Source organism: Callorhinus ursinus, unplaced genomic scaffold (assembly GCF_003265705.2).
Source record: "Callorhinus ursinus isolate GAN/ISIS: 27379988/994484 unplaced genomic scaffold, GSC_fseal_2.0 scaffold57, whole genome shotgun sequence".
Taxonomy (NCBI): domain Eukaryota; kingdom Metazoa; phylum Chordata; class Mammalia; order Carnivora; family Otariidae; genus Callorhinus; species Callorhinus ursinus.
Window position 1 is genome coordinate 140,599 of NW_027397119.1, and position 69,466 is coordinate 210,064.

The 69,466-nt window shown below is 39.5% G+C and overlaps 1 protein-coding gene and 1 non-coding gene across 7 annotated transcripts; both read right to left on the reverse strand.

Annotated features, from left to right (window-relative positions):
• Positions 1-19,479: 19,479 nt before the first annotated feature.
• On the reverse strand, positions 19,480-52,799 carry CD55 (CD55 molecule (Cromer blood group)). Of its 6 annotated transcripts, XM_025855233.2 has the most exons (11): positions 52,556-52,734; positions 51,586-51,768; positions 49,942-50,133; positions 49,444-49,543; positions 48,270-48,355; positions 44,750-44,938; positions 38,784-39,503; positions 35,631-35,651; positions 30,188-30,257; positions 28,064-28,163; positions 26,113-27,194 (listed from the first exon to the last, which is right to left on the reverse strand). In XM_025855233.2, the coding sequence occupies exons 1-10, from the start codon at positions 52,632-52,634 to the stop codon at positions 28,067-28,069; spliced, it is 1,737 nt and encodes a 578-aa protein (XP_025711018.1). In that variant the 5' UTR covers positions 52,635-52,734; the 3' UTR covers positions 26,113-27,194; positions 28,064-28,066. The 6 variants fall into 6 exon arrangements, with proteins under 6 accessions (XP_025711019.1, XP_025711018.1, XP_025711023.1 ...); XM_025855238.2 differs by lacking the exons at positions 28,064-28,163; positions 30,188-30,257 and having other exon boundaries at positions 38,784-38,849; positions 39,345-39,503; positions 52,556-52,733; XM_025855236.2 differs by lacking the exon at positions 30,188-30,257 and having other exon boundaries at positions 52,556-52,731.
• On the reverse strand, positions 46,832-46,935 carry LOC112811311 (U6 spliceosomal RNA). Its single transcript, XR_003205028.1, has one exon. It is a non-coding gene; the product is annotated as a U6 spliceosomal RNA (small nuclear RNA).
• Positions 52,800-69,466: the final 16,667 nt, after the last annotated feature.

The following is a 69,466-nucleotide window of genomic DNA, read 5'->3' on the forward strand; positions in this document are numbered from 1 at the left end:
GGCCAGTCTAGATGGGAGAGGTTTAGGAAGATCAGGAGCCAAATTGCTCAGCATAATGAGTTTTTGCATTGGCAGCTTAAAACGATAGAATTTAGGGGCACTTGATCAAGAAAGAGAGAGGCAAAAAGAAGGTCAACAATATACGAGTGCCAGGGACTAAGGAAAAGTTGCTTTTGTAATGAAAATGAACATCTAATTTCATAAGAATACTTAATCTTAATTTTTAACTTTACATCATATGTGTTTATATGCATATTTTTTTAGTTACAGAAATTTCATTTTGTCCTGATGAGAATTTTTATTTGCTCTCTTACGAACTTTTAGTTTATTACATAGTAATAAGAGCATGATAAATACTGAAAATCAGTTAATATTTGGATAAAAACTTGATGGTTGCTTTATCCATCAGTTGCAGAACTGGGGGCCAATTGGTTAACCAGTTGGTTGTATTTAAGCCTCAGACGTGTAGGTTAGTGAACTTGAGCAACAGTAACAACTGCTATTTGTTTTTAAGTCATTTTCCTGGGTTTTTTTTTTTTTCAATAATATCCTTCTGCTATTGCTAAACCTTTATAAAATACTTTTTTCCCCCTTAAATCATGCAGCAGCAATGTCGTTTTGGTGTTTTGGAGAATACTGGAGTGGAAGCTACATTATAAGAGAAATGGTAACAGGTGTGGTAGAGGAGTCAGATGAGTTTAGGGATCCAGAACAGTACCATCCAGAACCTTCTGGAATGATGGAATGCTCTACATCTGCCCTGTCTGATATGATAGCCGCTTCTAGCCCTCTGTGCCTATTGAATATTTACAATGTGGCTAATGTGACTGGGGAACTGAATTGTTAACTAATTTGAATTCAAATAGGCATATGTGGTTAATGGCTACCATATTGGACATCCCAGAGGGGGCTAGAGAAAACTTGAAACCATGGGTGAAAAAGAATCAGAAGAAAGTAAGCGGGTTCTCTGTCATTCAGAAATCTCAGAACTAGTGCAGAGGACGCTAGATTTCTGGGAATCATATGAAATAGAAGCTTAAAACATTTTCTTTAGTTATTTAAGAAAGAGTGACCCTAAAATGTTGAATGGTAACACATACATTGTATGAATTTAAAGTTACAAAGCAGATTTTTATGTTCTGAGAAAAGATTAGAAAGATATATTTCAAAGCGTTACCTTTAGATGGTGTGATTATAAATAATTTCTCTTTTTTCTTTATACTTATTGCACTACTCAAATTTTCTCCATAAGCACGAATAAGTTTTTATTTTTGTTTTTGTTTGAAATTGAATTGGTTGTTTATCTGGATCACATTTTGAAGTATTAGTGACACCCACCCTCCCAAATTTCCCCATTTCCTTCCCCATTCAATTGATCAGGTTACTGACTAACTGGGCTACCTTGCTTCTGGGAAATTATGTAGTCAGCAGGAAGCCAGAAGTTCTCTGCAAGATTTCCGGTGTTTTGTTTGAGTGTGTAAAGATTTGTAAAATTTTTGAGAGAAATTGGGTGTTTAGAAGAAACAGAAGGAAGACAGGGGTGAAACTTGCCCCCAGAAAGCAGTGATTTCTAGGGATTGAGAGAGGGGTCTGTGCATTTCAGAGGACAGGGGACTAGAATGAGCTTTCTGGCAGTGCTGGGGTCTTGCATGATTTCCCAGGGAAATGTCTGCGTAATCTGCCTAGGGAGAAGAACTTATTGACCCTGCATTTCCTGCCCTACAAGAATGCCTCATGTCTCAAAGATGGTGTGGAAAGAGCAGAAAGCTTCCATCCCTGAATTTGTCAGACAACAGCAAAGAACATTTCAGTGATAGCCTGTGTGGACCAAAGGCTCAACCCCCAATACCCTGTCCCTTGAGTTTGATACAGCCCTGGGATGGGTGTGGATGGCACGGGAAGGAGTGAAGAGGAATTTTCCACCAGCTAAGAAGGAAGAATTTAATTAAATTAGTTAAATTAAAAGTTGACTTAAGAGGTTGAACTTAAATTAAATTGACTTAAGAGGTTGAAAAAAAGAACATGGAGAAAACAGAACCCTTACACATTGCTGATGGGAATGTCAAATGGTACAGCCACTATGGAAAAACAGTTTGGCAGTTCCTCAAAAAGTTAAACATGGAATTAGCAATATGATCCAGCAATTCCACTTCTTGGTGAATACCCCAAAGAATTTAAAGCAGAGACTCCAGTAGATACTTGTACACCAACGTTCACTGTAGCATTCGTCACAATAGCCCAGATGAGGAAAAGACCCAAATGTCCATCAACAGAAAATGGAGTTTTAAAAAGTGACATAGAGGGGCACGTGGGTGGCTCAGTTGTTAGACGTCTGCCTTCCACTCAGGTCGTGATCCCAGGGTCCTGGGATCGAGCCCCACATTGGGCTCCCTGCCCAGCGGGAAGCCTGCTTCTCCCTCTCCCACTCCCCCTGCTTGTGTTTGCTCTCTCACTGTGTCTCTTTCTGTCAAATAAATAAATCTTTAAAAAAAAAGTGACATATACATGCAATTGTGTATCATTTGGCCTTAAAAAGGAATGGAATTCTGATTCATGCCGCAACACAGATGAACCTAGAAGACATTATGCTGAGTGTAACAAGTCAGACACAAAAGGACAAATGCTGAGTGATCGCACTTATATGGGGTCCTTAAAATAGACAACTTTATAGAGGCAGAAAGTAGAACAGAGGTTACCAAGGGCTGGAGGGTGGAGAGGATGGGGAGCTCTTGTTTAAGGAGCATAGCATTTCAGTTTGAGATTATGAAAAAGTTCTGGAAATGGGTAGTGGTGATGGTGGCACAATATGGTGAATATACTTCATGCCACTGGATTATATGCTTAAATGTGATTAAAATGGTAAGTTTTATGTTACGCCTATTTTAGCACAATAAAAAAAATCCTTAAAAAACATTTAATCTGTGTTTTTGTGTTCTTAAGTTTTATTAAGTGGGTTCAGAACAGTTTTTCCTCTAGAGTTAAGTTAGCTTTCGTGGTAAGGCAACAGCCTTTTAGGTTTCTACCTGATGCCCTCTGTGTTGCGGTCTCTCTACCCTTGCCAGTGATCGTTCCTAGCCTTGCTGAGCCTCGGGAATTTTCTGCCTTTGTCCTTCTGGTGCTAGTTTCTCTGGCTTCGGGTGATTTCTCATACACGTGTAGCTAGTACTCAGCCAAATGCTTGAGAGTATCCTTCTGTTGAATTCCGAGCAGCTTGTCTTCTCTCTGATGCTCAGCCCAGCAATTCTAGCCACCTTGCACCCCGCAAACTCCAATCTCTGCCTGTCGACCCGGCGAGGCTGCTGGCTTCCTGCACTGTAGCTTGGTGGCTATCTCCAGGTAGCGAGCTGTTCCTGTGGTAAAGTGCACCTTGTCTGTTTGCCTTCTCACGAAGATCACAGTCCAATGTTGCTGCTTGTATGATGTCCCAGGCAGGTGACCCTTCAGGGATTCCTGGAGCTCTTTCTGTGTATACACAGAGCCCTTCCACTCTGGTTCTCTGCCCAGAAACTCCTGCCACTTCAGACTCCCTGAACACTGCTCTCTATCTCTTAAAGCCTTCGAGCCCACTGTGTTCTGCCTGGGTTTTCCCTCTTCCCATTGTGACCCAAAATAGGGGTCCACCTGGGAGCCAGAGCAATTGTTTCTTTTTCTCTCCGTGTTATTTAATATCTGAAACTTGCTGTGCGTATTTTATCCAGTTTACTTGTTGTTTATTGGTATCAGGGCACGTCTGGGACTAGTTATGCTGTCTGGCCCGATCTGGACGTGTGAATTACTGTATTTCTAATTTTAGAATTTTTGTTTTCTTTAAAAACAAATCGGACCCTTTTCATTATGTCTTGTTCTTACATTATGGTTTCCACTCTTTACTTCCCTTTGGAACATTGTGAACATCCTTAATGTAAGGCATGTTCATCTTTTTTCTATTATCTGTATTTCTTTGGATGAGAAATACACATGTCTCTCTCTCTTCCCTAGTTCTTGGGCTCCTCATGTGGGATAGACATTTTTATTAGGAATTTTTCTTCTGTGGAAGCTAGTTCCCCAGGAATCAAGTGTACTAATTTGTGGAGGTTTTCTCCGTGGGGCAGGAGCACATTTGACTCTGTCTGCCGAGGCCCCAAAGGTTTCAGTTTTTATAAGATTTTATCGTTTGGGGTTTTCCACATAGACAAGATAATGCAAATTCATACAACACACCAAGCAACGTTCAGAGGCAGGCTTCCTACTTCTTTTTTCTCTACCGTCTTGTTTCTTCGTTGCCTCATTGGCTTAGTGAGCAGGCTATTTTAGTTTCCATTTTGTGAACTGGCTCTCAGATTTACGAAAAGGCCCGTTTCTGGGTGGCAATATTGCCTGGGACTTTGGACTCAAGTCTAGAGAGTCGTAGGTGCTAAAACCATGGTCCCCATAGGGATTAACTTCATTCTGGCTCCTCTCTAGGTCACAGGGTTTAGCTCTTGCTCACTGCATTGATTTTGAATATTCTATCTGTTCTTCTACTTGGGGATTTCCCAATCTCAATTTCAAGCTCAGCTGTCTGTTTTAAAAATTAATTTGGTTTATTGTATCCAGTTTTTCCAAGCCTTTTGCATGGGATGGGAAGCTTCAAAAGTCATTCCTGTCCACCATATTGCCTTGAAGGGTGTGTGCTATTAAGAACTCCATCTTACTGCCTCTCAAGTCATACGGTTTCTGGAATCATACTCTTTACCTTTTAATGAATGTATTATTTGTCTCCTATTTTGTTCCAAAGAGAATTTTAGATGCCAGTGGTGAACTTCCTATCTCCTTGTGTGATTATAAGGTACTTACGTGGCATGGAGCATGTTACTTTAGTTTCTACACTCCAGGACACCTGAAGAAACACCAGCCTAGCACAGTGCTAAGTATCTGTTGAAAAGAACAGAAGGAAAATTTCTAAAACTTTATTAAGAACTTGTGTTTATTAAGTTCAATTTCTTTAAAATGAAACATAAGACAAACTTTCACCCTTTTTATTGGACTGAAGATAACTGTTGACTATTTAAATAGGTAGGCGATCCCTCAACCAGTAGATGTTTTTGATTTTCTCTATTAATCTGCTAAGAAAATACAGCATTAGAAAAAAGCTCAATAAAAAAATAATACCTGGGTGGTATTATTTTATACCACCACTATTTTATAATACCTGAGCCGCCTGGGTGGCTCAGTTGGTTAAGCGACTGCCTTCGGCTCAGGTCATGATCCTGGGGTCCCGGGATCGAGTCCCGCATCGGGCTCCCTGCTCAGCAGTGAGTCTGCTTCTCCCTCTGACCCTCCCCTCTCTCATGCTCTCTCTATCTCATTCTCTCTCTCAAATAAATAAATAAAATCTTTTAAAAAAAATAATACCTCCTTGGTATTTAAAAATAGAGCTACTGTATGACCCAGCAATTGCACTACTGGGTATTTACCCACAAAGATACAGATGTAGTGAAAAGAAGGGGCACCTGCACCCCAATGTTCAGAGCAGCAATGCCCACAATAGCCAAACTGTGGAAGGAGCCGAGATGCCCTTCAACAGACGAATGGATAAAGAAGATGTGGTCCATAGATACAATGGAATACTACTCAGCCATCAGAAAGGATGAATACCCACCATATGCATTGACATGGATGGGACTGGAGGAGATGATGCTAAGTGAAATAAGTCAAGCAGAGAAAGACAATTATCATATGGTTTCACTCACATGTGGAACGTAAGGAATAGCACGGAGGACATTAGGAGAAGGAAGGGAAAATGAAGGGGGGGAATCAGAGGGGGAGACAAACAAAGAGAGACTCTGGACTCTGGGAACCAAACTGAGGGTTTCAGAGGGGACGGGGGTGGGGGGTGAGTTAGCCTGGTGATGGGTATTAAGGAGGCTACGTATTACAACGAGCACTGGGTGTTATACGCAAACAGTGAATCATGGAACACTACACCAAAAACTAATGAAGTACTGTATGGTGACTAATATCATAATAATAAAAAAAAATCTCCTCAAAGAGGCAATACTTCAATTAGCCAAAATGGGAAGTGACAAAATAGATCCAATCCTTTTAAATTTTATTGGTTATCATGAAGTAACTTAGATACACAAAGATGCAGAGAGAATGACATCATAAATGTCTAGCAACCGGTGTAAGAAATAAAACGGCCAAATGGAGATGGGGGACCAGGAAGGAGTGGGTGGTGGCACTCTCTCTCGGGACTCTGTTATTGGAGCCCCCAGGGACTTCCTCCGGGTCAGGAGCCAGAGGAGAGTGAGATGTAGAGGCAGGGCCCCTTCTGTAAAGAGGAAGCTCTGAAACCCCCTCATTCTTGCTGCTGGTAGCTCCACAAGGGGTGGTGTCTCCCAGAGGGCTGTATAGTGTGGGGACTAGAGGGGCCTCTGGTTGACCTCCCAGCTGGAGACTTTGGAAGTAGTTAGATGCACCCCATTCCTCCTCATTTTAAGAAAATCCCTAAGAGACCCTTAGTTGGAAATTTACGCAACTGGATTGCCCCAGACTTCCCCAAGGAGGAGGAACGTCTCGTTGCTTTTGCAAAGAAATGAATCATTTGGAAAACTTGGGACTCTGGATATTCTTTCAGAAGACTTTTCTAGGGAGGGGGCCACAGAGAGAAGGGGGACACAATGCCAGCGTGAGACGCTTGAGCACAGCTGGGAAATAATTTATTTGGGTGCCTGCTTCCTGCATCCGGATCTTGGGGAAACCTCTCTCCAGAAGGATCCAGGATCCCCAGAGGGATGCTAGGAAGGGGTAAGGACAGGTTTAATTAAGAGCAAAGTGGCCTCAGCACTGAGCAGAACAGGCTTCATGGGCCTTATTGCCAAACTGAGGACAGTGTTCCATCCCATGGGCAACTCCTCCTTCAGAAAGGGATTCTAGAAGAAACTCTAAAAAACACTCAAGCTATATATTGGAAAAAGCTGAAAGCGCCCAAATATTTGTGACTTCCATGACATTTTAAAATTTAGATTGAAGTTTACTAAGAAAGAGGAAAACCAGCAATGATAATGCAGATTCTCCAGAGGCAGGTAAAGACATACCTCAAGCTGAGTCTATCATTTTGGCACTTGTAAGACAAAACGTTAACTCAGCAGACAGAATGCTAAACCCAAAGGGAAGGAGGGATCCTTTCTCAGAAGAACTTATACCAATTTGGTTCAGTTATTTTTACTTATCTGCAGGGATTGCCCAGAGAGGTGACTCATTCCTGTACCAGGGACTTTTGAAGCAAAGGCTAGGAATTAATTTCCAGCTCTTGATTAGACTGTAGAGTCAGATTACCCATGCTAGAAGAAACCTTTGCTAGTCTTCAGTTTAACTCATTTAATTTGCAGGCGAGAGCCTGAAAGACAGGTGGTCATACCACTCAGTGACAGCTGGGACTGCAATCTCATGTCCTGATACCCAGCCTCATGGTTTTTTCCGATACAGCTCAAAAGCTCCTCTGGGCTGGAGAACACATTCAGAGCTGGCTTACCTGTGAAAGACAGTTAAAGAAATGTTGACTTCAGGTGGGGAAGCAACTTGTTCAGCTATAATGGAACCCTTCCAGGGGCAGGAAATTAGATATGGGCTAGACTGTACTTTCTTATTACCTGTGATGGGAAGGAAGAAAGTCCAAGTTTCCAAACTCAACTTTAGACCTTATATTTATTCTAAAGTAACAATCTGTGATTAGTTTTGAGTATATCTGGTTGGATTATTAGAACCACAAGTAACTCCAGTCTCCTTCTGTGTTCAATACTGCCGGAGAAGGAAGACTAAGTTTGAGATGAGACCTTTGGGTTTTCCTTCTCATTATTGTTGCAAGGAGTGCATGAGGTGGGAGGGCAGGTGGCAGAAGTTAAGAGAAATCGATTCAGTTGCTCTTCTGTGTAGAGTATGTTCAGAATGTGCTTTCTGTAAGTCCATACGGCAGGTTCCTAAGGTACTAGGAAGCACAGTGGGCCTCCAGGTGGGTTTGGAGAGGCTTGTTTGGGTGGTTGGTAACCTTGACAGGACCCCGGAAGGATGTGCCTCAGCTTGATGCCTCCTGCCTTTCTGTTGTCTCATTGTTTTATCCAAGTCACAATTCCTTTGATGGGAATAGAGTGAAATGGAAAATGGAAGCATAGGAGCAGGAGAAATAAGAACTTTTTAAAGAGAAGAACTGGAATTGGTCATCTTCGAAGCTGGCCTCCAGTCCCCACCCACATGCACTCTCCGTACACATGGAGCCTCAGAAAGACAGTCAACAAATACACACGCTTAGCCTGTTTCTTTCTTTCTTGTTTGTTGGACCACATAGTATCTTCTCCTTGTCATTCTTCGAATTTATAGCAGAAATCTTAACATAGCAATAATTGACCCAATGGTATTTTAGGAAGACGGTGTAGAAAAAGTGTGGGAAGGTAGAAAATCTGTATTTATATAAATTGTATGTGCATAAAGCCTCTCAAATTTCTGGACATTTTTTATTTTGATGGTCAGCTCAATTCAGCCTGATGTATATACTTTTATGAAGTATTTTTCTATCTTATCTTCCGGTAACCTTCTCTCATTCAAAAACCTCATTGTTCTCTTTATTATGTAATTTTTACAGTGACTTATATTCCTATTGGATTTAAGCATTTGTACAAATATTGGCTCATTTAATTATCATAATTGCAAGTGAGTGGAGGTCTTATAAAAGGCACTAAATTTGGAATCAGGAAGTCTATGGTACATTTCCATCTCTGACATTTACTTGTTTATTGAGATTGGATTAGTTTTAAGATCTCTTTATACGACATTTCCTTCATCAGAAGACAGAGACATAAATACTTTTCCTACCTCCTGGCAAAGTTGTGGGAAGTTGAGTGAGACCATGTGCATAAATGCAGGAAGTATTGGAGATTTCTCAAATGTTGATATTGTTACAGATAAAGAAATGAAGGCTCAGAAAGATTCACTTAGTAAATGAAGGAGAGTCATTACAAAGGTATCTACCTTTTTTAAAAAAACATTTTTAAATTTAAATTCAATTAATTAACATATAATGTATTATTGGTTTCAGAGGTACAGGTCTGTGATTCATCAGTCTTATATGACACCCAGTGCTCATTACATCATGTGCCCTCCTTAATGTCCATCACCCGGTTACCTCATCCCTCCACCCCCTCTCCCCTCCTGCAACCCTCAGTTTGCTTCCTATGATTAAGAGTCTCTTATGGTTTGTATCCCTCTCTGGTTTTGTCTTGTTTTATTTTTCCCTCCCTTTCCCTATGATCCTCTGTTTTCTTAAATTCCACATATGAGTGAGATCATATGATAATTGTCTTTCTCTGATAGACTTACTTCGCTCAGCATAATACCTCTAGTTCCATTTACATCATTGCAAATGACAAGATTTCAGTTTTTGATGGCTGGGTAGTATTCCATTGTGTGTGTGTGTGTGTATACACACACACACACACCACACACACACACACACACACACACACACACATCTTCTTTATCCATTCATCTGTCCATCTGTCGATGGACATCTGGGCTCGTTCCACAGTTTGGCTATTGTGGACGTTGCTGCTATAAACATTGGTGTGCAGGTGCCCCTTCGGATCCCTACATTTGTATCTTTGGGGTAAACCCCCAGTAGTGCAATTGCTGGATTGTAGGGTAGCTCTTTTTTCCACTTTTTGAGGAACCTCCATACTGTTGTCCAGAGTGGCTGCGCCACTAGCATCTTTAATATATGTTTTTATATTAGAATTTTAGACTTTACACAAAAGGATCTTTTTAATATTTTTAAAAACTTGACTCTACTAATTTGAATAAAGTAAAATTTAAATAAAGTTTTCAGTCAGCAGAAAATATTTCCTCCCTACATAACAAGATAAACTGTGGAGACCCTGATGACAATTACCCAATAGCAGCCATAGTAATTCCTATTTATTCAGTGCTTCAGATGTTTCCCAGTGTGACCGTGGCCCTACGTAGTATACAAATACTTGAAATATATTTCTACCACTAGATGGAGACATAACCATAAGTGATCAAAGTTCACTTGCCAGTTTAAAAGGAAAAAAAAGCACCTCACCTTCCAATAATTGTATATGGAAAGGGACATATATGTTAGTTATACAATGTGATAAATTTTTTTGACATTTTTATATACTTGTTTAAATTTTTACTATTTTAGTGATATGAAAGCTTGACATGTGAAATGTTCCAGGTATTTTCCAAATGCTATATTGATACCTCAAATCTCTGGGACTGAACAACAGAAGATGGTCAGTTATAAAAACAGAATAAAGTCAAACTGCATATGTAAAACTATTAGAACAGTGTCTAGAACCTAGTTTTCTTTCTATTTAAGAAGGGTAAAAGATCTAATAAAAACTATTATATAGCGCTACTTTCTGTCATGGAATTTAAAGTTTTTTTTTTTTTTTTTCAGAATAAGCCTAGATGGATGCATCAGTTCTGCCTAAAATTCTGTAACTCTTTTCACTCTACTGATTCAAGACTATCTTCAAACTAGAAACATCTTCCTTTATTATTTCTGTAGTTATTGACTACCATGAAAGTTTTTTATGTACATTATTATGTGCTTATATGTGTATATGTTTTTACAAATTGATATATATACTTCTTTTTATAGGATATAGATCATAAAAGTGAGATTTCTACGTTAAACATTATTGGTATTTAAATGTGATCATTTACTGCCAGATTACTGTCCAATTGTTAAAAGACACTTTTATTGCTGATGTGTAAGTTTGCTTTATCAAAATGTTTTTAACACTGAATGCTTAAAATTTTGCCGATCTGATGAAAGAAACTTAATTTATAATTTTTTTATTTGCACGTCTTTGAATACCTGTGAGACTGAACTTCTTTTCATATTTTTATTGGGTATATGCAATTTTTTCCTGTAATTGTCTATTTGTTGGCTTATCCAATTTCTTATTTGAATGTTTATCTTTTTTAAAAAAGATTTTATTTATTTATTCATAAGAGACAGAGAGAGAGAGAGGCAGAGGGAGAAGCAGGCTTCCCGCTGAGCAGGGAGCCCGATGCTGGACTCGATCCCAGGACCCTGGGATCATGACCTGAGCCGAAGGCAGACGCTTAACCATCTGAGCCACCCAGGCACCCAGAATGTTTATCTTTTTAATTGTAAAATTCTTCTTATTTTAGATATTAATTTGTTATCTATTATATGGTTGCAAATTGTTATCTATTATATTGACTCTCTCTCGCTTACATTTATAGTGATTTATGCCATATATAATTTTGAAAGTAATCAAATTTTTTTCTTACAATTGTTTTTTTGGTATTGTTCAAGTTTATTCAATTGTTATTCTTAATTCTTATCACATATATGTACTTTCACATAAAGATAATAAAATGATATATACATATTTAAATTTTGGATGCTTACTCTACCTGGATTTTACTCATGTAAATGAGGTGATGCAGCAATCTTTTTGTCTTCCAGAACAATATGCATTTATCCTGACTTCATTTTTATAAAATACTCTATTATTTTTCTACTGAATTAAGATATCAAGTTCATCCTAAGCTTCGGTATAATGTTAGATCTGTTTCCCTACTCAAACATTTCACTATATTGGTTTATCTACTCTGAAATATGTATTAGTACCTTTCATGATTACAATTCGACAAGTCTTGTTTCAGATAATTAAAGATATAAAACAATGGCTATTATGAAATTACAGTAAGTCTCAAAATCAGCTTAAGTCCTGCACTCCTGACATTGAAGATAAGCAATTTCATTTGTTCCTCTTTCTGAGGCCTCAGAAATGATAAAGCTAGGTGATTCCTAGTTTTCCTGAAACCTAAACACAACACAGGGCTTTTTAAAAAAATAAATTTTCCATGACGAATAGTTCCATTGTTTTGATTTGAAATTTTTTTTTTCTTACGGTAAATAACTGTTTTCTCGGAGCAGTGTGGCATTCTGTCTTATTATAAATTACTTAAACTTAGAAAGACCTTTGTCTCTGAGTGGGACTTTCAGGAGGGGAAAGCCTGAGTTGACTGCTTAACTGTGTGCTCGCCTGGCTGGAATGTAGTTCTCTCAGCCTCTCCAACAAAGAGTCTCAGAACTGTGTTATGTAAAAGTCATCCTATATTGTAACATATTCCCTAAAAGTATGGGCTTCTGATTGGTTGCTTTAATAATATTAGCCTTAGTTATAATATTGAAATTCACATATCTATTTTGTCAAAGATATAAATACTTGTGAGCCAGGGCACCTGGGTGGCTCAGTCAGTTAAGTGTCCAACTCTTGATTTCAGCTCAGGTCAGGATCTCAGGGTCATGGGATGGAGCCCTATGTTGGGCTCTGCGCTGGGCATGGAGTCTGCTTAAAATTCTCTCTCTCCTTCTCCCTCTGCCTCTCCCCCCTTTAAATAAATAAATACTTGTGAGTCTTATTTTTAAGGAAGAGCTTTGACATTTTTTCCCCATTATTCAAAAGATAAAGTAAAACCCCACAGTGCTGCTGGATTCCTTATTCAAAGAGAGAATTAAGCATCCTTGTCTCTTTTAAATTAACAACCCTCTGGGGACTGAATGATTAAACTGAGGTGGAGTGTGTGCTAACAAAGGTAAGAGTAACCTCCATCTGGGGCTCAGAGGGAAGACCGTCTGTCTGCTGCCATCTGTCCCAGCAGCTGATTGTCGCTGAGGTTGGATCCATAGGACTCAGAATTTTTTTAATGATATGAGGACATCTGCAAGCCTTTGAACTTAAAGAAAGATTATTAAACTGCTTAATTCCCCATTTCTGGTTTGGTACGTCCTCTATCAAACTGGTTAGAACCCTGGTCTGGTTAAAGGCAGAAAACAGGTGTTTTTTCTTAGGGCGAGCTGAAGGTCCAGCAGGGGGAGGTTTTGTTTCTTTAATGTGCCCCTACCCCCACCCCCCCAGCAGAGGCTCTGTAGACACAAGGGGTACTGCCACCCCCTGGTGGCTGAATACACTCTGTGATGCTCTGCTTCCAGGAAGCTAACTCAGGGCAGTGATAGGCACTTCTGAGTTGAAGAGCCTCTCCTTACCCTGGCTCAACATTTGCTATTTCTTTTCTTTTTCTTTGGACAAAAAAGGATGGTCAAAACTTCCACTTTGTCGCCCAAGCATTTGATGACATTCTACTACTGAAGATGATCTGTTTTTTTCTTCCCTGAATGAAAGTCCATGAATTAAAAGACAGGGAGTGAAATTCATGAGTCCTAAACAGGGTCTCCAGCCTTCTAGAAGCACTTTGTTTTCAGGATCTGTATATTTCCTGAGAAGTGAAATGGGCATATTGAAGACAACCCTGATATATTCTGAATATAACCCAGTTCCCAAGAAGGGAACGTTGATCAAGAACTGTTTAGGTATCTAGTTCTTTAATAGAAAGACAATAATGTTTTCCAAATGCAATGGTGTATTAGTACAAAAAGACCACTAAATACATATATAAATCAGAGAAGAGCCTCTAAGACTTCAAAAAAATGTAAGAACATTATTACGACAAATGTAATAACATTCCTAATGTTTTAAATATGCTCTTTCTGAAATAAAAGGAAAAACAACAAAACAATAGAAACCTCTCTAGTTTAAAGAAAATGGAAGCACCTATCTTGCAGTCAGTGTGTTTGCAAAGACAATGACTACTTATATATGATAAAGAAATGCATATTCAGGGGACAAAGTCTTAACATGTTTTTTTCTATTCAAAAATATTGCCTTCCGAATAAAAATACTGACTTATTCAAATGTTCTAACAGCAATGGCTAAAGATAATAGTATACTTTGATGAGAGAGAGGAGAAATAGAATACATACATATTAGCTGTGTAGAAAAATCTAAATTAAAAATTTTAAATGTTTTTCTGTCCTGGTATAAATACTTTCTATCCTTTCAGGAGTTTTGGGTGAGGAAAAAGAAAATCAATGGTTTAAAGGCCTTAGGGTTTCTACTGAAAATAATAAATTAATCAGCAACATTCCAATAATTAATAGTCATGAAAAGGCCAAAGGAGAAAAACAAACATGGAAGGCATTAGGCCTAAATCGGTTTTTATACTAAAAAGACAATATTCAGAAATATAATATATATATATAACATTAGAAATGCACTTTATTTTTACTTACATTTAATTTAATAAACACATAGCATATTGGGTCAGACACTACTCTAAACACCCTACAAATATTGACAGATTTCACTCTTATAAAAATTCTACAAGGTTCTACCGTAAGATTTATAGAAGAGGAAACAGAAAGGTTATAAAACTTTCACAAAATCACACTGTTCAAGATCTCGATATATTTTTTAGTCTAAAAATTAATATGTAAAATGTCCCTTTAAAATACATGAAAGTAAAATTATTTAGTGTTCTATAAACAAACACAAAATAAATCATGAATACTATATTTAGCTATTGTATTAGCTGGAGCTACCATAACCAAATACCATGGACTGGGTGGTTTATATAACAGAAATTAATTTTCTCGAGTCCCAGGGGGCTGGATTCCAGTCTGGACGAGGCAGCCCGCCCCAAAGGCTCCCGGCGGGCAGTGCCCCGCAGCTCTAGCCAGACCGTCTGCCGCTGCCCCAACTGCCTGGAGGCGGAGCGACTGGGGGCTCCGTGCGGGCCCGACGGGGGCAAGAAGAAGCATTTGCACAGTTGCCACATCCCGGGCTGCGGGAAAGCCTACGCCAAGACGTCGCACCTGAAAGCGCACCTGCGCTGGCACAGCGGCGACCGCCCCTTCGTGTGCAACTGGCTCTTCTGCGGCAAGCGCTTCACGCGCTCCGACGAGCTGCAGCGCCACCTCCAGACCCACACGGGCACCAAGAAGCTCCCCTGTGCAGTCTGCAGCCGCGTCTTCATGCGCAGCGACCACCTGGCCAAACACATGAAAACCCACGAGGGCGCCAAAGAGGAGGCTGCCGGGGCGGCCCCAGGCGAGGGCGGAGCGGTGGAGCCCCCCGGGGGCAAAGGCAAGAGGGAGGCCGAGGGCGGTGCGGCTCCCTCCAACAGAGCTGCTCCGGTACCGCCCCCCACGCTGGTCTCCCGTGGGGGCATCAGAAGAGATTTCCCCGGCCCCCCCCCCCCCCCGGCCTGACGTCCTTGGGAGGCGACTTGAGTCAGAGGAGAAGGTGGTTTTTTATTGAGGGGGAGGAAAAGTGGTGCGGGGTCCGGGGGGCCGGGCGCTAGGGTTTTCTGTAGTCTCTGAGGCTGGACAAGACGTGTTTGGCTGGGCTGGGAGGAGCTGCGCATGCCCCTCCGTCCTCCCCTTCCTCACTACTTCGCTCCAGCGTCCGGGCGGGGTGGGGGGTTGGGGTGGGGTACTCCTACCGCGGCTGGAGGGCGGAGGGGACCTGCTGGAAGAGACGGCGCGTCCCCGGAGCAGAGAGGAGTGGGGCCGCCGCGGGCGCTGGGGGTAGCTGTCCGGACACGTCCTTAGCGCCTGGGAACCGGGACATAAAAGCGCCTACGGACCCGCCCTGCGGCCCAGGTCCCTTTCCTCCCCCTTATAGTGCTTCTATCCTTATGGTTTCCCGAGGGAGAGCTGAGGTGGGGGTAGGGGAGACAGGGGTCCCCCTTAGGGAGGGGTATCTATCTGGTTGGGAGGGTTGTTGCTGTAGAAATAACTTCTTTGATGTGCCTCCTGATTAACCCTTGCAAACCCACTCTGATGGAGCCATGAAGGGAGAGGGGAAGAGACCAGGATTGAGAGCAGTGGGGTGGAGGAGGGAGCTAGACTGGGACGGGGAGGGCAGAAAGTCCCCTTCTAAAATGAGAGAAAGGGATTTGGTGGGGCAATGGAAGGAACCAACCCCTTACCTCTCTAACTCGGATACAGTCCTTGGTTTTTATGGGAAAAAAAGTTCAGTATAGTTCACATTCCCCATCTGTTACCTGATCTAGGTTTTCAAGGCAACCGGAAGCCCCAGCCCCCACCCTAGAATTGATGTAGTTCCTCATCCTGGGTTCCCCCCCATCATTTGCCTTCCCCTTAGGGATGGAAGGAAAAGGGTTACCTGGGTTGCCTGGGGAGTAGGTGGGGTGTCCCAACAGAGGGACCTCCAGTGGTCCGCACTCAGAGTAGAGGACTCTGCCTCTGCCCCTGCCCAGCCATCTTCTACTCACTGAGCTTAGGTCCACTCTTTCTTTTCTCTCCCCTCCCCTTTCTCTGCTGCCTGCAAGCCTTGCCCCTCCTGTAGAGTGTGTGTTAGGAGGCTCCTTTCTCCTCATCTCAATTCTGGGCAGGGGGACTCCCCTTCCATATGAAGGAGGTGTTCTCCCATTGGAAGGGGTCTGCCTTCTGAGGTGATGTCCAGGAAGCTGTCCTTGTCCCCTTCTTTAGATGCTAGAGATACATCCTGACTTTGATCTTGGGAGCAGGGACTGGGGAGGGGAGAGCCTCGCAGGGGTGGAGCCAGGCCAAGGGAAGGAAGCTGATAGGGGTAAGGATCTGGAACTGGTACCCCTTCCAAAGCTAGAGGTAGAGGCCCTAAGATTCCCTCTGATCTCCCTTGACCGCTTGCCCCTCTTTCTCCACCCAGAGCCCTATGCAAGGATTAGTTGTGTATTGATTTTTAAGTTATAAGCAAAAGGTTTTTTTTTTAAATTTTTTATTGTTATGTTAATCACCATATATTACATCATTTGTTTTGATGTAGTGTTCCATGATTCATTGTTTGTTCATAACACCCAGTGCTCCATGCAGAATGTGCCCTCTTTAATACCCATCACCAGGCTAACCCATCGCCCTACCCTCCTCCCCTCTAGAACCCTCAGTCCATCATCTCTCCTGGTTCGTCTCCCCCTCTGACTTACTCCCCTTCATTTTTCCTCTCCTGCTATTTTCTTCTTTTTCTTTTTTCTTAAAATATGTTGCGTTATTTGTTTCAGAAGTACAGATCTGTGATTCAACAGTCTTACACAATTCACAGCACTCACCGTAGCACATACCCTCCCCAATGTCTATCACCCAGCCACCCCATCCCTCCCACCCACCACCACTCCAGCAACCCTCAGTTTGTTCCTGAGATTAAGAATTCCTCATATCAGTGAGGTCATATGATACATGTCTTTCTCTGATTGACTTATTTCACTCAGCATAACACCCTCCAGTTCCATCCACGTTGTTGCAAATGGCAAGATCTCATTCCTTTTGATGGCTGCATAATATTCCATTGTGTATATATACCACATCTTCTTTATCCATTCATCTGTCGATGGACATCTTGGCTCTTTCCACAGTTTGGCTATTGTGGACATTGCTGCTATAAACATTGGGGTGCACATACCCCTTCGGGTCCCTACATTTGTATCTTTGGGGTAAATACCCAGTAGTGCAATTGCTGGATCGAATGGTAGCTCTAATTTCAACTGTTTGAGGAACCTCCATACTGTTTTCCAGAGGGGTTGTACCAGCTAAGCAAAAGGTATTTTATTTAATATTAGGGCATGTGTGTATATGCATGTTGTTTGTACCTGTGTGTGTATGTGTGTGTGTTTCTCTACTGAGCCTGGGGTCTCCAGCTAGAGAGACCCCACCTTATTCACCCCGTCCAAAGTCCTAGGGCTTAGGCCCACAGCATCTCTCCCTCCCTTGGGGATGCTGGAGCCCAGTCCCAGGACTGGGAGCTAAATGGGAAGTGGGTCTGGGGTCTGGTTAGGAATATACGTTTGCATAGAAGGGAGCCCTTCTTAGAAGGGACAGGGTGACTCTCCCTGAGAGACTCATGGGCCTGGGGTAGTTTAAGAAGTAATGTTCTTTCTTTTTGCTCCCTCTTTTCCCTACCTCTTGCTACCCCAACAAGAGGTGCCTTTCCTTGTCGAGAGGGTTGGGGGCAGGAGAGAGTTGGCAGTACCTGCAGGTTGCCTGGCCAGGTGGAGACAGGGGGAGAGAGGGAGGGCCCTGTGGGTGTGGGATGCCTTTCTCCTCCACCCATTGAAACCAGCCACCCCCTCCCTGTGCCACCAGGACAGCCTTCCCCAGTGACCATTGTAAGGGGAACTCCTGAATGGGTGTTGGGGCGGCAGGGGGGACACTGATGTTCCCCTTATGGAGGCCTTGAGCTCTAAGGGTGCGGGTGAGGGCTTTGGATGGGTTTTTTTCTGCTCCCCTCCTTTATAGATCTAGGTTGCTTGGCTGTCTACCCCCTTGTAGGCAGCCCCCTAGAGGAGAAATGTAGGATTTTTTTTTCCTTTCACTGCTGTGAACCCACTTTGGGGGGGGGGGGGGAGGGGGAAGAAACAGCCTGTGTTTTTTATGCCATAATAAAGTCATCAACCACAAAAAAAAAAAAAAGAAATTAATTTTCTCACCATTCTGGAAGCTGGAAGCCTAAAATCAGAGTGCCAGCATGGTGGGTTTTGGCGAGGGCTCTCTTCCTGGCTCACAGTTGGCCACTCTCTCACTATGTCTTCATACTGTGGTGGTCAGTGGGGGAGACGGAGAGAGAGGGCTAGCTTTCTTGTCTCCATTCTTATAAGGGCATCAGTCCCATCATGAGGGCCCTCTCCTGTGACCTCTTAACCCTAATTACCTCCCAAAGGCCCAATCTCAAAACACCATCCCACTGGAGAGTTAGGGCTTCAACATGGGAAATTTGGAGTGGACACAATTCAGGCCATAGCAGCCATCTTGCAAGTGATAACTCAACACTCCCACAAGGAAATGACCACTGAGACTCTACTACATTCGGCAACTCCTCCTGAAACAGTAAAGACCCAATGGTTTTTGGTGTAGTTTGTATGTAACTCTATATTTCATGTATTTCTTTTTATAATATTGCATTGATGAAAAACTGAACTTGTGTTATTTTTGGATTAGGTCTACTAGAGATTATTTACATCCTTCTAGTTTAAGGCTCTGGATGACCAACCACCACCAGCCCTAGGGCTTGCAAATATGTGTGTGGGCCCCTGTGACAGCTCTCACCTATTTGTTCTAACTGGGGTGACACCTTTAGCACCTTGGAATATGGCACCTGGGGATGGTGAGAGTAGTAGCAGATGTCCTTTATCTTCTCTTCCCCCTCGGTAGCACCCAGAATAGTCACCCACTCCCTCTGCTGGCCCATGTGAAGGCAGATTTCCAGGGGTGACCACTTCTATCTTCCCCTCAGAATTTTCCAGACTGTTGCTCCACAAAACCAATGACCCTTCCTTTCAGTGCCCTCTCTTGCCTCCAACTCATGTGGAAATGCCATGGTGTCCTTGCTCAGTGTTAGGCCATGCTGGGAAGAGATGGGTAATCTTTATATTAATGGGCTACTTTTTTACTCCATCCACAGGCACCTTGCCTGTCCTCCCAGCTGATGGCAAGGTGTGGAAGGCAGAGGTGCAGTCTACATTGAAAGAGGTCCCATTCCAAGAATGCAGTGATTATGACCTAAAGAGTCATACCATAGGTTAAGAGATACCACATACAACAAACTCCAAAGGGTAAATACAACACAATTAGAAAATGAAGTATTATTTACATTTTCACTGCCTGGAAAATGGATAACACTTGCATCTGTGGTTATCATCAGTGAAGCTGTGTAACAACCTTTCAAGTCATTGGAAGCCAGTGTTCACAGGTGGCACAATGAATGATCAACATAATGAATAACAGTATGATTAAAAATGAGTAAATGGTATTAGGGAACCACAGAAAGAACACCTATATCAATATAAGTAGGTTCTAAAGAACTATGAGTAGTAACATTATGAGTAGTAATAATGTTGCCATCTTTTCCTGCCTCTAGGAGATACAAACTACCCAGGAGTAGCACATTGGGCACATTTAGCAATAAAACAATGTGGGGGATCTAGGACCCAAACGAATAGAGATGGTACCTGGACACTATGAATAATTTCATGTCCATTGATTAGATAATAAACACATAAATAAGTACTTTTCCTCTACCTATTATTCTAAATTTTCATCAATAAATAATTATACCTCATATGGGACCATGGATTTTGTAATGCATTTTTAATCCAAATTACATTTATAGACAAGGGATTCTCAAAAAAAAAAAAATTGCTTGGGGCCCTGCACACAGTGTGTGGAAACTGAGCTTAATCTAACCTCACTAAAGAATTTTGAAGAGAATGACTAATCAGATGAACTAGTTGTACTGTTAGGGGCAAACATAGAAGATTTTGACAAAGAATTATGAAGTTCAGAATATCAGAACAAGCCTGAAAAGAATTAGGAAAGACTCAGGGCACCTGGGTGTCTCAATCGGTTGAACGTCCAGACTCTGGGTTTCAACTCAGGTGGTGATCTCGGGGTTATGAGATTGAGCCCTGTGTTGGGCTGCCTGCTCAGCGGGGCTTCTGCTTCAGGATTCTCTCTCTTCCACTCCTCCTGCCCCTCCCCCCTCAAATAAATAAATACAAATCTTAAAAAAAAAAAGAATTAGGAAAGACTGGAATGTCAGAGTTTGCTCCATGTAACCACTGACACAAAATAAATCCCTGCAGACTGTTTACTAAAACTAGGATGGTGTATAGCAACTGTAGCTTTAATTTTGTGTAAATAGAGCAGAAATCTTCTACAGCTCTGTGGTCATTTGTTGGCTACCTGTATGTATTCCTACTTGTATTATATTTGCTTTACTCAATAATAAAATCAGCTACTTCTATATTTATTAATTAGCTTGTTCCCTTGAGTTTTGATTTCTCCCTCTCCCAATATTTCCAACTGTTTTCATATCTGGGCACAAATAGAAAACTGTGATATTTCTATGTCATCAAATGATAAACTGAAGGTATCTGGGAATCCCTATTTAGGGCATGATGAAAAAATTCATTACATTAAAAATATCACATAGCTATGATAAGAATAATAAAATACAAGAATTAGGAAAGACCTTGTATATTGAATGTATATGAAATTTCCAAATAAAATATCTTCAAAGTTTTAAATGAGAAACTTCAGCTTTCTCACTTATGTAGCTTTTATATAACTTTTTATATATAATTGTGTTCTTGAAATGCTCTATATAATTCCTGATCATGAGTCTTTAATGATCCTTTCAAAAGCTTGATGGCCACTATCAATGAGAAATTGTTCTTGTTCAGTCTGAAATGTTTTTGTCTACTGACAATTTATAACACTTGAAATTACAGTTGACCTTGAACAATGAAGAGGTAAGAGGCTGACTCCCTACACAGTGGAAAACCCACATATAACTTTTGACTCCCCCCTCAAAAATAACTATTAATAGCCTAGTAGTGACCAGAAGTCTTACCAATAACAAAGTCAATTAATACATATTTTGCATGTTATATGCATTATTTACTGTGTTTTTATAATAAAGTAAGCTAGAGAAAAGGAAATGTTAAGAAAAGCATAAGGAAGAGATAATACATTTGCAGTATTGTCTTATAAAAAAAAATCCCATATAAGTGTACTTATGCACTTCAAACCCCTGTTACTCAAGGAAGGGTTAACTGTATATATTTTTCTTTGACTTAATATTTTAAATTTACATGTATTTCATCATTCTGATGTGTCCTTTTTTTTTCCTTTCAACATTTCATTTTTCATAAGAATATATGACGAGAGCATACATTGTGCTTAAGAATTCTATTTTTCAATAGTGGTGGCCTAAGATTTGGACTAATTACTCTCTAAGAAGCAATCAAGGTAACTGGATTTAAAACATTAGAAATTATCTTAAAACCATTGATAAGCCGACAAAATAGCATGGGGATTGCCAGAGGTAACTCTGATTGCAAAACTAAACCCAGAAAAGAAAGGGAGAATATCAGCAACAAAATTAAATCTGCCCTAGGGTCATTTAATGATATCAGAAAACTTGTGTTTATCCTTTTAATTTCATGGGGCAAGCAGAACCGAAGTCAAGGTCCAGGGCCCATTCAAGGCAGAAAGTTATATCAGATGTGGTCCCACCATTACGCTGGACTTGTAAAGGACTCTACCCTCAGGCTCAGAGTGAATCAAAAGTAAACCCGCCTTTTCTGAACCCAACCCTGGAAGATTGTAGGGAAGGTTGCCATAGTGTCGAATGGAGCAGAAGAAATTAAAAATGCTAGAAACATAAAAACTTAACCCTGAGAACTTGTGGCAATTGCCCAGTCATGGTAAGGATTCCCAGTCCAAGTTCTCAAGCCCTGGGTGGGTCAGGAAAGCCCAAGTTCTAAACGTGGTTTAAGGTAGTACCCAAATGATACTGCCAAATAAATTTGGTAGATGGAAAACTAAAGTATCTCTGGAGAGAGTACCTTCACCCTATGCCTTAGGGAATCCCAACAAGTAACTTTGCCAAGAGGAACAGGTAGCACAGTCAAAAGCAACCGGGCACACAAGGAAGTAAGCCGCCATGAGTGAGAACCTGCAGAAATAAGGGAGAGAATGAGATGGTGAGTAGGAAGCAAAGAAACAGATCAGGATTGAGAATTCAATTCAGCAAATTATTTGGCAGTGGCAACTATCCCATAGTGTGCCCTGGAAGCAAATAGATCAGAAGCCCACTGGGTTTTTGAGGGAATTGTATAGTCAAAGAAATTAAGATCCTGGACTTAGAAAACCTTTGGCTGGTCAAGCTTTTGGGTGCCCCAAATTTCATGGGCAGTAAGTGGGCTGCAACAGCTGTACATTCCAAGGAGAACAGAGCCCCTAACCTCCACTCATGGTCATTCTGAAGTGGCCACGGAGGAAAATGAACAAAAAGGAACCTCCCTGGAGCAGATCCACAATACTAGTGACAAAGGATGTTGGCTATAATGAGACTTACTGAGAATGTAGGAATCAGAGGGAAAGCAGAGGATTCCTAAACCCTTCCTGATATTCCACAGATAGACATGTTTCGGCCAGCAGATTTGCAAGTGCTGTGAAAGGTAATTTCATACAATGAATCTCATTCTAGCACCACTTTACGTATTTATAGATTCCTCTCCATTTGTGCACTAAAAAGAGCTCAAACTTACTGAGCCCTTCCTATGTGGTTGGCACTATTCTGAGCACTTTATGTTTATTAACTTAATTCTCATACTTCTCATAGCAATTCTATGTATTCCCACTTTACAGACGGAAAGGCGCTTTATAGATAGATAACTTTATAGATAGATAAGGTACAGAGATAAGGAATTTTCTTAAAGTCACACAGTTGTTAAATGGCAGGAGTTTGATTTGAGCTTAGGCAGTCTGTCTTCAAAATCCATGCTCTTAACGACTTAGCTATACCATTTCTCGGGATGGAGTCAATTACCTCTCCTCTCCTCAAGGGCTTTAGAAATTCTTCCTTCTTTCTCCTGCATCATATCCATCAGCATACGACATGATATAATTTCCCCCGTATTTAAAAGAAAATCTCTCTTGAGCATACAGTATGTTCCAGCAAACATTTCTCTGCCCAAACTTTTCTGTAAAACTCTTGAAAAAAGTTGTCCATATTCATCTGTATTGGCTATCTTCAATCTCTCTCATCCCAGTCTCTGTTTTAGCCCCTCCGTCTAGGCTTTTCATTACAACTACTCTACTGAAAGAGCTTTGCTCAAGGTGACCAATGACCTCCATATTGTAAACCCTAATGTTGAATATAAGTCTTCATCTTGCTTTTTTCATTTGGGTTCATTGACACATGTTCTCTTACTGATGACTCCCAAATATATATCTCAAGCCTAGACCCCTCTTCAGAACTCCAGATTTGTATTTTTGACTACATATACAACATCTTCACTTTGATGTCTAAAAGGCATCTCGAACTTACCATGTATAAAAACAAAATCCTGATCTTTCTGTTACAAAAGTCTTCCCCAAGGGAAGTAAGGTTAGGAAAGAGGACAATCTCCTTTCTGTTGCTCTAAAACCCTGGGTGTCATCCTTAATTCCTTTCCTTTTTAACTGCACACCTAATCCTTTAACAAATCCTGCTAGTCCCAACTTCAAAATATAACATTATACTTCCCATCACTCACCTCTGAGTTCTTACCTCCTCACCCTAGAAACTGTCAGGATGCTTGGATCAGAGACTTTGAGCGACACAGGTCTTCTTTATTGTTCACGGGAATCTTCTCTCTTCCTGATTCTGCTTCTACCTCCCTCCCCACAGCTTAGTCCATGATGAGAGTACAGGATTTCAGAGAGGAATAGTAAGAAAGAGAGTTGTCTTTAAGTGGTTCTGCTTCCACAGGTCACGATGTTTCCCTGTAGCAAGGAAGACGAAAATTTGGCTACCTACTTGGAATTGAGAGAGAGAAAACTATAGGGAAAAAACATTTTAGTAAAATGCCCTACTAGAGCGAAAGAATAATTACTCTTTAAAGAATATATGGAAAACTTGAGATGGATGGAAGTAGACACAATGGGAAGTAAGGAAAAGAATACCACCACTTCTCAACACTGAGGCACATGGAGTAGGAAAATGAACCACCCACCACTGAGGTAGTTTGCAAGGAAAGCATTGACTTTAGGGAAGAGGTTGTTTTTAATTTAGACAAGGGAGTGGAGGGAACACTCAAGTTGTTTGAATAGAAAATAAGGTATCCACTTTGGCATTAACCAAAAAAAAAAAAAATGCTGGGGTGTGGTAAGACAAAAACTATTAATGTTTAAGTGTTCCAAGAAATCTGATAGTGATAGTAGGTTAAATATAATAAAAGGCAAATTTCTGTGGTAAGCAAGTATAATTTCCTACAACAAACCAGCATCAGTCTCAAAAGTAAAGGCAACACAATCTTTGAAATCAAAGTATAATCTCAAAGCAGAGCTTGCCTTGGGAAAAAATAAAATTATTCAAGTTCATGACAACAGGACACAAAGTAGTTATAAATCCTACAAGAAAATGCCATTACCCACAATATGCCTACGTTTATATTATTTTCTTCAAGAAAACTGTTAAAATTTTTTTTCAGCTTTACCTTTATCTAAACAATAAGATCTACAGGCTAACTCAATGTATTGTACTGCTGAAGTTCAATATTTCCCAATGTCTAAAATTCTTGCTATTATAAACCTGTGTTCATTGAGTCCAACTTTAAATTTAATCAAGGCAGAATAAATATTTGGAACTTACAATTTTTACTTCTACACGAAACACAAGTCTTCTGCCTGGGCCTTTCCTGCTTTGAACCCACTGCATTGTTTGCAGGCTCCATTCCTGCTCTGTGAATCTCCTCTGTTTGTCCTTCCGTAATTCACATCCTTTCTTGCACGCCTCCCTGCCCACCATTCACCCGTGTAGCAAAGATAGCTTAGGTACTCCCTGTATTCTGTACAGGTGATTACTATAACACTTGTAATTCTATACTCTTTCTCTCAGCAAGTGTTAGTTTTGGTTTTCCTGTGGTAGAATATAAGCAAAATGAAGGCAGCCACTGTACTGCAGTGATCTTGACAAGCTCACACCTAGCACGTGGTAACCTGCACATAGTAGGCTCTCGGTATTTTTCTGAATAATTGAATCAGTGCTACTTGCTTGCTGCTTGCTACTACCCTAGGAAGCATCAGACTGTCCCAGTGTAGGCAGAGGAGGCCCTCCCATTTAACAAACAAATGAATTAGTAGTTGGATATGTGGCTATACACAGAACTTTTAGGAGAGTTAAAAGAATTTCCTAATATTAAAAACTATTAGGAAATTATTGTTAATCTTATTAGTTGTGATGATTGTGGTTAGGTTGAAAATATTTCCTTATTATTAGAAATACACATTGAAGTATTTATAGTGAAATACCATGATGTATATGGAATTTACTTTAAAATACTTCAACAGCAAAATAGATGAAACAATATGACAAAATAATTATTGTTAAATTTAGTTATGTGTATGTTCTAGCCTATTCCAACACTTAAATAGAATTGGTAAGATGATAGGAATGTATAATAATCTAGAAATTAATGTGATTGCCCTTAAGTAAACCAATAACAAGTGACAGAACTCTAATATGAGAATATGACATGCTTGAGAAAGTACAATATGGTATAACTTCAAAGTAAATGAAAATGTTTCATACCAGGAGAAGCAAAGGAGAGCATTCTAAACTACTTATGGGAGGAAGGAGAAGAATCTCTTATTTAGAAATAAATTATTTATATCTAAGAAAATAAATTCCAAATACTACATGAGACAAAAAATGTGATCAATTATTTATTTCTATTTAGAGAAAATAAATTTTTCTATACATAGCTTCTTGAACTTGTCTTGCTATACATGTAAAACCAATGCATTCACTGACATAAATAAATATAAATAAATTAATCTCAGTATTACAAAAGAATAAGATTTACAATCTGGCTATGAACATCTCACTTCAGAAATACAGACTCTTTTCTTATGTTAATATCAAAGTATCTCTGGATAGTTTTAGAGACATTAAATTAATGAAGACACCTTTCACTCTTTCATAGGGGTCCTACTCCAAGAAGGAGGAAAAAAAAGATTGTCCTTAAACAAAACTATGGCCAATCCATCTTACTTACAAGTGAGAGGCTAAGTCCAGATTGGGTACCTGTACTTGTGTGACAAAAAGGAAGAGTTATTCCTTCATTCTATATTTCTCCTTTGCCACCAGCTAACCCAAGAAAATCAACGCTCTTGAGTCATAAGCATGTTTTTCCTTTAAAATATTTTGCTAACCCATTCAGACTCATTTTAATGGAATGAGAAAAGAAGAAAATGCCTTACAGTCAAGGGTTATTTTATAATACGGTCCATCTCTCTTTGGCAAGTTTGCTCAGAAGAGACTGATTTTAGGTTTTTTGTTTCTTTCCAGTATCCAATTACTGTGTTTAACTTTTATTTTTTTTTTGTAAACAAAGGTAACTTTACACATCTAGTGAAAAAAAAAATCACACATTTCCTTTTCTTCATGCTCATGTTCTAAGTATGAACAAACCTCTACACTTTCCTACACTTCGAGGAAAGTAATCACTCTAAATCTTGCAAGTTGTTCTATTTTCAAGAGGTTTGGGAGTGTCCCAGGACAGACTCGCTTCTCCTTGCTTCATTGATTTTCCTATGCACCTTAAAGACAATGATAGTAGGCAAAACGAAGAGCACTATTACATTTATTTTGTCCACTCCTCCAGAAAGTCTAAGAACTAGAAATATTCTGCATACTCATGTGCACTTTCTTCTTAGCTCTTCTTCGGCTAAATCAGCTAGCCAATGGTTACTAGCATCATACACAAGACTGTCAGTGTTATACATGTGTGTCCTGAAAGTTAAAAAAGAAAGTTAACATCAAAATAATTTTATTGACTGATGATACACATTAATCTTTTGGTTACTATGAGATAAACAATGAAAATTAATCGGTTAATGTGGCATGCAAAACAAATGCAAAATTAGTAAGTTATCTAACCTCACTGTGGACTTTAGAGTTTAATAGCTATAGCAACACCAACTAAAATATGACACTTGAGTTTTTTAGTTTCTTGAAATTAAGTAGCCGAGTTAGAATTGATTAAGATACTTCCAGATTAAAAGTCAAAGGAAACCCCTGACACGTGCATTAGAGAAAAATTTCATCAAAAGACACCTCGAAGAAGACACCCAGAACGTTTCACAGATGCATTTATATTAAGTTATTTTTGTCATAATTTTGTATAACATAAAAGAGATATAAGATCTATAAGCATGACTTAAAAAGATACCATAAAACAAATCTTAATATTTCCAAACACTGGAAACTCTAAAAGCCATCAAGCAAAAAGGAGAAACAAATACCATATAAGCCAATCATCTCATGATGCAAACAGTCATAACGAAGGCATTCCTATTTGTAAGCCCTAATGTATCTACCTTTTGGCTTTTCCCCCCAAATATTTGTGGCATTGCTAGCATCCAATCATTTCAATAAACTGATTGCAAAACACAAGATGAGATGATGAGTGGAGAATAGATGACATGTCATGCTAATGAGAGATCCAATATGTTAGTCACTCAAGAAAGAAAAACCAGTCTGACAAGATAATAGAGGTCTGAGCCCCTATTATCCTTGAACAGTCATGGATAAATCCTGCCCGAGTGGTACTGATGGACATTTTACAAGACACAGAAATGTGACTTCATAAAACCATATACCTTTTACGATTTACCACAAGGTCTTACTTCTGAGGGGTCACCAGTCAAATTACGAAACATAACATGGGGTGCTTTGTTGTTTTCATGAGTGTAATAAGAGCTGAATAGTAGAGAAGGAAAACATAAATTGAATCATATAATTTTAATTTCAACCGAAAAGCAGTATCAGCATTTCCTTACAATCACATCCCTTTTAACTAAAAACTTATGGGAACTACATTTCTAAAAGAGGTAAGTAAATCCTTTGATAGGCAAACACAAAGGATCACCAGGTGAAGGGACACAATCACCTTCACACTCATTAACTCTTTTCCCTGTCCCTATTCAAGATCCAATTTTTAATTAAATCGGTATGAAATCAGGAGCATAACCAGGAATGTACAAAGTTAGCTCTTAACCTTCAACAGCTTTTACTTCCAAAACAAGGCAAGTGGAGTGGTTTTTAAGTGCACATGAAAAAGGCAAATTCTTTCGTAGGGGTTTGCACAAGTTTCCTCTGATTCAGAAATAGAGGAATTTGGTTTACTGCAAAACCCCAATAAAATTCAAAACAAATATTCCCTCCTTCTACGTTTCAGCACTTTGCATCCCACTGAAACCAACATGGCCAATTATTTTCCTGAAAAGTATGCAAAGAAACTGAAGCTGCCCAGAGAGTTCCCAGTGAACTCCACACTCCTTCCCTACCCCTCTTACCTGCCAGGCCCCAAAGCATTGGCTTTGCAAGGTAAACCCACAATGCTCTAACTCAAAAGGAGAGCCGGAACAAGGGCAAGGAAGTAGGTAGGGTGGGTGGTTTACTTTTCTTCCACAGTAGTTTTGCTCAAGCATCTGTACCAACTTAACTCACTTTATATGACTTTGAATTCTGTTCATTTTTGGTGGACTCTAAACCACATTCTTAAAAAGTTTCTGAAACACCTGAACTTCTATTTTACTACATTTGGTATTAAGCAACTAGAATACTTTATTGGCAATAAGCAAATATCTACTTAAAAGCTCACAGGACCCAGTGGTCAGATAATTTTACTTAAAGACTGAACCATTTAGTGACTTAAAGAACATTTACATAGTTTAGCTTATAATAGGCTTCAATAATATTGTTAATTTAAGGAGAAAGGTAAGAGTTACAGAGGGTAAAAAGTAGATAGCTCACATCACCCCCCAAATTAAAACAGGCCATTTAGTGACAGCATTAGAGTTGTTTTTAATTAAGGGAAAAAAAAATAGACAGGCAGTAGGGCAGTTTAGAAAAATAATTCAAGTTTATATAAACTCTACAGTAAGTTTTCTGAACAGCCAAATCTATAAAACAAAGGAGGGTCAATTTAAATAATCCTCTGTCTACAGGATAGGTCAGAGCCAGCTATTACATTATACTTAACACATGCACATTCAATGCAGATCAGATGTTTCAAATAATACTGATTTTTCTCCCTATGTGCGGCTGTTCTACCATCCCAGGGCTTACCATGTGCCAAGCACTATTCTACCTTCTTTACAGGGGGCAATTCATTTGATCCTTACTACAATCCCCTGAGACAGGTGATACACGTCCCCCACTTTACAAATAAGAAAAGAAGCATCAGAGAAGTGAAGTTGCCCATTGCCCCATGGCATGTACTTCAGCCTCGGGATGATTCAAATCAAGGGGTCACGCTCCTGGGTCTATCCTCTGAACCACGGGGCTGTTTTTAGCTGTTTTGGCATGTTTTCATAAATCCAACTCAGAAAAAGGCCTGATCACAGGCAACCTCCCAAGTCTGTTAGAGGTTGATTTTTCCCCAGGTTTTTGCTTCTGTGTAAACACACAGATACTGCCAGAAATTGTACTGAGTAGGGAAACAAGGTGAGTTGATTAATAGATTGCAAAGTGAGAAAATGGCTTTCAAATCACTTTCCTTTGAAATGTTAATGTCCTTGAATCTACTGAAAAATTAAAAAAAAAAAGAAAAAAGACACAAAGTCTGTTTACCCAGGGCAGTAATGACAGAGAAAAGAATAAAGAGAGAGAATGTCAAAAAATACAATTAAGCTACGAAAGTTACCTTCTGATATAGTGTCAAGTTTTACTGGAAAGAAGCTAAGAACAAATTTTTTTAAATCATCAGAATTTCTGCTCACCCTGATTTTCCATAGTGCCAGAAAATTTTGACTAGAATTAGGGTACCAATTACAGTACCAGCAACAAGTCCTTGAGGGGGAAAAAATTTGGTAACACGGTTAATAGAAGCATGAGCAAGTACATATACAATGCAGTTTTACAATGACAAACACACCGGTTATGAGCCAAGTTAAAGAAAAACAGGAGATGTGAATTCTATTCTGTGTGTGGCTTTCTTATGTCACAAGTTTGACAGTAAAAATTGCATGCTATTTATCCTTTCGGTCAAAGAAAAATAAAATCAAATATTTAAAGTATCACATACTCAAATAAGATGTGTTTAACCCATTGGAGAGGCTTCTGAAGGGTTTCAACCCCACCAGGCTCAATTTTAAATGCTTTGATCATTGGTCATTCAAACAGGATGACTGCAGGGGCGCCTGGGTGGCTCAGTCGGCTAAGCGGCTGCCTTCAGCTCAGGTCATGATCCCAGGGTCCTAGGATTGAGCCCCGCGTTGGGCTCCCTGCTCAGCGGGGAGACTGCTTCCCCCTCTCCTTCTGCCTGTCTCTCTGCCTACTTGTTCTCTCTCTCTCTCTGTCAAACAAATAAAATCTTAAAAAAAAAACCATGATGACTGCATTATGTAATGTTAGCACTAGAAGGTATCTTGTGTAGATGAGTAAACTGAGTCTCAGAGAGATGAGGGCTACATATGTGGTTAATAGGAAGGCCATTTACTTTGTTCCTAGTAAAGCTAAGAGCTATAGGCATTTCTCCATCACAGGAAAGGTGATATCACCTGTGCATGGAGGCTAAAACATATTTATGTTGCTTACAGAATATGCTGTTCAGTGTTTAATCTGTTGTCGATACAATTTCATTTAGGAAAGCACTATTTTGAGATTAAATGCACTACTTTGAGTTGAATGACAGAAAAGTAATTGGTCAAATAAGTTGGTCAACAGTAATTTTTATAGTTTGATTTTCACACACAATCTTTCTTCTTCCAAACCACCCATGCGCCCTTTCTCCATACCATTCTTGGGCTCCCTTTTCCTTCCTACTCCAACCTGCAATGTCCTTGAACTCTATTCTTTTGATTTGTATTGCAAAGGAAATTACAGATGACACTAGGAAAGCAACTGAAAGTAATGTGATCAAATCACGAATTGGTTACCAATCAGCAAACGCTCATGTCACACAGTTGCACTGTCCTATGAATACATGATTGAACAAAACAGCTATTTCTACCACAGGTAAGTTTTTACAGTATTTTACTCAATCAATTTCTTTAACTGATCCCCTAGCACCATATCGTTAGCTTGGAAAGATTGTATTCATCAAATAAATCATGGCTCCTCAAAAATTTGGGGTTTCTTTTCCCTTCACCACTTCCATTAGCCTCACCATTTTCAATGGTTGTAAAACCATCCCATTTTCAATTTGAATGATAAATGAAGATAGAAAATTTTAAAGTGATCCAGAGCATCTAGACGGCTGAACCAAAATCTTATTCTTAGAACAATGATCAGCACATATACATAATTCTAGAAGAATGTGTGCAGAGACTGCAAACTAAAAAAACTAAAAACTAAAAAAGTTGTTAATAGGTTGTTCTTCCTTATAATCTTATTTAACATAACAGAATAAAGGAACTGAGGTCTGTGGACAGGTGAAGTCACACCGGAAAGAGGCTTTTATAGAAGGAAAAAGAATGTGCTTCAGTAAACCTTAAATTTTCAGATTTACAAATCAGAATTCAACCCCACTTCCTCGGCAACATCCATAGGACCCTTGAAGGGTTTTGTTATTATCACTGGATTTTCTTTGTGTGAGGGAATTTTTTAGGTGCGGGAAATTCAAATGCTTCTCTTGCCAGCCTAAGCAGATCAATGAAAAATTAGATGATTATGTTGTCTGATTTCTTAACTTTGAATAACTTGTAGATAATTGAAGTTACTTATAATGGGATGTAAGTTCATCTTACAGAGAGAAGGTAATAAGACACAGTGAAGACCTGATATAGCATCTGATGCATTTCAAAGTACTACTGATGATTCAAGACTCTTGAAAGTATGCCTCCATTTGGGCTAGTCTATACCATATGCCATATGCAGGTGGATGTACAAAGCCAAAGTTAATCAGCATGTGATCTTTGAAGGATACAGAAAAAGCATTTTAGATATGTCACTGAGTAGTCTCTAATTTTTTCTTAAATATTCCTTCAACTGACCTATTAATCCCCATAAGAGATTTATGAACATCACGATATAGGATTTCAGCAATGGGGGGGGGAAGTAAAGAATCAGGACTACATTAATTGTCAAATTTGAGTTGTGCAGATTTGCACATAGGACAAGAATCTATCCTTTCAAGTGCTGGAGAAACGAGTCCTCTGCCTCTGTTGAAGCGCCTAAGAGATGTGTGCCCTTGGGCAAGTTACAAATCTTGCAAAAATCATTCTTTCAGATAAAAAATGGGACATAGAGGGGCTCCTAGGTGGTTCAGTCAGTTAAGGAGCTGCCTCCTGCTCAGGTCACGATCCCAGGGGCCTAGGATGGAGCCCAGAGTTTGAGTCAGACTCTCTGCTCAGCGGGGAGCCTGCTTCTCCCTCTGCTGCTCCCCCTGCTTGTGCGCGCTCTCTCTGTCAAATAAATAAAATCTTAAAAGAAAAATTAAAAAATTAAAAAAATTAAAAATGGGACATAGATACATTATAAGATGTTTTGAAAAGTAAAATAAAAATATAAAAATTTCAGTAGAGTACTTGCCACACAGCAAAAATGCAAATATTACCTTAATAAAGGACTGTTCTTACTCTTTGGTGTGGCCTGAGGGAATGATAAAACCGTCAGAAACCCATTTCAGGGGGCGCCTGGGTGGCTCAGTCGTTAAGCGTCTGCCTTCGGCTCAGGTCATGATCCCAGGGTCCTGGGATCGAGCCCTGCATTGGGCTCCCTGCTCGGCCGGAAGCCTGCTACGACCTCTCCCACTCCCCCTGCTTGTGTTCCCTCTCTCGCTGTCCCTCTCGGTCAAATAAATAAATAAATAATCTTAAAAAAAAAAAAAAGAAAGAGAGAAACCCATTTTAGGAAAATAACAGCGACTGCACTGCATGACTGCTTTAAGTTAATATTTATTCAACGGTTAGCACTGTGCTGGAGTTTTCATATCTATTATCTCATTAAGCTTCAAAGACTTTAAACAGGAATCAAAAATGAGAAAACTGGGACTCAGAAAGATTAAGTTCAATCACTTGGGTTGAATAATTACTAAATTAAAACAAAAAAACAAAAAAACAACAGGATTCAGACGAAGATCTGGCTGACTCCAAATCAGAAGCCTGTCTTCTTTACAATGTTGCATAAAAAAACAAAAACAGAAACAAAACAACTATGTAGAGCATGTATTCTCAATGAGGGGTATTATCCCAAAAGGGTGAAAAAAAATCTTACTTTTTTATGTATAAAGTATAGATACACATAGAGGATATAAATAGATTTACAGTATTTTCTGTGGTAGTAAAATTTCACAGACGGAGGGTGATGAGGAAAATGTCTAAAAAGTGCCTTGAGGGGGAGAGGGCAATAATGAAAAAGAGGTTTTGGAGAAACACCAATACAGAGCCAGCAGAATAGCTTTGGACCTCACAATAAAGTCTTCACTTACATGGCAAATAAGGAAGTGCTGAGATTAGTCAGTCTCTCTTTTTTAGCAGAATTAAATAGGAAAAAATTCAAATACTTCCAAAGTTCTAGTATCATCTATATCACTCATTAACACTGCAGTGTAATCAAGAAAAGCAATTTCCTTGTAAGTAGGGTTTGCTTATCTTTAAAATAAGAAAAGTGGCAGGAATAAAAGGCACAGCATAAGGAATTTAGTCGATGACATTATAATAGCTTTGTATAGTGACAGACAGCAGCTGCGCTTGGGGTGGGCACAGCATAATGTATATACACTTGTCCAATTACTATGTTGTATACCTGAAACTGATGTAACACTGTGTATCAACTACAGTCAAATTTTTAAAAAACTGATAAAATAAAGATGAGAAAAGTGACCCGATTCACAGAGTAAATTGAAGAAATAAAGATAATTTTTAGGTTTATATTTTACAAGTGTAAGATCCCAAAGAAAAATATTGCCATATGTCTGATTTAAGAGGGAAAGAGCTCCTCTTTATTTTTCAGCACAAGTTGGAATTACATCTAACCCTAAGGGAAAGTTTCTGGAAAAGCACATAGTACGTACTTCAAGAATTTCAGAGAAAATAAGCCCCTCAAACCTTCATTGGATGCCACTGAGCAGGTGAGAAAAAGCCCATCCACTAAACTCATCACTGTTAACATTAAATGATGAAATCATGAAGTTTTCCTTTAGAATACATTTATTTCTATTTAAAATATCAAACAAACAAAGTGAATTCCAACTGTTCAAATCTTTCAAGATAAGTATTTTAGCTAAAGAGAGGTTCATTCAAAATATAAAAGAACTATAAATAATAATAATAATAATAATAATAATAAAATACCTACTTTCAGCATCAGTCCCTTGTCTCATTCATGCATACATAGATAGGAGACCTTAGCTTATAAGGACATAATTTTAAAATACTCACTTTTTTTATAAGTGTATATTTTCTGTTGGGCATTCCTTATTAATATGCCAACTTAGCTGTATTGCTTTTTTTAAATTTTATTTTATTATGTTATGTTAATCACCATACATTACATAGCTGTATTGCTTCTTAACCAACTGAGCCACCCAGGCGCCCTACATAGCTGTATTGCTTCTTAAACATTTCTTTTATCATCTTCTTTAGGAGTGATCAATCTTCTTGTTAAAATGTATAACATCAAATAATATATTTATGAACAACAAAAAAATACTGGAATAAAGGCCAGAAGAAATTGCAACACAGGTATGTCCTTATGTCTATAGCAACAGAATAATTTTAAAGCTATTTTTGCTTTAAATCACTGACAGGGAAGGGAAAAGGAAGAGAATGTAATCAAAGGTAGCATTCTGGTTTATTTGGAATAGAAGTCTAGAAACAGTCAAGGAGTAGTTTGTGAGTACTTATATATAATTCTTGAGGCTTAAAAACTGTATTGACAACAGCCTCCTTCTTGTTGTTTTTGGCCCCTAAAATGATGATGCATTGAGACAATAGGCATTCAAGGATACTTGATTGACTGGCCAAATGATTTGAAGTTGCCCTAAAATTACCCTGTTACAAGAACGTGGTTGGGAATACCTAGGAACATACCGAGTACCTATTGGTGTCCACCAAACACGTCGATAAACTGCATTTACCTGTCTTCTCCTTGACACCCTTAAACATTTCATTTTAATAGTATTCCTAAGACAGTAAAAAGACAATATTCTCTTCCAGGAATGTGGATTGTACATCCCACAGTGATGACAATTTTTTTTAACTGCCGAAGAACCAAACTTACCAATTGCAATGATGGCAGCATCTGAAGAAAAGAAGAGAAAAAAAGAATTACAAAAAAAAAAAAAAATGTAAAGCCACTGATTTGCCAGCAATTTAACATATATATCCACAGAATGTACTTGAAAGTTCAAAAGTAACTCAGATTTTCATAACTAAAAGAAATAATTATAAATAAATTAATGAAAACTGTTGTATATTAACTTAATCAAGAAACATATACACCAGTGCCTATATCTATTCAACAGAGTCAACACTATAAACATGAAACATGATAAAGAGTGAGTGAATATTGAAACAAACACCATATAATTCAACTATATGACTTGATGGCAAGAATCAAATTTGAAAGCTTATATAGTAAATAACTGTGATCCAAGCCTATGACCAAGAGACTATCAGAAACTGAAGTCTTTCTCAGCAGACTCTATCAAAAGCTCAAATTACTTAATTTTTTACCTTTCAAGGACTATGAATGTGGTACTGCAACAATTATTTTCAAATAAATATATTTATAATAATATGCTGCTCTCCTAAGTAGTAAGTGGATTTATTCAGACAAGATCGGGCACGTTCAGGGTGGTATGGCCGTAGACTAAATGGATTTATTCAAAATACCACTAAGAACAAGCGACATTACACAGCAGAAGAAAGCACAGGATTTAGAGTCAGCAAATAGGTGTTTAACTCCCAACTTTCTCCCTATTAACTGGGTACCATATGATTCATACAAATTAATCTCTAAGCCTCTAGTTCATCACCTATAAAATGAAGCTGAAAAGGCTTATGTTGCAAGGTTGTCCCAAGGACTCATGTCCAAAGAGGGGAAGTGCACGGTGCATACAACTATAGTGCATACCCAGCAAGAGGCAATGACTCCTTTCTTTTTCAATATGAGCAAAAAATGGTATATGATATCTGAGGAATAAGTTAATTGCATAAAAGAGAGAAATTTGACCCCAAATACTGGTTGTATTTTCATCATAATTATTGACTCGGGTTTAGTTCATGTTTTTTTTCAGGTTTCGTTTAAATTTGTTAAATTACCTTGTATTTTTTTTTACAGAAAGAAATATTTCAACAAAGTTAGTGCTCTAACAAATTTATATTGGTGAGGTGAGACTTCTTTCTCATTGCCTTGCTCTGTGAAAAATCAGATGTATTCAACCTAAAACTTTTAGGCCCAGAGAGGTCATGAAAATTGAAGAAGTCAGTAAACTCCTACAAGTGTTAAAAGTAATGAACTAGACCTAAATGTGTGAACACAAGCTATAAAACTGATGTGGAGTGCCAAAAGCCAAGGTAGATAAGGAAATATACAAGATACTGCTGATGTAAATTACAAAAAAAAAAAAAAAAACCCAAACAAAACAATATCATGTACTACTAATGGATACACGTGTGCAAGTTTAAGAATTAAAACATAGATAGGATGCTTAAACACCAAGCTCAGGGCAGTCAGTGCCTCAGAGGGAGAGAAACGGAAATGGCACAACACATAATATCTATAATATTCAAATTCTTAAAAATAGCCAGGTAAGGGCAAAAAAGGCTTCAAGATAACAACTGTGAAATATATGAAATCATTATGAAAATATGGTCACAACGCGTCAAACTATTTAAAAAAAAAAAAACCCAGGATTATTTGATACCATCAAAGGATGACCAAAAACGGGCAGGAATGGGTTAAGATTTTGTGCATGTGCATGTATTTGGCTTTTTACAGAAAGGAATCATGGAATATCAAAGGAAATTTCAACAGGGATACCTGTAAAGTTTCAAGCTCTTAAAAATTATCTGTGATGATGGCAAAACAGACTTCATCACAGCAATTATGAAATCTGGACAAAATATGGAAAAGCAATCATAACAATGATTTGAAGGCACTGGCTGGCAAACTAAGACAGGCAGAAATGGGTCAAAGCCGGAGAGGGAGAACAGTATGGAATGAGGTTTGCATATTTGCAGTGAGGGAAGACCCTAGGCCATGCGGTATAGGGAGAAAATGCCAGGGTTGTACTGGCCAAGTAGGAGGATTAGTCAGAGTATGAAGTTCAGGACCACTGACAGAGCATCTGGAACTTGGGGGGGCAAATTTGGGGGGCTGCTAATATTTTATTTCTTGACGTTGGTAGTGGTTACACAAATATTTGCTTTAGAAAAGTTATTGAGCCATACATGGGTGTTTTATGCAGTGTGAGTGTGGGCGTGTGTGGGTGTGTGGGTGTGTGTTGAGTTCAATTAAAAAGTTAAAACAATTTAAAAAATTATCTCTTGGCTCACAGTCCTGTTGAGATTTTCCAAGGAACTGAAAAAAAATAGTTATCTCTAATAGAGAATAAGAGTATCTATAAAAGGGCACCTGGGTGGCTCAGTTGGTTAAGCGACTGCCTTCGGCTCAGGTCATGATCCTGGAGTCCCGGGATCGAGTCCCGCATCGGGCTCCCTGCTCAGCAGGGAGTCTGCTTCTCCCTCTGACCCTCTTCCCTCTCGCGCTATCTCTCATTCTCTCTCTCTCAAATAAATAAATAAAATCTTTTAAAAAAAAAAGAGTATCTATAAAAATTTTGGCTATCCATTAGGTAAGTTAATGGACAAGGGGACATCCTGGTAGCCCGAAGCTTAGCAGTAACTAGTAAGAAGGGTTTCATTCATTCACTCTACATGTATTTTTCAAGTCTACAACATATTTTACTCCACTTTTACAAAAATTGTCATTTAAAGACCCTTGTGTAAATATGGACCATTTCAAAGAATTCTGTCTTTTCAATTACTTAGAAGACACTGCTTTGCCAAATAAGCAACTCTATGGAATCTGGAGAGATCCTTCAGCATGCTTAAGGGATGGGTCTCTATCAATAAACCAGACCCCAAAAATGGCCGTAAGGATGGTACATATATTTGGTTCCCTGAAGGGTCTTGAAGAATCCAAGGACTACCTAAATCTCATATAAAAAAACAGAATTTCTTTGCCAAGCTTAACTTAGCATTGTTTTCATGGAGCCCCAATCTTCTTCTACATTATTGCAAAATGTTTCACCCTAGCATACTCCCAGTCTGCCTCTGAAGAAAGTCAAGAGCGTGTTAGTACGAAAAACTCTTCCCACCATAGCACCTCCGATCCCTACTCAGGAAAACCTGAGCAGTGTCAACTCACCTGAGGAGACGGTCCCTTTTCCATTAGGTGTGCTGGTTGTCTTGGGAGTAGCGGAACTCTGTTTTGCTGTAATATGAGCAGAGGTCAATCTTTTTGTTGTATGGAGACCCTTAGTCACTGGGGCATGGATAATAGTGGACTTTCGTGTTGCTGGAAGACTCCGTGTAAATGAAGCTTTCGCTGTGGTGGATCTATGGGTTACTGGCATGGCCTGTGTAGCAGACGCATTTGCCATGATGGGATTCTGGGCTGCTGATGGGGTCTCTGTAGATAGAGCATTTGATATGGGGGATTTTTTGGCTGTGGCTGAATCTTTTGCTCTGGTGGGTTTCTGAGGAGTTGATGGGGTCTTTGTAGCTGAAACATGTACTGTGGTGGGTTTCTGAGGAGTTGGTATGGCTTCTGCAGCTGAAGAATTTATTGTGTCAGGTTTCTGAGGAGTTGATGGGGTCTTTGTAGCTGAAACATGTACTGTGGTGGGTTTCTGAGGAGTTGGTAGGCCTTCCGCAGCTGAAGAATTTATTGTGTCGGGTTTCTGAGGAGTTGATGGGACTTTGGTACCTGAAACATTTGCTGTACTGGGTTTCTGAGTTGATGTAGCTTTGGTACTTGGAACATTTGCTGTGGTAGGTTTCTGAGGAGTTGATGTGGGCTTTGTAGCTGATCCAATTACTGTGGTGGATTTCTGAGCTGGTGGTGTGACCTTAGGAATCTGAGAACCTTATATAGAAGAAAAATGTTAAAAAATATTAGCTAAATAATGCTGTCAAGTTAAGACTTAGGAACAAATTGCTTGCTCTATGAATTCTCTCTTTCTCTCCCACAAACACCTAAATATGAATATGACTTTTAAGAGACCAAGTCTAATTATGATTTTCCCAAGGAACTGAAATGCTGCATGTTTTTGCTTTGATCTAAATTATGCCTGTAGCCAACTAAAGTGGGTTTACACCAGAGTAGTACTGAGGTTCTTAAACTGTTTTCCATGTAAAGAAAAGAAACCAAAGTCCGAGTTGGTAGTGATCTCATTCTGTGACACACCCCAAGTTAAGATATTTTCTCTCACAAAATGTTTTCCTTTGCTCATGCCAAGACCAAAGACCCAGACAGAACCACTGGACAGACAGAGATAATCACAACATAGTTCCTTTTCTCGATGCTTTCAGGACATGTTCGTCACCTTGGGAACTTGTTCTGTTTTACTCCTTCTTAAAAGTAATACAGTCAATCTGAAAAAAAAAATAAATAACTCTTTTTTCCTCTTGTGCTGGTTACCAACGTTACACATATTAGTTTAGTCCCTCTTTGGATTGCAGATCAGGTAACAAATATCTGAATTGCAACCTTGATTAAGATCCTATTCTGAGAATCACAGCTCTAACCACTTTGTACAGTTTTAGGTCTTCAGTGCCTGTCGGCCTTTGGGCCGCTTACACACTCCCACCTAAGGCAGCATGGAGAAGGGCTGCCTGCTTCACCACACACTGGAGACTGTGGGCAACTTCTTTAATCCTGCTAAGCTGCGATTTTCTCATCTGTACAGTGAGGATAAAAACAGCAGATTTGAGAACATTCTTGTAAGGAATGAGAGAAATAATTTAGGGAAGTTATTTCACACAATGCCTGTCTCTGAAGGAACACATTTTACCATTCTGGTGAGCAGCTGCCTGCTCCACCAGCACACACATCCTGCTGCACTCACTCAGACACCCAGCATCATTTATTTCTGCTTCCTGTGATCTACCTCAGAGGACGGTGGGGACCAGACAGCTCGCGGAGAAGCCCTAGCCAGTAGAGTAGGACTGATGCCCTCAAAAAGTGGTAGATGGTATTGTTAGGGTAAGATTTTGTATGGACTTTTCCTCTAAGGTGCTCATATATAAATCTTATTCTTTGTCCAACCATGTTAGTTCTCATTTTCGAGCCAGAAGACCTACATGCTAGTATAGTGTAAGTGTCCTGGAAATTGCTTTTCTCATTGCCTTTTTGTTGTTTGATGTCTAGTTCAATTCCATGGCCATCAGCACGCTCCAGATTATCTCAATCTTCTGAACTACACGGTGATTTGGAGCCCAGCCTATGGGCGATGTCCCATGCACACTTGAAAAAACTTCTTCCATCTGTCCTTATAGGGTTCAATGCTCTTAATATGTCAATTTTTTTTTAAAAAAAGTTTAACTGTTGCTTCTATACTCTTATGGATTTTTGGTTGCTTATTCTAACAGCTATTGAAATAGGTGTGTAGAATACTCAAACTCTAATCATGGATTTCTCTATTTTTCTTTCTGTCCGTTTTTTGCTACATGTGGATTGAAGCTTTTTTTCTCCAGTGCTCATAGATCGCAGATTGTGATAGATTCCTGTTGAATGGATCCCATTTATCATTATGAACTGTTGTCTCTTAAAGTATTCTTTGATATTAATAGAACTTCACTAGCTTTTTTTTTTTTTTGGTAATTGTTTGCAAAATATATTTTTCCATCCTTTACTTTTTACCATTCAGTGTTCTTATCATTAAATTGTGTCTCTTGTAAATAGCAAATAGGTTTTTTTTAATCAGTCTGACAATCTTACTTAAATTACACTCTGTGTAATTACTGATAGAGTTGGGTTTATAGCAAACACCTTACTATCAGTTTGCTTTTCCACCCATATATTTTGTTTCCCTTCCTCTCTTGTTTCCTTTGGGATGAAGTGTTCATTATCATTCCTTTGTTACTTATGATTTATACTTTCTTTCACTATTATTTTCATGGCGGCCCTAGAGATTACCGTATGTATTAGACTATAAGTCAGTTATGCAAATTAACATTTTTACAACTTTTTAGTATTGCCAGAACCTTGTAACTTTTAAATGCAATTTACCTCTTATTGCCTGTTGCTCTGTTGCTATTATACACTTGGATTCGACATACACATCAAACCCTAGAAGACAATGCATTTATCATTTTGTACAGTACCTATTCATGTACCTTTGCTAGTGTTCTTCATTTCCTCTTGCATTTTCATGTTTTACTTGGGATTATTTTCATTCTACTTGAAGGAATGCTTTTACTTTGTTGTTCTGTGCAGGTCTGGTCTTCTGGTGACAAGTTCCCGTAGTTTTCGCCTGAGAACATCTTCATTTGGCATTCAGTCTTAAAGCATATATTCATTGGGTAAAGACTCCTAGGTGAGCAGTCATTTTCTTATCCTTAACTTGAAGGATTTCTTCTCATTGTCTTTGGATTCCATAATTTTTGTTGAGAAGTTTGTGATCAGGTATTAGTGTTGCTCCTTTGAAGATAATGTTGTCTTTTTGTCTCTTGATGCTTTTATCATTGTTTTGAGTTGCCAAAATTTTTGCCATGACATGCCGGGAAGTGGTTTTATTTTTATTCTGCTAAGAGTCCTGAGAACCTTTGGAATGTGTTGATGTATTTCATCAGTTTTGGAGCATTCTGTCATCTCTTTGGATACTTCTGCTTCTCTTTCTGTCTCTCCTCTTAGCTAACCTATGTTAGGACAGTTTAACAGGTCTCAAATATCTCCTGAAGTTTTACCTATATTTTACATGCCCCCCCTCCCCCACCGCTTTGTGCTTCTGGGCATTATTAATGAATCTTCCTTCTTGTTCCTAATACTGTGTCCATATCACTGTTAAACCTATTGTGCTCTTCATTTCAGATTGTATATTTCTCAAAAGTTGTAGAACGTCTACTTTATTTTTATAGATTCCAGTTCTTTGTTGAAATTCTCTATTTCTTTTTTCCTTTAATACCTTAAACATATTAACCACTGATTTTAAAGTCCTCATCTGCTAACTCAATTATCTGGATCTCCTTTATCTGGATTTATTTTCCCCTGATTTGGTTATAATTTCTTACTTCTCTCCATTTCTAGTAACTCTTTTATTGTATTACAGACATTGTATATAAAACAGTCAGATGGTATGATCTTCCAAGAGAGTCCCTTTTTCTGATAGGCAGACTGGTTGGAGGTGATCACATCCTCAGCCCAGGAGGGACTGAGCTGGGTCTCAGCCTTAGGAAAACTCAGTCTACTTCTACTCTTGCCTCTGTTCCTTGGGAGTTGTCCCTCTGGGGTTTTCCTCGACAGCCCGGGAATCTTTGTTTCCTCAGCCCTGAGAAACTGTGGGAGACGCAGGTCTGCCCTTCAGGAGTCCCCAGCCCAGCAATCTAGCCTCCTTCCCCACACAGCTTCAAAATGGGCACAAATGTGTTAAGGGGGACAGGAGTGTATGCTTGATCCAAGCTTCTTCCTCTGATATTTGTTGCCCAAATACCAGAAGGATCTGAGAGACTGTATTTTGTACTTTGGAAGCTTTGGGTCTAACCCCTAGTCTCCCCTGCAGCCCAAGAAATCAGCAAATGGCCCTTGGGAAAAACTGGCTCTGCATTGAGGACCTCAATTTTCAGTATGTTTTTCTAGCCACCACAACCGCTAAAAGCTTGGCCAGTTTCTCTCTTTCCTGGCAGTGGTCTTTTAAGCGGGTCACGATGGACCCCCAGCCCAGGTGCACCTCAGGGTGGCTTGCCTTCAGTCTCCACCCCCAGGAATTCTAGTTCATTTAGTCCTGGTTTTTCCTACCCTTGTATCTCATGCCTTTCAAAATATGACTTAAAAAAAAAATCTCTCCAGATTTTGTAGTTATTATAAAGGAAATATTGGCCTACCATGGCCTACTTGGGCACTACCCTAGATTTGTAAGCTCTAAATAACTGATAATTTAATAAAACAGGGGAAAATAAATATGAAGTGTATCACATAGCCAGATTAAGAAGCAAACACATATCAAATTTCTCCCATAATTAAATTAATTCAGACAATATAATGAAATTTTCACCACGCAGTTGTCACATCTCCACATCATAATAACCATTATCATTAGGGGTGCAGAGAGCCAGCACAGTGAAGCACTATTGCTGGGACAGTGAACTGTTACAGTTTCTTTGGAAACAATGTTGGTGACGTCTGTCAAAAGTTTAATGCATGTACCTTTGTTCCAGTAACTACCCTGCAAAGAATTTACTGTACAAAATGCACTTGCACACTTGTGCAATTCCAGATGCCCAATATTTGTTGCAGCATCTTTTATTACAAAAGATAATAATAATTAAAAAAAACACAAACTAGAATCAAAAACTAAATTTCCCTCAATAGGTTAAATAAATGATATATTCATACAACTGCTATGATTAAAAATATAAATATGTGTATGTATGTTTATTTTCTAGAATCAAATGCAAACATTTGTGAACGATGGTTACTTCTGAGAGAAGGACTAGGGACAGAGAGATTTTTACTTTACATTTTATACCCCTCTGCATGGTTTTAATATTACTTCCCTGTTGATGTATGCCACTTATAACAAATAACTGTTTTCAACCAACACTGATATTTAAAAATTCATGCTAACATAATTCCAAGTATAATTATAAAGGGAGCTCAAGTCACCCTGGCATCACATATCACATTGCTTAAATACCGCCTACTGGGATCACTATCTAGATCCCTCAGTTTAGTCTAAGGTTCCCTCCCAACTGAAGAAAATAAACCATTTTATTTACTTTCGTATTAATATTAACTTATTGAAGGTGATATGGTAAGAAATAGCAAATGCAAGCTGACTCACTAAAAACGTGAGACATGTTACGTTTACGTGTGTGTGTGCTATACGCTGTGAGTTACGTGTATGTGTGTGTGCTATACGCTGTGTGTGTGTATGCATTTATTTATTTATTCATACATTACCATATATTCTCCATATCAGTGTTTCCTCCTTCCTTGGAAGTCATAGACCCCTCTGATAATCTGATGAAAAATTGCGCCCCCCAGAAAAATAAAAATATGCATATGTACCACATTTTCCATTCATTTCTCAGGGAGTTCATAGAATCTCTGTAGCCCATATATAGACCTAAAGGTATAAATAAAACAAAAATACAACAATGCAAACTCAATACCTTTGCACTCAGGTGGCGGGCCACTCCATTCTCCTTGGTCACCTCTAACAGTACAATAAATAGAGTTCTTTCCGATCAGGGTGAAGCTTTCATTACATCTATATTTTATAGTCTGTTGATACACATAAGTGTTCCGTGGATCCAGAATGAATCCATTGCTAATTTCTGGTGGTTCTGGACAAAAAATTTCTTTAAAAAAATTCCAACATATTTTACATTAATAAAACTGCCAATTACTTACTTTAATAAGTAAGAGTAAAACATGTTAAATAACTTATTTAAAAAAAGTAAAAATCTACCATTTTTCTAAATTCAGCATTATCAACCAGGTAGCTTAGAAATACCTACTAAGTAATGAGTAGTGTATTTGGAGCTCTGGATACAAATGGTGTAAAACATGAATGCTAACTTTGAGACCAATGTATAGAAATAAGATCTAGAACATATATGCGAAGCAAAAATTACAGTAAAGTCCTCACACATTACATATCACATTGTGCTAGAAAAAGCCCATACTGCCAGAGTTCAGAGTTGGTGAAAGCAGGGCAGAGATGTTAAGGAGGAAATGGACCTTGAGTGTGATACTGAGACATACCCTTCTGCTAAGAGAGCAAAGCAGAGGGCATTGCTCTGCATTCCAGGGGGAAATGATGCCAAATGGAAGGAGCCTAGAAGTCAGGTGGCATACTTGGGAAATAGGAATACATGATTCTGACAGAGTGAAATATCTGAAGTGTCAGGATTACATTTTGACTTTTAGTATCAAATTTTGTTCAGCATACACTGACACACAGCCTTTTACTTAAAGTAAACGTATTGAGCAGCGGCACTCGGAAAACCGTACTAGAAGCCCCTCCTTGGCAGTAGCCCTGATAAAAAATGCAATGGATCCACATTGTCTAGAGCCAGGAAAGCAATGTGATCATGTGTGTACATCAATTATGTTACATCGAGTGGCCTTAAGTAACCAGAGACTATGAGCAAACTGATACATTACTTTTAGGCCACTGACTGAAGCAAGGAACAGAAGGTTAATTGGCTTTACGTGAGGCTAAGGTGCAGGCCGCCTGCACGTCACCATCAGTGCCGTTCAGAGATTTTCTGAGCACCTAACACATACCAGGCACTGTTCCACAAACGGAATTGCAAAACTAAATAAAATACTAAGTAGTAGGTGTTGAAATATAGTGACAGTAGCGCGTGGGTGGCTCAGTCAGTTAGTCTGCCTTCGGCTCAGGTCATGATTCCAGGGTTCTGGGATCGAGTCCTGCCCTCTCCTGCTCCCCCTGCTTGTGCTCTCTCTCTCTCAAATAAATAAATAAAATAAAATAAATATAGTGACAAAAAGTTCAAAGATTTTCATTTTAACACAAAATAGCGAGGCTTATCACAGAAGTGTGCACCATGGTGTGGAAAGAGAGAACAGTTAGCCAGCAGGGAGGTCAGCAAAAGCTTTTAGAAGGTCTATCAGAGCAAACCCTTAATAAGTAAAGAAAAGAAAAAGAAAAGAAAAGAAAAGAAAAGAAAAAGAAAAGCTAAGCAGAGAAGGGGCTGAAGGGCATTCTAGGCAGGGGCAGTAACAGAAGGAAAGATGTAGGGAGGTTTGCATGGATAGAGCATAAAGTATGAGAACAAGACATGAGTGTGAAGTGGGTAGACCATGGCAACCCTCATATGCTTTACTAAGGAGTCTGGACTTCGTAAGTGATGAGGAGACATGTATAAGTTTAAGACGGAAGAGATAAGTCACATCCGTGTTTCAGATGGATCACTCTGGGTAGAATGTGGATGAAACATTAATGGAGTCCAAGAATGGAGGATGGGGGCCAGTGCAATCAGCGTCACCTTTGAACTCAGGCAAGTGGGACTCCTGCCCCAGCTGCTACACTTTAAGAGGCTATGGCCCTCTTCTGACTGTGCTTCTCCTTGCCAGTGGGGTATCTGCAGGGCTGAAGGTGTGCTCACTGAGAACTCTTCCCCCACCCCATTGTAAATTCTGCTCTAGGAACTGGCCCTCGGAATTCCCCCCTGCAGGGCCTGAAAGCGTCCTTTCTCCTGGTCTATATTCTTTTTTTTTTTTTTTTCAATATGGAACACTACAAATTTCTGTGTCATCCTTGAGCAAGGGCCATGCTAATCTTCTCTGTATTGTTCCAATTTTAGTATATGTATCACATGGTCGTGATTGTTGTGTACACCTGTAGTCCAAAGTTCAGTGCCATGGGGGTGAGGGGAGGTCCCACGGTACATGACTTGGGCTGGGCGTGTGGGCCATGTTGTGCATTTACATGCATCAGAGGCTTCTCACAGTGCCAGAGGGGATGCCTATTCGAGTAAGTTTGCTGTCCAAACTCACTTTAGTATCACTTACAACATCCCTTACTAGATGACGGAAATGGGAAAGGTGGGTGGTGGGTAGTAATGCTGAAAATTTCAAAGTACTAATAATGAGAAAAAGGAGAACTAGCAGACATAGGAGGGTAGAACTCAAGGTGGTGTGTGGTGTAAAGGGGTATCTGGGTGTGACCAGCTTACACCTGCAAGCTCTTGATTGGCAAGACTTCATTTTATTTGTCTTCATATCATAACTTCATATCAACTGACCCCATACATTCCCTACCACAGTGTGTCAATCAAGACACGCTTGTCAAATTTACTAAGTCTAGTCTAGTTTTCTGCTCCTAATAACACCCAAAACTTGACCTTTTGGCAAAGATGGGAGAAACAATAAAGCCTACATTTTTAAATGGTGCATTTTTTTCTAAGAAAAAAGAAATATGCTGCACATATTTTAATCCTCTCAATTTTCAAGAGACATATGCCTCTAGTGGATATAAATTTGACTGGATACATGCATTTATGATACTATTTCTATGTCCTAATCTCCCTCTAAGAAGATAAGATTTTCAAGTGCAGAAATCATATTTCTTCTTTATTGTATAACCTTATTTCTCTAGTCACGAAAAATCAATCCCATTTCAAAACATTTATAGATAATTAGCTCAGTTCATAATCCTGAATGAGGCAACATTGAGTCCTAGAAAAATGATGGGTTTGATGTCCAGAGGTCTGGGTTAAATGCCTTCTCTTGCCACTTATTTTGGGATGTAGGTTCAGGTCATATAGACTCTCTGATCAAGAGTATTTTAATTCATAAAATTAAAAATTATGGGGAAGAAAAACCCTGCATCTATTTTGCTTGATTGTTAGAAGGAAAGGTAGGATAATAAATGACCAACCACAATATACACCTGTTTGCTGGGGTTTTGTTTATTTGTTTTGTTTGTTTGTTTATTTGTTTGTTTTGGAGTTTGTTGGGTTTTTCTAATCCTTTATCTCTGCAGCTAATAAATTAAGAAACATTACTAATAAAGATCTTTAAATTAGCTAAGACACTCCTACACTGGAAGGTGAGGGTACTACAAATACACAATGTGAATAATTCTTCATGAGAGAAAGTAATTTACCATTGACTATTCAGCCTCACAACTAGAGTGCTTAGGTTTTTTTTCAGTCTTACCTTGGCATTCCGGAAATGGATCACTCCACCCAACATCCTTGTCTACAAGGGAACAGTAACTAGAAGTTTCACCAACTAGCCTGTACCTAAAGCAATGAGGGGAGAAAAAAAGTTAGGTTCCATCCACAAGTTTGGCTTCCCTTAAATTCTCCAAAATATCATCTTAAAATATTTACTACACCAGTAGATGGAGACAAAACAAGTTGATCAAAGTTCACATGGCAGTTTAAAGGGAAAGAAAAAATTAAATTAAAAAAGGTGATATCCAAAGGATACAAAAGTATAAGACATACAAAATGTTTTTTTATTTGGGTGGGGTCCACATGAGAAAACAGGAAAGTATTTTGAAACATTTTAAAGTGATATAGATGCTTGAATATTTTATATTTCTGAATTCTAAAAGATCAACAGAGGCTTCATAGAATAATAGAACATATTTATATTTTAAGGCTCAAAGTACTCCCCAGATTTGATATTAATCATATTAATGATCCAAGCATCTCTGTTGCATACAGGAGACACATGATGTTGATATTTTTATTTTATAAAGAGCAGGCACGCACACACACACACACGCACAGAGTAAAATATCATAATTCAATATGCAGATATTTAATGAGAAAATGAACATAAAGTTTCCAGCAGTCTCTGAGACACTGATGATACCCAAAGAGTGAGTTCCTTTTCCCTACATAGAGAACTTAGAAAAGACCTCAGGTCAGCATGATATTTTTATGCTAGGAGTAAATGTTTTTAACACATAATATTTTGCAACAGGCAGTTTGCACACAGAAAAAAATGCAAATTCATTATTTAGGTAAAGTAAGGATTGGTTTCACTTGAACACTTGACGGATATAATTTCTGCAAGTGCCAACATATTACAGGTTTTTTCCTTTACTAATCACATTTAAAATTTTATAGTGAATCATATATGTACTGAAATCTAACAAGTGAGAGAATTCAGTGTTACAAGAAATTGTCCTTTCTTGCCCCCATTTTATTAAATTTAACCATGATGAGCTCACGATGAAAGACCTTTGAGCAGAGGAGTTGTTTTATTGAGACTAGCTTGTAAACACTGACCACAAGTCTAAAAACTTCCATCTTAAGTCCTAATTTGTTTTCACATTTGTTAAATATAGAGTATAAATATGTAGTATGCCAAAACTTACCCCTCGTTACATGAGAAGGAGATAGATGAACCATATAATAGGTCAGTTGGTATGCTGACATGACCATGTCTTAAATCTCCAGGATTAGGACATGATTTTTCTAGAGGGGAACACAAATTGATTTTTTTTTCATTAAATTATCAGGCATTTCTATGCAAATCAATCATTTGCATAGAACTATTGACATTTCTTATCCTTAGACTTTTTAAAATCCTTCCTTCATTTTGTAAGTTTCAAATAAAACACCGTATTTAGAATATATGCTTATTACATCTTAGGTAACCTTAAACAAATTAAATGTGAATAAATTAATACTCCCATCTCACAAGTATTTAGTTGGCCTAATTTAAAACAAAATTATAAAATGACTCTAATCGTTCTTTTCAGAATCATTCGAAGTAATAATATGTACACACAGACATCCAGCATGAAGGAAGGAAGAAATACTATTTCCCCAAATACCATATGATTACGAATACTCTGTAAAATTATACTCACTTTTACAAAATTCATCTGGTTTGGACCATGTAAAATTCTGAAGGCAAGTTAGTTTTCCTGAGAAAAAATGGTCCCTTTGGAAGCCAGGTCGGCATTCATATTCCACAATGGAACCCGCTGGGAAATAATTCTGTTTGGTAAAAGACTTTTTGAGAGATGCAAAAAGTAGCCTGGTTGGAACATCACAGCTACCTAAAAGTATTAACAAAAGCAACAACATAATTAATATCACCTTATTTGATAATTTATGTTTAATTATCCGGAATTATTTGGTCCTTACATCACCCCTTTTTCTGTACTTCTTTGTACATATTTGATATTTAACTATAGTAATATCACTACAACATTTACAGTGTGTCAAACACATTCACGTATATATTTCTATTTCCTGATGAGTAAATTTGGTACCTAGATATCACTATGCCCACAATTCAGGAAATATAACACATTTTAGTTGCCTGGCACCGTTCTGCCACTGACCCTTACCTGCCCAAAGGAGGACGGGGTGAGAGGAGGACCAGTATTTCCTCAGACCCCTGGGGCTAATGTCCTGAACAACAACAATAACAGTAACAATAATAGCTAATATTTATTGAATACCTCTAAATGTTGTATATGTATAAGCTCATTTCATCCTCACAACAACCCAGAAGGCAACGGATCAGGTGAGCCAGGGGTATACATAAAAGTATTTATAAATGGTAAACATCTGGGCAAATGTGAATGTGTAGAGGCATGGTACAGTGGAAGGGACATGGACTTTATAGTCCAAAGACTCAAGTTTGGACCTTGGCTCTCCTGCAAAAGAACTGGTGATTTCAAGAAGTTACTTAACTTCTGGGGGACTATTTCCTCAGGCTACTTCTTACTGAAAAATGGGGATAAGAGTCCCTACTCCACTCATGGGGTTGTCCACTCATGGAGGAGTCAATGGAGTCAGCTATGTAGAAGCATTATAAACTAAAACATGATACACGTGCAAAGGCTTAAGTACTTCAACCACTGCCTTCTATCCTGCACACACAAAACCCAAAGGTTCAAGCTGATTTCTCACAGGTTTCACAAAATACTTGTGGCAGTTTCTATATTTCCTGTACCTTCTATTACTCCAGGTTGTCCAAAGCTAGGAACCAAGTCTCATCTTTATCTTTATTTGTCTCTGTCAAAGTTAATATAGGACTATGCATCTAGTGATAGATTTTGAGGGAAATACAGAGAACTTTTTAAAATGCTACCGCAGAGTTGTATTTGGTGAGTCCTACTTTACAAAATGAAATTTAAGAACACAGAAGACCTATGTTATATGTTGCGAGGTGATTGCCAAACATCTTCATATATAATTTACTTCCTAAATTGTACCTATTGTTTATTTTGTCTATTAGTTCAGGGGGTACAGCATTAGGTGGGGGCGGGGGGTGGGGGAGAGAACAACAGAAAGCCCAAACCTGTTAAGGAAGAAGCAGGACCTATTCTGGGAAGTACTGTCGTCAATTAGCTGCAGTGTGAAGTGCCAGGTTTATATACCCTGGTGTTTCCTAATGCTTGAAAACTATCAATTACCACTCACACCAAAGAGGGATAAAATTAAGCTAACGCAGTACATTCCATTCCCATAACTTATATATACAAAAATGAAGAACTTACGGTTACAGAATTCTGCCACCTCTGACCATTTATTGTTGAAACAGACCACTGAGTCGGCCCTGCCAGGAACCTTTACAAAGCCTTCATTACATTTGTATGTTACTGTGCTTCCTTCATGAAAACTCGAGAGACCTCCCAAAGTTGGTTGGGCATTAGGTACCTCTGGGGGAATGTTGCAGTCACCTAGGGAGGAAAAAAGAAAAAACAGAACTGAAGGAAATAACACTTTTCAGTTCATAGCAACATTCCTTTTGCAAGAGGAGTAAGGGAAGCAGCCAAGGCTTTTGATGCACAGGTAAGGTTTCCATATGGTGCTGAACAGACATACCAAGAATTTGCTAGGCTGCCTGTCTTGTCAATTAATTCAGTCTTAAAATAAGGACAGAATCAACCCCCCTTCATTAAAAAAAAAAAAGGTGGTTTAGAATTGATCTGCACATTGATGCTGTTACTAAGCACACAATTAAAGACAGACGCCCCCGTGGAATGTTCCACCTGGAAGACAAGACTTGCTAACGGGTAGCGTCCCGTGCAGCACACAATTGGACTCTGTTTAAGAGGTGACAGTGGTCAACTCTGGCCTCCCACCCTTAAAGAGATGTTGAGGGATTGAGAATTCACTCTTTGAGCCCTGCCCTTTGGCTTCCCCAGGTTTGGCTGCTCCGCAAACTCAGCCTGCGCTTCCTCAACGGTCCCCGCCTCACTCCTGAAGCCGTGCTAGCTGGGGTCCAGCACAGCAAGACCCCACACTGCAGGACAGCCCGGAGATCCTCTCCCTGTCCCCAAGGGATCGTGCCAGTAGGAGCTCCGAGACTTAAGGGTAGAGGATTACGAGAACGATTTACCCATGCCCTCATTCCTCACCTCCCCCGGTGCCCAGACTTCTCGGTCGTCGCGGAGACAGATCCAGCCCCTCCCACCCAGCCTAAGGGTTCCCCCGGCCGGGCCGGGCCCCCCAGCCCCCGCTCACCCTGAGCCGCAGGTGGACCCAGCAATAGCAGCAGCAGGAGCAGCGGCGGCGGCGCGCTCGGCCCGCCGGGGAGGCACATGGCGCGCGGGGCCCGGGACCCGGAGTAAGTGGAAGCGGGCTCCAGCAAGGAGCTGTAAGAAGCAGCAGCGCCTGGGTGTGCCGCCAGGCGAGTTAAATTAGCTCCTGGGCGGGGTTGGGGCTCTGAATCACAAAGGGTGGGGTGAAGAGACGCTCGGAGGAGAGTTTAGCTCGCACCAGGTGCCGGGCAGGGCGAGGGCGGGGGACTCTCGCGGCTCCCTCCCCTAGAGACCCTAGACTGGGGAAGGGGGATAATGGGCCGGGAGAGGGGCTCTCTGGCCGGTCGCCTGGACTCCCTTTTGCTCTTTGCAGGGGTGGGGCCAGCGCGGAGCTCCCATCTGGAAATGTAAATATCTACTTTCCAAGTAAACAAAACACTTGGGGGGCGGGGGGCGGAGGAGAGGGGCGTGGCTCAAGCAGCCTGGGCTTCGCTTCCTGGAAATCTGAATTAGGTTAAGAGAAAATTTAGCGCTCATGAGTGCTGCCAAGCTGAGCAGAAGGTGCGGTGGATTCCCAGGTAGGCCCTGGAAACTGAGAAAGAGTGCCCACCCAGGGACCTGGTGCCTTCAACTGGAGGTCTGTCAAATGCCAACAAGGAATGGGGAAAAAACAGTGTGTGGTCTCCTAGCACACTCCGTAATCTGAAAACAGCAAGTGGGAAATGGCCCAAGAAAACAGGTCAAGCAACACAGCAAGGAGTGACCATTGTTCATACTATGTTTGGGTGGGAATCATTTTCCTCGCCAGGGTTCTCCTTATTTACCAAGGACAGCTCATGAATTCCTCTTTGGGGCTATTCTATTCCGACTGCTGGAAGAAATGCACCATCCCATGGAGTGTGCGTGTGTGATGCAAGGGGAGAAAAATGCCCAAACAAAAACCAAGCGCCAGAAAACGAAATGATAGGGTGGTGGTTTTAAGAGGAAGGTTTGTTAGAAGACCTTAAGTATATTCCAGTGGTTTGCAAGACTAGCCACACATTAGAGTCACGTGGGGAGCTTAAAAAAAAAATCCAGATGCTCAAGCTACACCTCAGACTACTTAGATTAGCATCTCTGGGGATGGGTAGGAAGGGGGCAGCAGGATTACTTAAAGCATCCAGGTGATTACACTGGGCAGCACAAATCTATATGGGGCTGGTCAGAGTAAAGGTCTCTCCTTCCCCCAGTCCAGCACTGTCCCTGTCAAAAACACAAAAGGACATCATCTTTATGGAGAGTAACCCCAAGAACATTTCCCTTTAGTAATTCACATCAGTCTGGTTAGCAGAGTCCATCCTAGGTTTCCTACTCCCTCGAATACCTTCCCTGGTTAAATGAAATCCTCAACTTGGAAATACGCCGCCATAGTCCATGGATCAGATGTGGAGGTATTTGTGGCTCCAGTAATGATATTCTTTCCTAAATGTTTTTGATCACTCTTTTTCGGTTAGTAAAAGATTTATAAGAAGGAAGACAACAGTTTTCTCTGTTTCTCTGGCTCATGCTTACTGTAGTGAACTGAATAAACCCTGTGTTACCCAATGCTGGAGCCAGTTGTATAGGGATTCCAAGAAAGGAACTCCTATAGGTTTGCATGGAAACCTATCAGTATTAAAACATTCTAGAGTTTAGAAGTCGAGTAGAGGGACTTTTAAAATCATCTAGCATTGGGGCGCCTGGGTGACTCAGTCAGTTTAAGCATCTGCCTTCGGCTCAGGTCATGATCTCAGGGTCCTGGGATCGAGCCCTACATCGGGCTCCCTGCTTAGTGGGGAGTCCTCTTCTCCCTCTCCCTCTTCCTCTTGTGCTCTCTCTCTCTAATAAATAAATAAAATCTTTTAAAAAAATAAAGTTATCTAGCATGATCCTCCTATCTGATATTAAAACACCTTGCTTTTACTTCCGTATGTGATATAAAAACACAAAGTATATCAGGGCCCAGCAGTGTTTTAGAATTGGTACCAGATCTTTGTTTATTCTCCCATGACTTTATCCACCATTCCTTTCTGTCCCACCATTATACAGGCAGGCAGTCTTTATTCCTGCTTGAGCTCATAGAACTGGTGTAAAAGGCAAGGTGGCATTATGGAAAAGAGCTGAAAGTCAAGGCCAGTTATGGAGTTGAAGACTTAACTTCAAGCAAGGCCTGTTGGAGCTCTCTAAGTGTTTATTAAGTGAATGTAACACCTTTTTATCCAGGAAAACAATGAGCTCTGGATAGTGTTTTTTAAAAAAAAAGATCTCTAGCACCCAGTTTAGCTACACTAAGTGCTGTACACATTCACCTTCTAAAATATTTTGTTCTTGATAATACTTTTTTTTTAAAAAAAGGAACTTTTCCGTGAATAACTGGGTGGGGCTTTTTAGTAATACTATGACTACCCACCAAAATTTCAACATTCTGAGAGCAAAGGGAAAGAAAGAAATCCACTATCCATTTCTCAATTTAGAAAAAAAGATCTGTGACGAAATTCTATGCATTAAGAAAAATGAAATATACAAGTTTGTAACTTACTGAGAATTATTTTAAATAATGGCTTCAATGTGTTGTGTTCCAATCACTTCATACACATGACACCATTTCACCAACACCACTTCACCAAGTGGAGATAATTGCCCACATTTTACAGATGAGGAAAAAAGCTGAACAGCTTAGTAATTTTCCAAAATCCATGAAGCTAATAAGTGACCAGGCCTGAATCTACACTGAGTTTGTCTGATTTCAAAATCTGTACTTCTCCAGCTCTACATCACTACATTCTTTTTATTGGACCCAGGTGGCGAAGGTTTCTTCTGTGTAGAGGACACTGAATTTGGTATTTTGGGAAGTGCTTTGGGAACCCAGCTGCTTCCAGTGTCAACAGTTGACCCAAGTCTTCATACTTGACCTTCCCAAAAACTAGCTGTGTGTTCTCATCGAGTCACTCTACCCCTTAAGGCCTCATTCCTATACTGACTAAGCAAGAGTATGGGGCTGAAGTAGTCTCTATAGAGCTTTCCAATTCCAAAACAATAAGTTTATGTAATTATGTCAAAAATATTTTTAAAAAACAGCAAATAAGTGTATGACTTTGTCAGAGGTTAAGGATCATGGCTCTCACTCTGTCCCAGGAACCATATAATGACTAAATCAAAGACTTTTAATAAACCGGGGAACACATTGTATTCAGAGGCACATTAAGAATGTGCCAATACTTGTGTCCAAGAATCTATAATCTACTAGGCAGGTTTTATGTGATTAATGTTAAGAGAATGCCACAGCCAATGTAGCGTGGGGGATCAAAAAGAGAGAAAAGACCATGGCCATTGGGGTGGAGGAAGATAACTGGCCTAGTGATTCAGCTAAATGTGACGAATGAACATCAGTGCAATAAGGAAAAAATATGAAAGGTGATAAGAATGTTATGAGCACATGTTTGCAGTCAGGAAAATGTTAGTTGATTCCAAGAATGTTTAGAGGCTTAAGGGAGAATGTGGGGGAGTGAACTGGAGCAATAGAAGAAGGGGTTGAAGAGCCTGAGAGATAGGCTGCGAAGAGGTGTGAGAGCTTTAAACATGAGCCTTCTTCCTTTTCTGCGACTCAGAAGCACTGAGGGACTGTTGAAGATCTTAAGCAGGGAAGTCCCAGGTTGGCTTGGAAGTTGTGTGCAAGACGCTGCCGTGGGAGCGACTGTCAGGAAAGACCCAATTTCCCTAACTGTGCAATAAATAGTTCAGGCTGTTAAGTTTGGAGAATGGAAATGTCTTTAATTTTAGTTTTCAAATGAATAAATCTATGATAAAGAAACAGTCTTGTTACCCTACGAAACCCCTGACACAATTACTGTAACCACGTAAGTGTTCCTGTCTGTTCTGATGGAAGAAGTTTTGAAGGAAGAACCCACAGAATTTGCTGAGTGATTAGATAAGGAACAAGGGGGAGAAAAAGCGTTTAAGGATGACTCAGAGGTTTGGTGTCTGTGAGACCAGGGGCCCTATTTAGAAGAACTATCCATTCCAGAGTCAAGAGGGAGTTTAGGGAAGAAATAACAAATTTGTTTGCACAGTGGCTGAATGTAAACTGCCTTGGCAGGGATCCGTGTGCACATGTAGAGTGTGAGATGAGCATACCAGGAGACTGAGTGGGAACCTTTGTGAGACAGGGCTGCAGGCAAGGTGACCAAGGGAGAGAGTATAAACTGAAACTCAAAGGAGCAACCCCCCACATTCGAGTGTAAACACTAAAGCGGAAGGAGAGGGAAATGGAAAAAGAGGAGAATGGTGCAATTTCCTGAAAGCCCACGGATACCAAACTGTGAGCCAAATACTATCACTCTCGTTGTAGGTGAGGCAACTGGTGTTTAGGGAAGTTAAGAAACTAGCCCCAAACCACAGGGCTTGTGGGGATGGAGCTGGGCTTAGGATCCTTAGACCCTCTGTTACACTGCTCAGACATTACCTCTTCCAGGAAGGCTCCCCTGCTTACACTGTCAGATCTAGTCCCCTCCTCTACACTACCGAAAGTCCTCCATGTGTCTGTCAGTCCTCCAGTCTAAGAGATCCATCTATTTCATATTCACATTCAGAACTCAGTCTAGAATGATTCCCAACTAATCTTAACATGGCTGAGGAAAAACAGAAAACTTTTTATTGAGGTATTTTGCCATGCAGCTGCAAATGAGAGCAGTTGTAATGTGCACAATAACCCCATTCTGTGGGTTGCCTCTTTGTTTTGTTGACTATTTCCTGTGCTGTGCAGAAGCTTTTTATCTTGATAAAGTCCCAACAGTGCATTTTCACTTGGGAGAAGATATTTGCAAATGACACTACAGACAAAGGGCTAACATGCAAGATCTATAAAGAACTTCTCAAACTCAACCCCCAAAAAACAAATAATCAAGTCAAAAAATGGGCATCAGACATGAACAGACACTTCTCCAAAGAAGACAGACAAACGGCCAACAGACACATGAAAAAATGTTCATAATCATTAGCCATCAGGGAAATTTGAATCAAAACCACGTTGAGATACCACCTTACACCAGTTAGAATGGCAAAAATTGACAAGGCAAGAAACAACAAATGTTGGAGAGGTTGTGGAGAAAGGGGACCCCACTTACACTATTGGCCGGAATGCAAGTTGGTATAGCCACTCTGGAATACAGTATGGAGGTTCCTTAAAAAATTAAAAATAGAGCTACCCTATGACCCAGAAATTGCACTACTGGGTATTTACCCCAAAAACACAGATGTAGTGAAAAGAAGGGCCATATGCACCCCAATGTTCATAGCAGCAATGTCCACAATAGCCAAACTGTGGAAAGAGCTGAGATGCCCTTCAGTAGACGAATGGATAAAGAAGATGTGGTCCATATATACAATGGAATATTACTCAGCATCAGAAAGGATGACTACCCAACTTTTACATCAACATGGAAGGGACTGGAGGAGATTATGTTAAGTGAAATAAGTGAAGCAGAGAAAGTCAATTATCATATGGTTTCACTTATTTGTGGAACATAAGGAATAGCGTGGAGGACATTAGGAGAAGGAAGGGAAAAATGAAGGGGGGGAAATCGGAGGGAGAGACGAACCATGAGAGACGATGGACTCCGAGAAACAAACTGAGGGTTTCAGAGGGGAGGGGGTGGGGGATGGGTTAGCCTGGTGATGGGTATTAAAGAGGGCATGTATTGAATGGAGCGCTGGGTGTTATACGCAAGCAATGAATCATGGATCACTACATCAAAAACTAATGATGTACTCTATGGTGACTAACATGACATAACATAAGAAAAAGAATTTTTTTTAGCATTTTAAAATACCATTTAAAAAAATGGTATTTTTTTAAAAACCAAGTAGCAGACCTCTATTTCTCGTGAGGGAAGTTCATCCTCCAGGACTTCACTAATTGGATTATCACCCACTACGGCAGATACTGTGTGTGTTTTTTCTCACTAGGTAAACGTTTAGCAGTCCCCAGTAAAGTGGCCTAATACGTGGCATTTTCACCTGCCCTGCCTCTGGCTTCCCCATGTGTGAGGAAAGTCTCAATGACCAATGGAAGTGGAATGGCTGACTCACATAAGCAGATATTTCTTTGCCAAGCCCTAATTTTCTGAGATTGCAGTGAATTTTTGCCAAGTGGAGGAAGTGGTGGCAGGAGCCAGAAAAATTATGTGGGTGTGTGTGTGTGTGTATTAGTGTGTGTGTGTGTGTGTGTATTAGTGTGTGTGTGTGTACTGTATGTATGTGTATTTGTGTGTGCGTGGGGTACGTATGTCTGTAAATGAGAGTGTGGAGTGTGTGTATATGTATTTGTGTGTGTGTCATGTATGTATGTGTGTAAATGTGAGTGTGTGGAGTGTGTGTGTGTATGTGATGGGTGACAACATAGCACAGGGACAGAGTGGGTGGGTTTGGGAGTCAAACTGACTTAATTTGACATTAGTCAGTTATTGCTCCCTTATTTTCTGTGCGGCCTGGTTTTCAAACCACACTGTACCACACATTCCTCATTCATAAAACAGATGTGATAGTATTATGTACCTCCTAGAGTTTCTGTGAAGGATAAATTAGATAACATATGTAAGCATTCGCCATGTACCAAATGCTTGCACCATAAATATTAGCAGTAACTGATAGCAATGACTGACATGAATGAATACTTCATATACCAGAACCTGCCCACTTTGCATGTAATCTACTCAAAGGGACATGTCATGACACAGAATCTGAAAAATCTGTAAGAGAAGTAGAAAATTTCCAGAGGAGATGCTGATAGTGTTGAGATCATTCAGTTATTCTCCTTATTCTTTCCCCACCCAATGGAATATATTCTATGTTCTTTGGCAAAGATTAGGTCATTTGCAAAGTCCAGATTTGTTTAAACATTGTCCTCTTTCCTTCCCTCCACTGTAGTCCATCTGCGTTTTGTTTGCCTTGATTTATGATCTTTCAAATTAAGAAGCGGAATTACACTCATGAGAATCGCATGAGGAGAGAAGAAAGAAATTTGCATTTAAGCATCATGTACTATGTGCTCTTAGTTTGAGACCTAACCTTCTTGCTTACCCATTACATCAATGCTGTGAGTAAACTGTTACAACATCCACTTTGACTTGAAGAAATAGAGGATCAGAGGGGAAATGACCGGACCAAAGGCTGTAGATAGCAAAGCCAAGATTTGAACCCAGGTCTAAGTAGCTCAAAATTATGCTCCTTCCACTACGTGTGTCCCCTTATAGTTGTTGGTGCATAATTAAGGCTAAATGTTTCCTTGATATGTCTCAGGACTATTCATTAGTGGGTAAATATTTTCCTACCACTTTTCTTTCAGTTGTCAAATAAAAGTCATTTACCCAAATGATGAGCACTTTCCAGGATAAATTGCACTTTCTTATACAAAGCCAAATAGGAATAAAGAAGACAGTTCACTTCAAGCAAACAATAATTGCAATTAGTCTTGAAAATGTTACTCTTTTCCTTAAGAGGAGGAAAAGACCACCTCCACCTCTGAGACTTCTGTGATACCCTTTCTTTCTCCCTCCTGGGCGTCAATCCTCGAGTTTCAGAGCACTTGGACTCTCCTTGCTGGTACTTTCTTTGTTTATTCTGCCATGTATAGGCTAATTGAGGTTCAAGTCTAAATCTCAGGGAGATTTGAACTTATTAAGGGCAGTATAATGTCTAATTTATCTTTATATCTTTTACTCTCTAGTGTGATACCATGCACAATGTAGGCACTGAATAAATGTTTGTTAAATTATAGTTACTAGTCTGTCTTCTTTATGACCCTAGGACTTACATGTTCATTCAATAAATCCTGCAGATATATTAACATTAGCCCTGAAAACATTATTTCAACCTCTGGCCATTTTTCTTTCTTGCTTCATAGTTAGGTAAACCTCCCCTGACCTCTATACCAGATCAGAATTTTAATAGGTAGAAAAGAGAAGAAAGGATTTCCCAGGAGAAAAGAGCCTGTATAAGATGATTTTGAGTTTATATAGGAAATCTAAGGAAATGAGCTCATTTTCATATTCATCACCTGTCTCTCTAATTCAAGCCTGCTTTACCTCCAAGAATGGTAGCATTATCCACCCACACCTCAGTGCCTCCACGTCTGTTGCTTGAAGACATTTTACAAAGGAGTATATTAGACTGACCCAAATAAGCACAGGGGAAGAAAAAAAGCTCAACATGGTTACTCATCAGGAAAATGCAAATCAAAAGCACCGTGAGTTACTACTAAACACCCACTAGAATCACTAACATTTTAAAGAGACTGCAAAAATCTAGGTGTTGGTAAGGATACAGGACAACTGAAATGACTCTCATTCCTTGCTGATGAGAATATAAGATGATACAATCATTTGGGAAAACACTTCGGTGACTTCTTATAAAATTAAAAATATAAGATGATACAACCATTTGGGAAAACACTTCGGTGACTATCTTATAAAATTAATTAAAAAATTAATTAATTAATAAAATTAATTAAACTGACCCAACAGTTCCATTTCTGAGTGTTGAGCCACGGGAGTAAGAACATGTCTACAAAAGACTGGCACATAAATGTGTATGGAAGCTTTATTCATAATAGCCACAAGTGAAAACAATTCACATGTCCACCAACAGCTGAAATGATAAACCAGTTGTTGTACTTTCACACATTGGAACTTCCGTACAACTACTCAGCATTAAAAAGAAACAAATTAGTGATATACAAAATATGGACAGATCTCAAAAACATCCTGAGCAAGAGATGCTAGATCCATGAGAATATATACTATATGATTCCATTTATGTGATTTTTCTAGAACATACAAAACTAATTTACAGGGGCAGAAATCAAATTAGTGACTGTTTAGAGTAGGGAGTGCAAAAGGGTAGGAAGACTGACTACAAAAGGGCAAGAGGGAACTTTGGGGGGCAACAAAAATATTCTTTCTATATATTGATTGAGGTTAGTTTACATTACATATCTATACATTTATCAAACTCATCAAACTGAATAAATGTCCATCCATAGATGAATGGATAAAGAAGATGTGGTACCTATATACAATGGAATATTATGCAGCCATAAAAAAGATGAGATTGTGCCATTTGTGACAACGTGGATGGACCTAGAGGGTATTATGTTAAGTGAAATAAGTCAGACTAAGAAATACAAATACCACATGATTTCACTTATATGTGGAATCTAAAAAAAAAAATGAGTAAACAGTCTGCTCTTACCATACCCTCTGAGTGGTAATGTTTTCAGAGCGAGTGAGGAGAGTTTCTGGCTCTTTTGCAAATGACTTCTCTCTTGCTCAGTGAATCCCCACTAAATCTTGTGCCAGGGTAATGTGGAGGACAGACGTGATGACAGCAACAATTAAGATTTGTGCAAAACTTTATGGCCTCTGAGGAGTTTTTCATTGACATCCCAGTTAATCTGCAGATCCAGTCTGTGTGGTAGATCTTCGGACCATCTCCCAAGTGAATTTCAAGCATTACCTAACTAGTACAAAGTCATACATCTGGTAATGATCAGGGCAAAACTTGAACCCAAATCATCTGACCTCAGATTTGGTGTTTTGTGCATCAGGCCACTCATACTTCACAACACACTGCAAAATGAAAAGCTGACCCCTGTAGGCACCAGTGCTCACTTGGCACCAGAATTTTCACTACCGGTGCCAGGGGCTACTAACTGGCTCAGATATCTCTTCTTAATAATGTCTACTGTTTCTATTAATTCAGAATTTTAAAACAACAATATGATGAACTAAGAATAATTGCACCTATACTTCCAAATGTGCTATGTCCACACTCCTAGTTAACTTAAATGTAGATACACATAAATAAATTTAAATGCAACATAAAAACACACAAATATAGGTATTACTATAGTGTGTTTTGACGTTAATTATCAACCCTAATTTACTTCCTTAGATGTTTTCTATGCTCTGGTTAATTTCCCAAGTGTTATTATCAGTCCTTCTTCAGGGGTAGCAGTGTGGTTAAAAAAAAAGTCATTTCGTTGCCTCACTAAGGTTTTGCTGTTTAACTGTTTCATCCCCACATAAGTAGAAGTTATGTTTAAACTGGTCATTTATTTCATTGTCCATTGTTTTTCTCAAAGATTTTTATCTAGGAAACTAGCCTAGGGAGGTAATTCACAATACAGAAAAAAGATCTTAAGCAGAAATATTACACTACGTAAAAAGAAAATTTAGAACATAAATACTATTATATTTGGGGGCACCTGGGTGGCTCAGATGGTTAAACCTCCGACTCTTGATTTTGGCTCACGTCATGATCTCAGGGTCTTGGAATTGAGGCCCAAGTTGGGTCCACACTCAGCACGGAATCTGCTTGACTTTTTCTCCCTCTGCCCCTCCCAGCCCCCGTCATAAATAAATAAATCTTTTTTAAAAAATACCATTATATTTGGTTAAGTACTTTTAGGACATATGCTCACATTATTGAATGTTAATTATTTAGAGTTATGTATACAAATAAATTTGTAACAGATTATGAAATATTTTCTTTTTCTTCTGTTTTTTTCTATTTCCATATTGAGCATATATTACTATTCATTCTAGAAAACTTTATTTTCATTTTTAAAAGAAATCCTATCAGCTGATTCAAGATCATAATTGCGAAGTATTTGATTATTCTAGGGTTTAAGTTGGTTGCATCTAGTAATGTGAACTGATTTTTTAAAAAGCAGATACTCTACTTGAACTTCTTACAACTTAGCTGCATTTTAATAATATATGTTCCATACTTTCTAGTTTGAAAGTCTTTCTCCTTGGTATCCTAGAGTTTGAGAATTACTCTGATTTGATTTTTCCATTTAACACCCCTTGCCTCCTACGGGGTAGTCATCTGGATGCTCTGTGTTTGAGAAGGGTCCTTGGGGTCCAACTGCTTTACATAGCTTTTCAACCTGTTCTCCTATTTTCAGTCCAAACCCTCATTCTCCATCTTCAGAAGTTCTTGGTGCCTACAACTTCTCAGCGTTTTGAGGTTCTTCAGCATAAAAGATGGGCTTTTCCTTATGCAGGCAGTTAGGTTTCTCCTCTCTGCTAAATCAGTAACCATTCAAACACCTTCCTGCATCTTCTTACCCATTGTCATTCTCTTGTGTTCTTATGCCTTTGAAAAAATTCCTGTCATTTTAGTGGAATTTGTGGAAAGAGTAGAAGTAAACATGAATATTCATTTTTTATAATTTTAAACCAGAAGTCCCTGACGATAGATAGCTAGATAGCTAGCTAGCTAGATAGATAGATTTACAGCTTATCCATCTCATGTGATGCTATTATCACCTAAAAAACAGAGACCAATTTATCAGCCAATATTTATTTAGCATCTGGCTAGGAACTTTGAAAAAAATGGATGTCAATTTAAAATGCAGAACAGAGGCGTAAGTTGGAAAATCTTTGTTCCTAGGGGAAAAAACCACATCTGGCAAGTAAGGCAAACTGTAAATCAACTCTTCCTTTTTAAATGGTTGGAGAGTGGGCTGTTCTTATCCCCAATATTACCTAAAATGCAAATCAGAGAGGGAGACAAACCATAAGAGACTCTTAACTCTAGGAAACAAACTGAGGGTTGTTGGAGAAGAGGTGGGTTGGGGGGATGGGGTAACTGGGTGACGGGCATTAAGGAGGGCACATGATGTAATGGGCACTGGGTGTTATATGCAACTGATGAATCACTGAACTCTACCTCTGAAACTAATAATATACTATATGTTAATTAATCGATTTTAAATTTAAATAAATTTAAATAAAAATAATAAAAATAAATAAAATGCAACAAGGTGCATCAATATTTGTCCTCTACAAGCCCACTAACTTGTGAGTTATAAAAGAAAACCATGATGGGCACAGGGTGATGTATGGAAGTGTCAAATGACTATATTGTGCACCTGAAACTAATATAATTCTGTATGTTAATTAACTGGAATTAAGATAAAAACTTAAATTAAGTAAAAAAAAAGAAAGAAAATCTTCAAGGTCTGGCTGTTTCTCAATAAAATCACATGAAAAAATGTTAATTCAAAGTTCAGGGGTCTAATGGATATAGCAGTGCTTCAGGGAGTAGACAGAACTAATTTTTATGCATTAATTTATTTTTTTTAAAGATTTATTTATTTATTTATTTGAAAGAGAGAGAATGAGAGAGAGAGCGAGCATATGAGAGGGGGGAGGGTCAGAGGGAGAAGCAGACTCCCTGCTGAGCAGGGAGCCCGATGCAGGACTTGATCCCGGGACTCCAGGATCATGACCTGAGCCGAAGGCAGTCGCTTAACCAACTGAGCCACCCAGGAGCCCTTTTATGCATTAATTTAGCAACTATTCATCATGCCCCCACTTTGTGCCAGGAATTGGGTTGGCTGGCCTTTGATGGGAGTATTTCCTGTGAATAAAGTAATAGGGCTCCATGGGGAGCCTTCCTTCTCTAAAGCAGCCAATCCAGAAGGGTTGCCAGGGATCACAGGTGCTCGATCTGGGCACAGAGCACTAAAGTTTTTACTTCTATTTGAAGTTTACAGCATTCCAAATATGTGATGAGTCTAAGCTTCCAAAAGGGGGTTCCAAATTAAGAATTTTTCTGGGATAACAGCATGTACTTAACAAACAAATCAAGTTCTTCGAGAAATGCCAGTAGTTTTAATCTAGTAGCTCAAATGATGTAGCTATCTATTCCTCATGGACCAAGACCAAAATGTTTAAAAGAAATGTGAGTTCTAGTGGGGATGATGCAATTTGAAGTCAATTTTGTCTTTATTTCTTTGAGCCAAAATCCAACTGACCATTTCCCGAGCAGGAGTCCCTCAAATTCCCTCTAGTTGTGGGTAGCAGCTTTAGTTTGGCAACGTTTAGATTGAAGAAAATCTGAATATGGATATTTACAAAGGAAGTCTTTTCTGCTGTGAAGGATCCATAAGGTCCAGTGTATTTTCAGGATGAGCAGGTAAAATATGCAGATGTGGCAAACTGGAGGCCTGCAGGCTGGACCCAATGCTCCGTGTGCACTTTTGCCTCCACTCGGGCCCCGGAGCCCCATCCTACCTCTCCTGCTCTAGCACATTCTTCCAGTAGTTGTCTCCCCTCTCGCGGGCATCCTTAGCTTTTTTTCTCCATTGGATCTTTCTAGTAGCAGATTCTGTTGTCTCTACCTCCAAATACATCGCAAATCTGACTCTATGTCCCCCTACCAGTCTTGTCATTTCTAGCTAGAGTTACTGCAGGAGTGTGGTCTTGGGTCTCCTCTCTCCTTCCCTGACTGTAGAAGTATGATTTCAACATAGCGAGCACAGAGTCCCTCCTCAGCTCCAACAGACCAGGGGCTCCCCATCTCACCCAGGATAACTGCTCAGACCCTCACTGTGGCCGTCAAAGACCCAGGAGGATCCTATCGTTCTTACATCTCCCCTCATCTTTCCAGACTCTTCCTCGAGGTCTCACTGCCTCTGCTGCACTGGCCTCTTTGAACTCACTGGGCAAAGTCCTACCTTGGAGACATTTGTTGTTCTCTTTCACGTGAATATGAAAGTAATTATCCAAGTGGCTGGCTCCTTTGCTTCCCTAAGGCTTTTACTCAGACCTTCTTTTCTCAGGAAGGCCTTTTCCCTGCTACCCTTTTTAATATTGCAGCCCACTCCAACATCATCCATCCCGCACTCCTGCTTCCTATGCCTTTCGCACTTGCGTCTCCAACTAACATACTATATATTTTCCTCATTTCCTTTGTTTATTTTATGTGTCTCCATTCTTGAATGTAAACTTCATCCAAACATTCACCCAGACAAAAAGGGATTTTTGTCTCCTCTACTCACTGCAAAGTCTGTAGATCCTAGAATAGTGCCTGGCACATAGTGGGTGCTCAACACATATTGGTGAATAAATAAATTCATGCACAGCGTTTTTAAATCTGGAAATTTCCCATAAAATACCACGTTTATAGTTCTTCCAGACCTGTCAGAGATTAGGCAACATGGAAACTGCCTGGAGTGGCACAGGGCTGTTTCCTTTGGATGATACATACTCTTGATCATTCCCATTGTCTTTCATCTGGTGATGAGTGTGTCTTATCTGACTCTGCAGCAGCACCCACTTCTACTCTACTCATGTGATAAGGGAACAATACTTTCTCTTTTTCTTTCCTTCTCAACAAGACAATTTTCGAAGTAGCAAGAAGAAAATTAAAGGGAAAAAATAATTTCATTTGTGTCTGTTTCCTGGTTGCTCTAAGTTCATCTCAGGTCTCTCAGGCTGAGAATCTATGTGCTCCGTGCATTCTGTTGAGGGTCTTCTTTCATGGCCTTGAGAACCCACACACTGCCCTTTATCCCATGTTTTCAGTCTGAACTCTCTCCTGAGTTCCAGACTCGCAGAACCACTACTTAATAGAGACCACTGCTGGGAATTTTCAGAATCATCTCAAATCTATCCTGTGAAGGTGTTATTTGCACCTCCCTCCCTAACCAGCAACTCTCACCTCTTCTTCATCCTGCAACCAAAATTATGTCTCTTCCAGTGTTTCTAATCATAATTAATGGCCCCCACAGAACACCAAGTAAACATGGGCTAGACTCCTGCAGTCATCATCTGTAATTTTCTCTTAATCTCAATGTACATTTCCACCACCAAGTCCTAGGAGTTCTACCTTCTAAACGTCTTCTAGTCTCCTCTCTCTCTTTTCCTTTACCACACAAGTGTTTTTTTGTTTTGTTTTGTTTTGTTTTGTAATAATCTCTTAACTGATGTTCTGGCCTTGAGTTCTCCCAACCCTCAACCCTACTCTTCTTGGTCCATGTGGCCAGCATTGCCATCTAAAAAAATTATGTAAAATCCTACATAGCCTTGACTTTCTTGGGATTAGAATCCAAACTCCTTAGCATGGCATTCAAGGCCCTTCCTGATCGGATCCCTCCATACCTTCCCATTGATACAACCTGCTTCTTCCCTCCACATACCCTATGCTAAAACCCAGCAGAACTCCTGGTTCTTTTCGGTACACTGTGCTCTTTCTCCACCTCAACTACTAGACCCTTACCTAAGATTTTCGTACTTCAAGATGCAGGCTAACTGTTGTCAGCTTCAGGAAATTCTCCAAGGCCTTCCCATGGAGACATTCATAATGCTTTGTACAATATTCTATCACACCCTTAACAAAGATCTGTAATTATTTCTGCCTCTAGACCATGGCCTCTCAAGGAGAAAGATCAGGAGTTAATCACCTTTATGTCCCTAGCAACTAACTTAACTAGCAGTGCATGATATATAAGATATAATCAATAAACATATAAATGGGTGAATCTGTCAAGGACAGAGATTTGCTTCCATTCTCTCTCCTTTCATTAGAACTTTGTTTCAGGGCTTGCGTACATAGTAGCCATCAACTTTCAGGCTTATAATCATAATATATCAGATTACTGAGCCATAAATGAATGATTTAACGTCTCTCAATCTTTCCTAAGAATTGTGAGTCACAAAAACCTAGGTGTAGTACCTTATATATTTCATCATAATACATTACAGGGCTGTACAAACAAGTACACCAGTCTACCACGCACAGAACAGAACAAGAGAGAGCCTCAAACTAGGTGAACTCAACAGGCAGAAAACATGACTTAAAGAAAAAATACAAACAAGGGAACCATATCATTTACAAGATGTTAATTCATTTTCTATTTAAATTTTTCTTCTTAAAGAAAAAGTTAAAAATATCAACCCAACCTCACCAATTCTGTGATTTCTATTAGTAAATAGCATGTTTGTTCTGCACTGTAGTTTCAGATAATTTCTCTTCCACCCACACGTAAGAACGTTTCCCTGCCCTGATGGAGATTGTTCTATTTAGTAACGCTGTCCCATGCCTTCTGCTCAATGTCAGCTGCAGCTCTTGATTTATTGAAGACTTTGGCATCCTCACAGGCTTCTTCTCCATCCAACATCCACCCATTTTTCTAGATGACATCATATCCATGTTTGAAATTCTGGACATTTATTTCCTTGACATACTCATTGCCAGTGACTTCTTCTATGGCAGGCACCCCTTCCCATAGACACACCCTGGGACTTGTCATCACCTGGAATTGCTCCAGCTGCAAAAACATTTTTTCAGACATTAGACTCTGAACATAACCTTGAATCAATCACTCTCAATCTACAGTTGTTTGTCCTCACTGAGACCTCCAACTCACTGATCCCTCTACTTTCTACCCCTTCTCAGCTTCTGTCTGTCTTTATTCCTTCCTTTCCTGATGGATAGTCTCTGGTCCATTACTTCTCCATTTTTCTTTCCAACACCCTTAACTTTCGTACCCTGTTGTTCTTCCACTGTACCTGCCTGGCCAAGTACCAAAGCTCCACAGATGATGTAAGAGGAAATTAAAAAGACAAGCAAACACAAAATTAGCAACAACAACAAAAACTCTTGGCTAAACATAAGTGTAACCATTGTCCAAGGAAAAGGTCAACTTATTCATAAGAAGTGCCCTCATGGATGGACCCCATTGAATAGCATTGGCCCCTTATCCTCTCAAGCTGCAGATCAGTCTTATCCATGAGAGGTCCTGCTTCTTTAAACCTCTGCAGTGTGAATATCCGTCCTAATTTAAGGAAACTCCATGCCCTCGCCTTGGGGCTTGATCTGGCTCTGGGACCCAGCCCTCCAACTTCCAGGCAGTGCATGTGAGGAAATGACTAGAAAGAACAATTGTCAGGTCCAGGAGGGAAGAGCCATGTCTGCCTTGCTCCTGAAATATAGGACCTACCACAGAGCTTGAACAAGAGTTAAGATTTCAACAAATATTGGAGGTAACAGAGGAGAGAATAGAAGTGGAAGGCAGAAACTATCT

What these genes read in the sequence shown, in the direction of transcription:
- CD55 (XM_025855237.1), bottom strand. Translation starts at nt 52,634, where the DNA reads ATGTGCCTCCCCGGCGGGCCGAGCGCGCCGCCGCCGCTGCTCCTGCTG. An exon ending in TCCTTCTCATGTAACGAGGG is followed by an intron (nt 48,356 to 49,443) that starts GTAAGTTTTGGC and finishes TCATTGCTTTAG; the next exon opens with GTACAGGCTAGTTGGTGAAA. An exon ending in TCCATTTCCGGAATGCCAAG is followed by an intron (nt 44,939 to 48,269) that starts GTAAGACTGAAA and finishes ATTTTTTTAAAG; the next exon opens with AAATTTTTTGTCCAGAACCA.